At 45.9% G+C, this 54,119-nt stretch overlaps 1 protein-coding gene and 1 long non-coding RNA gene across 7 annotated transcripts; one reads left to right on the top strand and one right to left on the bottom strand.

The window, feature by feature from the left end:
- The first annotated feature begins 11,989 nt into the window (after nt 1-11,989).
- ZNF217 (zinc finger protein 217) lies at nt 11,990-50,695 on the top strand. 6 transcript variants are annotated; one of them, XM_086702515.1, is made up of 9 exons: nt 11,990-12,120; nt 12,890-13,102; nt 13,540-13,603; nt 22,603-22,679; nt 36,998-38,766; nt 42,190-42,306; nt 43,138-44,562; nt 46,442-46,573; nt 48,522-50,695. In XM_086702515.1, the coding sequence occupies exons 5-8, from the start codon at nt 37,374-37,376 to the stop codon at nt 46,549-46,551; spliced, it is 3,045 nt and encodes a 1,014-aa protein (XP_086558641.1). In that variant the 5' UTR covers nt 11,990-12,120; nt 12,890-13,102; nt 13,540-13,603; nt 22,603-22,679; nt 36,998-37,373; the 3' UTR covers nt 46,552-46,573; nt 48,522-50,695. The 6 variants fall into 6 exon arrangements, with proteins under 6 accessions (XP_086558641.1, XP_086558643.1, XP_086558644.1 ...); XM_086702517.1 differs by lacking the exons at nt 11,990-12,120; nt 12,890-13,102; nt 13,540-13,603 and adding an exon at nt 17,521-17,862; XM_086702518.1 differs by lacking the exons at nt 11,990-12,120; nt 12,890-13,102; nt 13,540-13,603; nt 22,603-22,679 and adding an exon at nt 25,960-26,176.
- Nucleotides 22,095-25,725, bottom strand: LOC147582816 (uncharacterized). The gene is made up of 2 exons (XR_015249544.1): nt 25,671-25,725; nt 22,095-23,236 (listed from the first exon to the last, which is right to left on the bottom strand). It is a non-coding gene; the product is annotated as an uncharacterized LOC147582816 (long non-coding RNA).
- Nucleotides 50,696-54,119: the final 3,424 nt, after the last annotated feature.

Below are 54,119 nucleotides of genomic sequence, written 5' to 3'. Positions count from 1 at the left end.
CCTTCCCCTAAAATACTGCCCAGCAGAGTAGGTCTGCAATCGAAGTATGCTGTTGAATGGCTGTCCGGGGGGGGGTACGATTTTCATATATTGCACACGGTCATGATTTCACTCAGATTACAGATGAATCGGTTCGTAAATATTTTTATTTATTTGGATCCAAGATCTGGAATGCCAAAGACGTAAGAAGCCCATGGATTTTACACAGATGACTCGTTTGCTGTATTTTCCTTTGGTTAAGGTTTGGGTGAAGAGTAAACATCCTGTGTTCCTGTGTGTGGTGGGGGGGAGGCGACTTCGCTGTGAAGGCACCGGGGCAGCATTTGGCGCTCACGGGGTCTGGCTCATCGGCGTAAATCCATTTTGTTCGATAAGAAGGAAAAAGCTTGCTGAGTTCCTTCGTTCGGTGAAATCATTTCCACTTTTTCTTGTGGGATGTGCACTGGGTTTACTTTACGATGAGAGCCTTCAGGTCTTTTCAAACAACACCGAATGGAAAGCTTAATTAAATTATGCTTGTCACAGCATTGCATGTGTCCCTTAGTGGTTAGCAACATGATAATAAAGGCAAGTCTTAATGACCCGTGTGAGTGCTGCATACTTCCCTTATGGTGCAGAGACAGTTTTTCTTTCTCTTTTTAAAACTGCACTGTAATATGCATAGTGTGTGTGCTGCATTTAAAAATGTGTGTGTGTGTGTGTGTGTGTGTGTGTGTGTGTGTGTGTGTGTGTGTGTTTAAAAACCGAGTCCTTTATTTTCGCACTTTCTGTTTAGGAGGAGGAAGAAGAGATAACCATGAGAACAGAACCGATATTAGGAATTTGGCCCCAGGAAAGAAGTTTCCAGGGAAAGTCGTAGAGTCCACGTAGGTACAATTTGACTTAATGTTCTTTCTATTTCATCATGGATGGTTATTCAGTACAGAATGAGGGCACTGAAAAAGTCTGAATTATCCAAGAAAAATGATACTTTTTCGACTCGTGGTTTAGTTTATTGGCATCCAAACCTGCTTCCTAAAAGATGACACATTTACCACTTTCCGTGTTTAAAGATTAGGAGGTATTTCTGGGGCACCCGGCCGGCTCCGTTGGTGAAGTGTTTGTCTCTTGATCTTCGGGTCATGAGTTCAAGCCCCATGTTGGGCAAATTGGGTGTAGAGATTACTTAAAAATAAAATCTAAAACTAAATAAATACATAAAAATATTCCTTGTATATTTAAAAATGTGCAAGAAAGGGCCCCCGAGGTGGCTCAGTCAGTGAAGCTTCTGACTTTGGCTCAGGTCATGATCTCTTGGTTCGTGAGTTCGAGCCCCGTGTCGGGCTCTGCGCTGGCAGCGGGGAGCCTGCTTGGGATTCTCTGTCTCCCTCTCTCTCTGTCCCTCCTCTGCTCACACCGTCTGTTGTCTCTCAAAATAAATAAATAAACTTAATTTTTTTTTATTAAAAAAAGATAAAAGCACACAACAGTGCCTGAGACATGGTGACCAGCATGTAAAAGGGCTTTCCATCACAGCCACGTGAGCTGGTGACAGATTGCTCTCACCCAGTGGCTCTTGCTTCGCAAAGAAGGGGCGGGGGGTGGGGGGGCGGTCTCTGCCCACTAGGGGGAAAGTCATTCGCTAAAAGCACAAAATTTTCTTTCCCAGATTTTGAAAATGGAGTCTCTTCTGCATGGTAAAAGCACCAGTTAGGGAGAGAGAAAATGCTGACTTCTCCCAGCCTGCAGCCGCCGGGAGGAGGGACTTTTAGAGCCAAAGGGACTTTTAGCTGAGTAATAAAGCAATATCCCTCGCGAACACTACTTTCCGTCCTCCTCTCCGTGATTGTAAAAGTGTAACAGAATGTTCAAGGTCTCCTAGGTATTTTACAAAAATCACTGGAGAAAGACTGCCCCGAATCATCAATTTTTAACCAGTGCTTACTGGGCATATTCTAAATAAGCCAGACCTATGTCAGTGTAATGGTTTGTCATGAAGGTCTGCAATATTTTTCCTTCTGGTGTTAGTGATAACCGCCCATGAACTACCCCATGTGAGCGACACAAAAACAATAAGATAGTTTTTAAAAATATGCTGCTTCCTAAATGACCAGGAAAAAAAAAAATCTTTGTAAAAAAAAAAAAAAGTGTGAAAGAGTCTCACACACACACACACACACACACACACACACACACACAGGAAATTTAAAATCCCTGGTGATTGTTAGTAACATCTTAGTGGAGGAGAGTTTTTTGTTTTGAAAAGTCCCTCGTACGCAGTGCGGAGTCTGGGATTTTTTTGTTTTTAGGTGTTGGGATAAAATTAATACCATAATAAATTCAGGGAGAAAAAGAGGAAGTCATTCTACACGAACTCCAGAGCCTAGACCACTTCCTGGTCAAATAGGTACATCCCCCGTTGTGAAAAAGGACCAGAATCTTCAAAGCAGGGGGCAGAAGTAAGATTTTGAATATTCCTGGGAATCCTAGGAATTGGAAACACAGGCTGCGGGGCAAAAGCAACAGACCCGGGAGCCTACAGAGCCCGGACATACAGCCGGGAACGTCACACGGAAGGGAACATTCGGAGCCTGGTTACAAGGGACGGGGCGAGGAGGGGGAGGATCGGGCCTCCTCGTCAGGAGTCCTGGACCGAAGTTTGGGCTCTGCAGTTGACTGAGTTTGTGACCTTAGAAAGGCCACGGCCTCTCTGGGCCTTGGTTTCCAAATCTGTAAAATGGGCAAGTGCGCTTCCCCCTTCTACCTCGCAGAGTCGTCTGAAGATAATGTATCTGTAAAATCCTTTGAATAGTACAAGGCAAACATAGGGCGTTGTGTTAAGGAGGCGCCATTCCAGGCGTTTCCTGTATTTTTTGGACCAAAGCACTGTTTCCTTGTCTACATGATTTATCTACGTGGACTTCTGGGTGTTTGTAAAGATGACAACAGGAGCTTTCCCCTGTGCCTATTCAGAAAGTTTGGTGGTGTCATTCATAAAGTACTCTTATCTAGAGTCGTGTTTTTATTTACTTATTTTTTTCAATATTTATTTTTGAGAGAGGGACAGAGAGACAGAGACAGAGAGAAAATCCCAAGTCGAATCCATGCTGTCAGTGCAGAACCCACCATGGGGCTTGAACTCATGAACCGTGACATCACGACCTGAGCCAAGAGTCAGACGCTCAACCGACGGAGCCACCCCGGCGCCCCTAAAGTCATGCTTTTAAAAATAAGTACCTGCGGGGCACTGGGGTGGCTCCGTCGGTTGAGCGTCTGACTCTAGATTTCTGCCCAGGTCATAATCCCAGGGTCGTGGGATCGAGCCCTGCAAAGGGCTCTGTGCTGAGTGTGGTGTCTGTTTGGGATTGTTTCTCTGCCCCTCTTCCCCCTTGTGCTCTCTCTCTCCTAAAATAAATGAAATGAAATGAAACAAATGAAATTGATAAAATAAAATAAAATAAAATAAAATAAAATAAAATAAAATAAAATAAAATAAATCAAGTACCTGGAAACCCTCTTCCGCAGCAAGAGAGAGAGGAGGGGGTCGGAACGACCTGACTCACACTTTATTCCTGACCCACACGCGTGTTGACTGTCTTTGGACACTATTTAATGGCCTAAGTGGAGACACCCTCGATAAACGGACCGAGAGGCTGGCATTCCCTCCTCGAACGCATTCTCGGCTTTACCCCAGCTCTGGCCACATCGTGCAGGGCTCTTGGCCGTGAGTGTTCACTGCCTCCTTGGAACACGGGCCTGCCTATCTGGGGGCCCACGCCCATTTGTTGTTCCACACGAAACTTGGAGGCAGGCCAGGGGTATGGCCAAATAACCGCTGTGCCAGAACTGGTTAATCACGGGCTCCCTCGGAGGGAGGCGGGGACAGAGGCCCCTCGGCTCTGGACCCAGGGAGGCTGGCAGGCCCTTTCTGGCCCGCCAATGGGGTGAGACAGGAACCCTCTGGGGCATCGGGAGTCTTTGTTAAATTACTCCATTCTTCAGCTAATTTGGCCGGCTCCCTGGATTTAGGCCACAGTTACTGGTTGGCTTTTCTGAGCCTGCTTTTGGCACAGGTAGGAAAGGAGGAGAAAAAAAAAAATGGTGTAAGCAAGTTTCGAAATCTTAGATCATTTCATGAATGACTCAGTGTTTCCTTTTGGAAAAGTGCAATCTTGGATTTCATTAATAACTTAGCTTTGAAAAAAAGGTTCTAAATATTGAGAAGCCTTTTGTGCTACCTGAACACAACCACCTTCCAGCCTCCATTTTTTACAGCTTCCAGAGGGATTTCATTCACTTGACACTGTGTGCTTGTTGAAAAATAAACTGTCACATACTTCCTCCTTCAGGCTTCCTGTTCTCTCTGAGAAAAGCATTGGGGTTGTCTTTCTCTTTCCTTTTCTTTTTTTTTTTTTTTTTCCATTAAAAGACATCTGTCAACATCGAATGTATCCGATCAACAGGTTGTGCACCTTCAACTTACACAGTGTCGTGTGTCCATTATATCGCAGTAGAGCTGGGGGAAAAAAATGCTCAAGGTACTCAGCCCTCACTCTTGTTTGAGAGGCTGGTTATAGCCAGCTCAGGAAGGGTATATAGTCTGCCATTTCCCTCCCCGCAGAATGAGACAGTCTCATTCATACCGAATATTGCTTTAGGGTGTGAAGCATGTCCCTAAATATATCTCAAGCATTATCTTTAATGTATTTGAGCACATTTCGCTCTTCAAATTAAACAAACAAAAACAAAACAGAAACTCTCTTTCTTTCTCTCTCGACGCACAAACAATCCCGAGGTTTTTAATACAGAAGACATCCATTCTTCTGGCATTAATGCTCCTGAATCCAGCTTCTGAGCTGTAAACCCAGAAGATGCCTCCAATGACTCATTCCTGGAATAAATGTTTCTAATGTTAAAGGTATGCAAATAGCGCATAATGGGTGAAGGCAGGCTCTGCAGCAGGAGAAATAAAGCTGAGAACCAGGACGGTGGTGGTCCCTGTGGACTCTATTTGCATACGGGGCTTATCTTGTTTTTAAAGGGGGGGGGGTAAAAAAAAAACAAAAGAGGAGGAAGAGAAAAATCCCGACTTTCACCACAGTTCAAAACACAACTTCATGACAAGGCACGACAGTTCAAGCCCAAAGTGCTTAGTGTGAAAGGAGCTCAAACCCATTAAAAACGTTTTCTAGAACGTGGAAAGCCAACCTGCTGAGAATATTGCGCAATCAGACTTTTTGTCACTTGAGTCTGGTGTGGCAGGTTGTTGGGCTCACCACTACCTGGGTCCCTGGCTGGTTCTCCAAGCCAGACACACAGTCTGATGAGAAGAGAGAAAGAAAGACAAAAAAGAGAGACGCCCCGCAGTGGATTCTCACGCTATGTATCAAATTACCAATCTTGCAACGTTTACTACAAGCCAGAGAAGCACCTGTCCTCCCTTTGGGAGGGAAGCTCAAATATTACATGTTTTGTTCTTTGTATGTCTGTCTGTTTGTTTGTTTGACGTCTCTGTAAATACATACTATCCACGTGTGCTCTGGAAGAAAGCGTGCTCCTGTGTTCACCCATGAAGGTGGACATATTTCAAGGAAATGGGATGAACAAAGTCCATACTGACTCAGAAGGAGAGTGCATCTAAGTAAATACTTCAGAAAATGTCTGAATTAATCCCACACGACGGAGTGGGAAGGCGTGGAGGACGCCCTCACGTGGAGCTCACCGTAGCATCTCGCTCTGGACTGCGACAAACCGACAAATCGGACATCGGTTTCACTCCCAGGAGCCCACTCACCATCCTCCAGGTCGGGTGGGTCCCGAGAAAGCTGAAACAGGCTGGAAATAGACAAAGTGCAAATGCCACGAAGATTCCTTTCATAAATTACCTGTCTCTCTTTTATGTGGTCAGGTAATCCACTTGGGAAGGCACCTTCAAGGCCTCTCTGACAATGTACTCATGGTCAAGATGGAGCAAGTGTCCTGTTTTTAGTGCCGTTTGATTCTAAAGTGGAAGGTGGGAGGAGGAGGTGAGGAACCTGGGGAGACAGAGGTGGTTACGTTTTTTCTTTAATGAGCTTGATCCCTTAAGTCAGACATACGTACTTAAAAAATCTACGTCTGGGGGCGCCTGGGTGGCGCAGTCGGTTAAGCGTCCGACTTCAGCCAGGTCACGATCTCGCGGTCCGTGAGTTCGAGCCCCGCGTCGGGCTCTGGGCTGATGGCTCGGAGCCTGGAGCCTGTTTCCGATTCTGTGTCTCCCTCTCTCTCTGCCCCTCCCCCGTTCATGCTCTGTCTCTCTCTGTCCCAAAAAATAAATAAACGTTGAAAAAAAAAAAATCTACATCTGTATTTTTAAAAGAAGTGAATGCCCTCTTCTGATATCAAATTTAGGAAGCACAAAGGGTACACTAACTCGGTACCCCTCCCACTGTGCTTCTCCAGTCACCCAGGGCCCTCCCTCCAAGTCACCAAGACCAGAGCTAAGATTTTTTTTTTTTTTTTTAAGGCGACAGTTACCCTCTCAATTTGGTTTACCTTTACAACGCGAATACCCCTTTTGTGGTCTTTATTCCCAGATAATTTGCTCTGAAATATCTTAAGATAAAGGAGGGGGGGGGAGAGTTTCCTGGTATGAAAGTCTTTACCTGTTAGGGTTTGAATTCAACTGTGAGTGAAACTTTTTTTTTTTTTCTGTTTCACTTTTCAGAGATATTCTGCACCACCCTCCCTGACCAGAAGGTGTTGTATGTGGAAGGCGGATGGGTGAGCCGGTTGGGGGTCTGTACAGCATTCATATTTTGTAGATTTTAAAACAGAAAGAAAACAAGACGTGACTGGAGAATCTGACATTATTTAACACCTGAGAAAAACCGTCACTGTGAACCATCAGATGAGGACAAAGCAGCCAAATTTGGACAAAGACACCAAATACTGTGTCTTTTTTAAAAAGGTGCAGGGGAAATAAATAAACAAACAAGTGAGTAAAGGTGCAGGGAAACACAGCAACGTAGGAACCGTGGCTGTTTCTGAGTGTTTGGTGTTAGCTTTCGGGGTATTTTCTGCGGTTTTCAAATTTTCTACCATGAACAGTAAGGCTTCCAATCATAAAAATAAAGTGGCATTTTTACGGACTTGTCGACTGCATACTGGAGTATACACCCTGTAATTTTTCCTAAGAGGTATTGTCAAGTTTGAGAGCGCTTGTATTTAAAATAAGGCAGGTCCGTAGGCCTAATGATATTCTTTGAGCTCATTGTGGAGTTATCTTGAATAATTCTGATTCATCTCCCATGGCTTCTACTATCTTCTGTTTACATGTGCTCAACACACACTTTATATATAGTTGAATCATAGGCCTCTTTTTAGTGTCTGTCCCCACAGTTTGGAAGACGGTATTTTTGACACAAGGCAGGATATTCTGTGTCAGGTCAATAAGTAGGAATTTGAATATTGGGAAGCTGATCAGTTTTTCTTAAAGGGCTGGTCTTGACCCCTCCAATAAGCCGAAGCGTGGATGATAGACATTCCATCCAATATATTCCATAAAGACCCCTGACAGTAGCTTCTTGGCTTGATCTGCCTGATGACTCATTCATGCTTGTCATATTATTTTTCAGCTGTACGCCTCTGTGTGCTTAAAGTAAAAAAGGACAAAAATAAGTTTGGGGTGGAGGGGGGGAAGCATTTTAATTGCTTTCGAATGTTCCAATAAGCTCAAACCCATGTAGTTTTGCTCAGGAATTTCTTTGCCAGGTTATGATACACTTGCTTGCCAACTCTCTAGCTTTCTCTTATTTTCCCTAATCTTAAGAACTATAGAAGACAGAGAGTGTTGCTAGCTGCTTGGAAAATGTAAATATTTTCAGAAGACTTAAACATTCAAATGTCATCGGAAAGCTTTAAAAAAAAAATCAGATCTCTGTTCTTAAGAAGAACTAAAAGTTCAAGAATCAGAAAATAACGAAACAATCTTGAGCCCCTGAGAAGAAAGAGGTGTCCCCCCCCCCCCCATTCACGTCTAAATAACCATTCTGTTATCTTCAACCGTAGTTCCTACTGAGAACATCCCAACGAACGGCCAGGCTCTATGACTAAGGAAATGCTCCAACTAATGATCCACTGATAGGCAAAGAAATATCAAGAAGGCCAGCAGGGTTTGAAGGTCCTATCTAACAGACAGTGGCAGCAGCAGTGGCCCCAGCTAGATGATGACGTAGCAGTGGCTTTACCCAAACCATTACACGTTTGCTAAGATTATTTTCAGTCCATTGAACAGCTCCAGGTGGGTACCATTCATCTGGATTCTATGTAAACAGAATACAATAGACTATGCTGTCAATGGCCGGTGCCCTGGATTCCAAGCAGAAACTTTGAATGATTCCAGTGTTAAAATTCCAGTGTTTCTCTGATATTTACAGTGTTTTGTAGCATACTTGGAAAATGAAGAAAGCCATAAAAATCTTTCATAATTTGGAAAAGTGAAGAAGAGGGCAGAAATCATTGGCTAATGTACAGAAATGGAAGGAGACAACACTTTCTAGAGTGAATTCGGATATCATTTTTTATGAGCAAAATTCTCACTTACATGTGAAGACTATCCCCCAAATATTAATAAAAACAATTGTGTTTCAATCTCAACTTCTTTGAAAAAAGACTCAGCTTCTTGGGTTCAGGGTCAGGTCTTACAATGTATTGCTTGTATAAACTTTATTTTCTCTCTCTTTTTTTTTAAGATTTTGTTTTTAAGTAATTTCTACACCCAATATGAGTGTATCTCAGACTCACAACCCTGAGATCAAGAGTCATGTGTTTTTCCAACTGAGCCAGCCAAACGCCCCTATAAACTTTATTTTCAAGAAAAAATATATATGACATCTTTAGGTCTCCAAGAAGACAATATCATAGTCATGGGGCACTTTTTATGCCCCTTACAGTGTCTTGTGATATAAAGAGGGAGTAGGGAAACTGAGTCAGGGATAAAGTCAAACCCAGCTCTTACATGACCCAAGAACACCAAAAGGCCAAAGTCGATTTAATTTGGTTCTGGATTCAACTTGACGTAATTGTTATTTAAAGTACATTGATTTTAAAATACACTTTTCATCATAATTACCATGTAGTGTTACAACGAATTCATTACTCTCTGGGGTCAGAAGGAAAGGCTTTTGTTCTTAAAAGATCTAATCAGGGGTTGGTCTGCCCCACTAAATAGCATCAGACGTTCTCAAATACCAGAAGATGTTTTCAGAAGAAATAAAATCCCCAAGTGGAACTTCTTTGCTCTTAGACCCCTGAGAACGTGGGTTTGCCACTGAGGCAAACATTTGCTCTCTCCCGGGGTGTTAGACTATGAGCTTTTCTTATCTACTCTCTTACAGTTAAGGTACTTAATTAAAAAGCAAATATAAATCTATCAACCTGGTGGTCAAAGAGGAGAAGAATTCTTTGAAAAGACATAGATTGAGGAAGGGAAGACTGCAAGGGGAATATGGAATAATGCATCATAGAATGGATTTTTAGGGTCCCTCAAAGGGCAAAAATAATGTTTTCCAAAGAGTTTTTTTTTTTTTTTTCCAAACAGTATTTTTTTTTTCCCAAAGAGTATTTTTTTTAAGCATCTGTCAAATCTGTCAGTCACCTGCTTAGGGTTATTGTACATTTCTCCAAAACCTCTGAAGTTCACAGTAAATAATTGTTACAGTGGTTAAATCCAATGAGAATTTGACATTTCAATTAAGGTTGCAATTGTGTTGCCCCTGCCTTTTCAAAGATGATCAAATATATCACATTGGAAAACCGTGTAATCTTGTTTGGAAATCTTCCTCATGCACTTGCGTCCTGCCTGAGTTGTGCCAGAGAACTTTAATACAAATCAGAAACTTAATTTAAGTAATTGGTACTAAAAAAGAAGCTTCTGGTCCAGTACTTTGAATCTTTTTGGCTATTAATAACCAAGAGGACTGTATTTTCAAGTCGGTGAAGTGTTCATGTATTCTGTTCCCAACTGTGATCTCAGTATCTCCAGCGTGTCCGTGAAGTCTGGAGACAAAGGACATACATGATGCTATCACGGCCACTTTCAATCTGCAAAAATCAGCATACAAGAGGATGAAGAGTGTGACGAGTAAAACAAAGCAGAATAAAGAGGAACAAAGGGAATTATTAAGATAAATTAAAGAACACTGTCTCTGTTTCCAGACTTCATGGCACTCCTCTGTGAGAACCTGTGGGGTGGGTTGAGCCCATGAGTAGCTGGATGAAATGGGAAACTCCAGTGCAGGAAGTGCTACTTTTCTGATGCTGCTAATTAAGGAATGTGGAACCTTCCTTCTGAGTCAGCTTGGTGGCATGTTGAACTCCGTGCTGTTTGATGCTTACATGATTATTGCATGCAACTTTGGAAGTAAAACCAGTCTGTTCCCACTTAGCACTGAAGAGGCAAGAAGTGGTGTGTGTGTGTGTGTGTGTGTGTGTGTGTGTGTGTGTGTGTGTGTGTTTAGACGGTTCCTAACCTTTAAAATGGTCCGTGGCAGCTGGGCTTTTTATCAGCCGATCACATTTACAGCATGGTCTTAGATGGCAGGGTGCTACCCCAGAGAGAGGATTTGGGCCATTTATGAGTTCAGTGAAGGTACACAGGCATACCACAGCATTCTGGGGATTCACCACTATTACACAGCAATAAAAACGTCTCTGTGGGACTGCCAACTCTTCCTGTTTTTATAGAAAAATCATTTCAGAAAAATTGGAGGTAAGATAAAAAGGTCCTACATATTCTGTTATCAAAAAACAACCCCTTAAATTTTTTTTTAAAAGACATTTTTTTTTTTAATGCTGACATATTTATTTTGAGAGAGAGAGAGAGAGAGAGAGAGAGACAGCGTGTGAGGGGAGGAGAGACAGAGAGAGACACACAGAATCCGAAGCAGACTCCAGGCTCTGAGCTGTCAGCACAGAGCCTGAGGAAGGGCTTGAACCCACGAACCGTGAGATCATGACCTGAGCTGAAGTCAGATGCTCAACAGACTGAGCTCCCCTCCTTAAAAATTGTTAATAAAAATTTTGCAATGCATGTAAAGGTAGAGAGGATAGTAAAATGAATCCCCCCCCATAGCCCTCACCCCGTTTTGCAATTTTAAGCACATTGCTTCAATTCTCCTGTTTTAAAAATTTGCTTAAGTATTATAAATTCTAACACGTCATTCTCCTCCTGTATGTTTCGGTGTATATCTCTAAAAAATATGTGCATTTTTTTCAAATAACCTACTATGTCTTTATCACAGTTAGTGAATTAACTGTAAGTTTCTGGTATCACATAATACCCAGTCCATACTAAAACGTCCCTGATAAGAAAACCAATTGAAACAATTTTACATATACCTGTATCTCCCTTTTTTGCTTACTAATAAGAAGACTTCTATTTTATTAAAAATGTGATTCTTGCGTCCTGATTTTTCCACTTGCTATTATAACTATTTCCCAGTGGCATATTTTCGCAGCTTTTAAATTTTGAAATGGCCGTGGGCAAGAACGGGGATAACTTGGAAGACGAACCCTTTCTTTATTCGCGTGTTTCCCCGTATACGGGGAGGGAGTATGTGTGTATTTTCTTTCCCCTTCTAGTAAATCTCGTTGCCATGAACATCTTTGTTCGCAGCCCCCTTGTCCTCTATTAGGACTATTTCCTTAGGACTGATTCCAGGAATGTTCTTGCTGCACCCAAATGTATGAACATTTGTCAGGCCCTTGACTTGCCTCGCGGAGTTGTTTACAAAAGGACTGTACCAATTTACACTTCCACTTACAAAGGATGAGAGCGCCTCTATTAAAATGCTTAAAGGCACTGCTTCCCCGAGCTCTTATAAATCACTGGCTAAGGCTGGCTTCTGTTTGTCATATGGTCGCAGCCATCACAAAATAAATAAATACACATTTTTCTATAGCTCTAAAAACATGGCATGCACAGACTGCCAAACAACCACAGACTAACTCTGATTACACGAGGAAACCGGGTCTACTTGTTGAAAATGTGGTAATGAGATAGTTTCCACCCAGACGGGAAGCCCGGTTCTGGCGGGGGAGGGGCGCCCGCATTTCTTCTGGTCTCTGTCTACCCACCCCGAGGAAGGTAGAAATGATCAGGTCAGCGTGCTCTTCTTTTCCTTTACCAATTTTTTTTTTCTTTTTTCTTTTTTTTTTTTTTTAAAGCTGGGTGTCTTACTTGGGTCCGTACGGCTGAGCGGGCTGATGGAGAAATACTGGTGGAAACTAGCAGAGACTTCTGATGGCATATGTGTTTCCTGCCAGTGCAGCCTTGCAGCACGGGGGAACCGGGGATTAGGGGCAGAGCCATTTTATCGTCCAAATTCTACTTTGTTTCCTTGGGGACACGTTGTGCTTATTTGTTGACTTCAAATGAGAACTGCTTCAGGAGCGGTTCGTTTCTGTTCAGAGCATTCTCAGTTTCTTACAAATCCTTGTAGAAAATTCGGTTGCGTGGGTTTGGGAGAAATTTATGGGACAGATTTTTTTTTTTTTTTTTTTTGGAGGCAGGGAGAAAGAAGAAACTATCTCATTACTGTCGTGTTTATGGGGGGGGGAGGGGAGAAAACAAGAAGGAACTTGATAAAATACTTAGCAAGATGGTCCTTAAAAGCCCAGAATCTGAATCTTGAAATTCTTTTTTTTTTGTTTTTTGTTTTTCTGGAAAAAGTTCAGGAAAGAGGTTTTATTATCCTCCTTTGCTTTCTTGCTGTTTTTGGCCCACTCAGTGGCTCCGAAGCAGTTCCTCAAAGCGAGTGGGGACAAAATATAATCTCTTAAAATATTTTTAAGAGGACGGGCAGGCTTGGTATTTGTAAAAATACGTCAACAAAATGTGCTAACCACAATTTTTTTTTTTTTTTTTAAGTTGTCAAAGAAGCCAAAGGGATTCGTTAAGCGGACGGGCTGTTTTAGAACGGAGACGTTCGGAGACAATAATGACTAAGGTCATTTTGGCTGATGTTTACTGAGCTGATGGCCGTGTGCCAGGCACCGTTTTAAGGTTTGGTTGTGATTAGCTCCTGTGACCTTCCAGAGCGGGCCCCGTGCAGCGGGCGGCGATGTTCTTCCCATTGTACAGGTGAGGCAGGCAAGTCGAGTCAGGAGGCTGAGGTTTCCCAGCAGCTGAGCTGGGAGCCAGGGTTTGGGTCTCCGCTGGCTCTGAGGACCGTGTTTGATTCAGTTCCGGTTTCTGAGGAAATCTGCATGCTCGTTTTTGGGAGCTGCTGAGCCGAAGAAGCCCATTGGCTGCGAGTGAAATAGTGGGGTAGCTGGCTGTGGGTCCACCGCACTACGGAGGACCAAGGCAGACGGCTAATCTTCAGGGTAGACTCCTGATTTCTTGGTCACTCTATACCTACCAGGGGCGTGGCTCTAACCTTAATCTCCTCTCCAGTATTTTCCCCAAACCCCAGCATCCTGTTTGAGGGTGTGGCTGGAGAGCTGTGGTCGGGAGACAGGGGCTCAGCCACCTGGCACGCTTCCCTGGAGCCACTCACCTCTGACCCTCTTCTTTAGGTGCCTCTCCGGTCTCGCTTGACCTCCAGTTTGGAGAAGGTGTCCAAAGAACCCTGAAAGGCAGGTAGGTATCTCCCACCTTCCGCGAGGATCACTCGGATTGAGGTATCTTTCTTCAAAGACTTCCACTTGCTTTGTCTACACTGAGGAGTCGTTCTGGTGGTCAAGAGCTGCTCAGGTTCTGGAGTGGACAGACTCGGGGCCAGCTCTGACTGTCTGTCTCACGTCATAGAAACACTCTTGGTTCTCTTCTCCCGCCCAGAATAAGTACCCTGGCAGGGCCATGCAGTGGTTGAGAACAGACCTGGTTCTGAGTGCGGGCGAGTTCCTGTGTGGCCGTGGGCAATGGTCTTTGTGACACTAGCCTGTCCTAATTGAACGCTCGCTATGTGCCAAATTCCCCCCAAAGCATTTTAGTAGTGAGGCCTTATTTATTCCTCCAAATACACCTGTCAGTGATTACTCTTACCTCCGTCTGTAAAAGGCCAGGGGTGGAGGCGGGGAGGGAGCTCCAGTGAGACGGCAAAGGCAATAGTTGGGTAGCCCAGGGTCTTGGTTTGAACCTGGAAACCCGTTTCAAGAGCTCAGCCCTAGAACTCACTACCTGTCTCACCACTCGGAGGTGTGGCTTCTAATCTGGGTGATGAGGGTACCGATTCTGCCTGGGTATCCAGAAACGGTGCAAATAATGTACTTGGCCCATAAGAAGTACTTAATCAATGGTCACTATTATTATTCTCTAGTCTCCTGAGGCCAAAGTCAACCGCTTAGTACAGAACAGAATGGCATGAGTCAGCATGGGCTTTGGAATTTGTTCGGGCTAGAATTCTACTTCATTCTTGTAGAATCTCAAGCAAGTTAAAGAAGTTAGTAAGGCAGAAAGTGAGTTAACCTCGAATGGCTACGGTCTCCTCATCTGCCAGATGAATTTAAGTCTACAGGTTATCAGGAGAACGAGAAAACACTATGATCGGGTAGATCAGGTGTGGAGTTAAGACTCTGGCACATAGCAGGGGCTCAATAAATTGTTTTATTTTTCCCTTTTTGTTACACTTTGTCTTACCTCTTCTTACTGTTACCATTATTGTTGTTGTTGTGCTGTTGTACTGAAAATATGGACACGCGTAAATATCTGAGTGATTGCAGCAAAGGAGGACTCTTGGTTTATCAGTTTGTTTAATAACACTCTTAATACCTCCGCCAGATCATTATTCCTCTGTTCATACTATTCACTGGCGCTCAGGTTCATCCAGAGTAACATCCTGTCCTCACAATGCCCCAAATGGTGTGGATCTCTTCCACACTCATTTTATGACTTGTGTCCTCTTAGTGCTCCATGCCAGCCACAACATCACGCCAGCTTCCTTGCTGTTCCTTGAACCACGGGGCATAACGCTTCAAGGTCTTTGCATGCTGATCCCTCGGCTGGGAGTGCTCTCTCCCCAGAGAGAGCCTCTACGTGGCTCCCACTGTCACCCCTTCTGATCTTTACTCAAATGTCTCCACCTGAGAAGTCTTCCAGGACTAGCCTGTTGAACATTACCCTCACCGGCTCCCTCGACTCTCTGGCCCCTTTCCCCGCCCCCTGTCTCCATAACACGAATCCTTTAATTCTTTAATTCTTTTCTAAAGATTTTACTAAAAAATTTTTAAAGTTTATTTATTTATTTTGAGGGAGGCGGGTGCAGAGAGAAGGAGAGAGAGAGAGAGAGAGAGAGAGAGAGAACCCCAAGCAGGCTCTGTACTACTGTTGGTGCAAAGCCCGATGTGGGGCTCGATCCCACAGATCATGAGATCATGACCTGAGCTGAAATCAAGAGTCAGGTGCTTAACCGACTGAGCCACCCAGGAGCCCTGAGATTTTATTTTTTAAGTAATCTCTATACCCAGTGTGGGACTTGAAAGCACAACCCCAAAATCAAGAGTCCCGTGCTCCACTGACTGAGCCAGCCAGGTGCCCCGTAGCACTGATCATTTAATTCACTACGACATTAAGTGTTAACTCCGTGAGGATCGGCATTTTGGTGGGTTTGCTTTCCTGCTCTATTCCCAGCACCTAAAACAGTGCCTGGTACCCAGCTGGTCTTACTATTTGTTGAGTGAGACAGTAAATGAATGAGTGAATGGAAGAACCAGGGAGCATATTTACTTCAATTGAACAGCTGAATATTGGGATACTTTCCTGGGTGCTGTGATTTGGAGGAAACCGGCCTTCCGGTTGAGGAGCCTGTAGTCCATTCAGACAACATCCGGGGCTGGGCATAACCCAGCAAATGTCATAAAGGAGGCACTGAACAAAGAGAGTGACCGAACAAAGAGCATAGTGGCATGTGGAGAGGACCATGGGGGATGGGTAGGATGACTACAGACTGATTTTTGGACATATGTGGCATGTGGGTTTGGGGAGATTCAAAATGAAGGTGGGACAGGTAGTGGGCACAGAGCAAGGAGAAGGGTAAGTAGAGAATAGTTCATTAAAAAGCAGTATGTGGGGAAAAAAAGCAGTGTATGAAAATACTAAGTATTTTATTCTCCATTTTTAATTTCTCAGAGTCTTTAATGTAGTTTGGAATTGTATGCTAATAGGCAGCTAATTTTTACTTATCTGGGTCAAATATGAGTGTGTTTTACGTGTTAAAAGATTAAAATATTTAGCTGCCAGTAAAGGGTCCTGGATCGTTGCCCGTATTTGAGAATTAACCAGCTTTTATTCATGCATTTGCATGTACATTTCTTTCTTATATTGAGACATGATTGGCATATAACCTCTTAGCTTCAGTTGTACAATATAATGATTCGATATTTGTACACAATGTGAAATGATCAGCCTATATATTTCTGATCCCTGTGTAGTATAAACACGTGTATATATTATATATAATATACAAACGTACACATACATATGTTATATATATATATGCATTTCCTTTAGAGAATATACTATTGTGTGTGTTTAAACCAAAGAATGGCATACCTTTTGTGGCTTCATTTATTTATTTACTCCATCATGTCTTGGTGATTTAGCACATGGGCATATGTAGCACTATTTCATTCTTTCTAACTGCTGTCTATATTCTTAAATTTGGATATATCATAGTTTATTTGGTCATTTTTCTCTTGATGAACTTGTAGGTTGTTTCTTATTTGTCACGATTATAAACAAGGCTGCAATGAATATCCTTATGTATGCTTCTTTGAGCCCCTGAGTGATTATCTCTTCAGGGTAGTTACTATAATTATATGCTAATATACTTTTTTTTGTTTGTTTTAATTTGTTTAATATCTGTTTCTCCTATGAAAATATAAACTCCATGAGGACAGCAATCCAATTTGTTTTGTACCTCACTCTTTAATTACTACCTAGCCAGTGCCCGGGACAAAGGAGTGGTCAATAAATGTTTATGGAATGAATCTGGCTGAAAGGTTGGCTGGGGCCATGGTGTAGTTTTGCATCCTAAGAGGGGGAACTAGGACTTATTTGGGTAAATTGGAGAATTTTGTACAGGGCAGCAGAAGGATGGTTATTTGTGGTATTGAGGAAAAATTTACTAGGCTGAGAAGAAGACAGGTGCTCGAGACCCGGTTATGAAATTATTATGCAGATCAGAAGGAAAAGACAGGATGGTAGGAATATGAAAGGAGAGGGTGCACTTGAGAGCTACTTGGATGATAGGATCTGTAAAACTGAGTAACTGATTAGCTGTGAGGGGCCATGTAAAGGAAGGCATGGAAAGTTGAGATCCATTCTAGGACATTTTCTCTTTTTTTTTCTTTTCCTTTTCTTTCTTTTCCTTTTCTTTCCTTTTCTTTTCTTTTCTTTTCTTTTCTTTTCTTTTCTTTTCTTTTCTTTTCTTTTCTTTCTTTTCTTTCTAGGACATTTTCTCTTTCTTTCTTTCTTTCTTTCTGGGACATTTTTTCTTTTCCTTCCTTCCTTCCTTCCTTCCTTCCTTCCTTCCTTCCTTCCATTACTTTAGAGAGAGAGACACAGTTCAAGTGGGGAAGAGGGGCAGAGGGAGAGAGACAGAATCTTAACCAGGCTCCATGCTGAGCTTAGAGCCTGATGTGGGGCTCGCTCCCACAACCCAGGGATCACGACCTGAGCCAAAATCAAGAGTCAGACACTCAACCTCAACCTACTGAGCCATCCAGGCATCCCTACGACATTTTTCATTTCACAGACGTTTATTGCCTCCCAGCTGTGTGCAAAAGAGCACTCTGCTAATTGCCTTTGGGACGTGAATTTGCATGACCTTTCTTCCCTACCTTCAAAGGAGATCTGGAGTCTACTGGGGACTTTGGAGGACTTGGAGGAAGAGTAAGCAGGTACATCAAGAATGCCAGGGAGGGACTGAGGTGGGAGGGGCTAGCCCCAGGGCAACCAAGTGAAATATTGTTGTTCCAGGATTGGGGGTGGGGAGGAATGCTGGGTGAGGATGTTTCAACCCTGCCCCAGAGACACTCACTCATGGCTGACTGGTGAACATTCAGGAAATAGGATGTCGAGAAATGTGCATCAGTGTAGATTTTTAGAAGAGAGGAGATTTCGGCTGGTGACAGAGCTGGGGTTTGACATAGGGTTCAGATGGCCCGCTGGCCTCAGTGTCATCTGGAAGGTTGGGGAACCAACTGTCAGCTGGGTGGCCTCAGGCGGGCTACTTACTCATCTTGAGTCTCAGTTTCCTCTTGTTAAAGCAAAGGCAGTGATAACTTCAAGGGGTGAAGATTCGGCTAGTCCAGTGGCCAGGTAGGCTTATCGGTGACAGCTCTGATTCTCTGAGCGCGCCCTCCACACGGGAGAGAAAGTAAACGGTGTCCTCCAGTTTGCCACGTCTTCTTTGTTGCACCAGGTGCCGCCTTTCAGGAGCGAATCTCTCAAGGAAGAAACACTTAACTTGAAGTTCAGTGGGTCAGTTTTTCTTGCGTTTCTTTCCAGTCACATCCCAGTGTTGGTGGGATAAAGTCCCCCCAGCAGTCCCGCCTGCCGCATTATCAGGGATTTTGTTTTTATTCTAGGAGACATGGGGAGTTTTAGGCAGGACCCTGATGTAATCAGATGTGACTTCTGAAAAGATCGATGTGACTTCTGAAAAGATCGATGTGACAGAGAGGTGATTGTCTGTGCTTCTGCTGGAACGGTAGCTCGGTCCACGTAGAGCTCCCTTCCCTCGTAGTTGCGTCCCAGGCCCGTGGCAAACAATGCTGGCCACATTCTGTGGGTTGAATGCATATTTGACCTCTCTGCATTTAAAGCAAGGCTAGAAGTAGCCGTTGTGTTACTAGGAGGATGTGATGATAATAGATGTAAAGTGCCTGGCACGCAGTTATTTATTTACTTATTTTTCCGTCCAGTATTTAATGAGCATCTGCTATGTGCTGGGCTTGGTTCAAGGTCCTGGGGAAGCACCAGCAGGGTGTGGGGGTAAGACTTGGCCAGTGTCGACACAGGAAAGGAGGCTGCCGTTTTATTGCCTCTGGGCCTTGGGAGAGCTGCTTAATCCCTCTCTGCCTGGGTTCTTTGTCTAATAAATGGAAAAATATAAACCCTACCTCACAGGGTCATTAGAGGGGTTAAATGAGTTACAAAGTGAAAAAGCACACATTAAGAATTCAATAAATGTTAGCGCTTATCAGCTAGCCTCCCGGCCTGCTGGCTCTGCTGTTGGCAGAGGATCTCTTTGAAACTTTGGTGCTCTGGTCTGCACCATCCATCCATCCCAAGGCAGAGAAATAAATGCAGGAGGCATTGCTGGGTGGGAGTCTGGACAAGTCCCTGCCCTTAGTGGCGTTAACAGTCTGATTCAGACCAAAAAAACAAAACAAAACAAAACAAAACTCACAAAAACAAAACAAAAGAAAATGAAATCTCTAACCAGCTACACAGATAGCCCACTAGACCCTTAACTCACCCAGGAGGGAGAGATGGAAGGAAGAGGAGAAAACAGGACAAGGAGCCCGTATGCTCTTCTCAGCAAAGGGCGGAAGCTTGGGTGTCAGGACTCCTGTAAGTGCTGCCAGGGACGCTGAGGCCAGAGTCCCAGGTATACTCAAAGACAGTCCCACGTGGGGCGCCTGGGTGGCTCAGTCGGTTGAGCAACCGACTTCGGCTCAGGCCATGATATCACGGTTTGTGGGTTCGAGCCCCTTGTTGGGCTCTGTGCTGACAGCTCGGAGCCTGGAGCCTGTTTCAGATTCTGGGTCTCCCTCCCTCTCTCTCTGCCCCTCTCCTGCTCATGCTCTGTCTCAGAAATAAACATTAAAAAAAAATAGTCCCACGAAAAAGTAGAGCCCTTTGTGGAGGGATACTCAGTGTTGACGAGCTGCCCTGTGGTTTGACCCCGACAAGCCAGCCATCCAATGAGGCAGGCAGGGAAGGGGTTAGAATCCCCATTTGCAGATGAAGAAAGAGAGCCAAGATCCCAGGGACTGGCCTCAAGACCCAAATCTCAATTCCCTCCCCACGGGACCTCTCTGCAGCTAAGCTGCATGTTTTACTATTCCTTTCGGTATGTGTTTGTTGTGAGCGCATCTACTGATCATTGCTGTGGGCAGACGTCTACGCAGAGATGGAGTGGTAGTTGGAAATACGTTTTCAGAGTTGAGGGGAAGGGCACCTGGGGGGCTGAGTTGGTTAAGCGTCTGACTCTTGGTTTGGGCTCCAGTCAAGAGAGAGCTGACCGTGCAGAGCCTGCTTGGGGTTCTCCCTTCCTCTCTCTCTGCCCCTCCCCATCTCTTTCTCTCAAAATAAATAACAAATATATGTTTGGGAGCCCTCAACATCTAGATGGCCTTTTGGGCCATTGGGCTGTGGATGGAATCGTCTAGGGAATGAACAGGAAAAGAGACCACAGGGCACCAGCAATGGGCCTTGGGTGCTTCCAAGGCTGGAGGTCAGGGAGAGGCGAAGGAACCAGCAAAGGGTTCTGAGAAGGAGCCTCCAGTGAGGACCAGAGGGGGCGGTGGTGGAAATTGATAGAACGTGGGGTTCCGAAGCAAGGGAAAAAGTGTTTCAAGGGTGAGGAAGGGGTCAGCTCTATCAATATATGAGGCAGACATACTATCTGTTGTCTATGTGTTTGTCTGTCTCCCTCTAAAAAGGGGCAAACGCTGGGGCGCCTGGGTGGCCCAGTCGGTTAAGCCTCTGACTTTGGCTCACTCCGGTCACGACCTCCTGGTTCGTGAGTTCCAGCCCCGAGTCAGGCTCTGCGCTGACAGCTCGGAGCCTGGAGCCTGCTTCGGATTCTGTGCCTCCCTCTCTCTCTGCCCCTCCCCCCGCTTGTGCTCGGTCTCTTTCTCTCTCTAAAAAATACATAAACATTAAAAAAAAAAAATAAAAAGGGACAAACGCTTTGTTTTGCTTCCCTCAAGCTCTGTCTCCTGTGCCTAGAACAATGCCGGGCCTCCCCACTCGCCCCTGCAAAACTCTGGGTTCACAGCTCTGTAGTGTGTCTCATTTGATTCTCCAGAGTCTTATAGAAAAATAGGTATTTCCATAATTAATAAGTATATATACTTCCTTTCCAGTTTTATTGAGATATGATTGACATATAACCTTGTATAAGCCTAAGGCGTACAACATAATGATTTGATGTAGGCACACGTTGCAAGATGATTAGTTAACATCCATCACTCCATATAGTTACAGTTCTTTTCCTTGTGATGAGGACTTTTAAGGCCTTCCTCCTGCTCTTCCACCTCTTCATCATCACCACATTTGGTGGAGAAGAAAACTGCAGCCCAGAGAGACTAAATCATATTCTAAGGCTAATGCAGCTCTCAGGAGGCGTAATGGAATAGTTGAGACAGGACCCGTGGCGGGAAGAGGTCCCGAAACCTTGTCAGAGGGAAGCCACCCCCTCCCCACTCCCAGGCACAGAAGCCACCATCTTGAAAGAAAGGGTAGGGGGTACCAGGCAAAGGGAGCCACAGGTCTGAAGGCTCTGGGTCAGAGGGAAGGCCTCAGGGCTGAAGCTTAGACTCCCACGGAAGGGCTTCCAAAACTTGAAGCTGCAGGTTAGGCAGGGGCCAGATGTACAGAGTCGGGGAGGCCAGCTCTTGGAGTTTGTTCTTTAACCCCCCTTTCCCCTCCCCAGGCCATAGGAAGCCATTAAGCAGGGCGGTGACAGGATCTGATTTACCCTGTAAAAGGTCTCCTGGACTTAGGGTGGAGCTTGTATTGAGGCAAACTTAGAAAGGAAGAAGCTGGCAGACGCCTTACGCGCTCCATGTATTTGGAGGAGAGGGTGAGAGGTGATGGTGCTGTGTTAGAGACGGAGGTAAGTGGACAACGTTGAGCTATATTAACATAGAAATTAGTGGACTAAAGGTGCATGTAGGGTGATGGAGATGGAATAGAGTTGGACTTCTGGGTTTTGGCTTGAGTAAGTGGGCGGATCCATGTATGGAGATGAAATGGGAATCAAATTTCAATAAACTTTGTTAGTCACCTTCCTCCTCCAACCCCTCCCCTTGTGCCAGAGCTCCCATCTAGAATATCAGGTGAGTGCAGAAAGGTTTCAAGGGGTGCTCTGGAAGTCATGTGACACATAATTAATTAATTAATCCATATGTGTATATTTTATGTTTATTTATTTTTAGGTTTACTTTTGAGAGAGAGAGAGAGAGAGAAAAAGCACAAGTGGGGGAGGGGCAGAAAGAGAGGGGGTCAGAGGATCCACAGCGGGCTGCTGAGAGCCCGATGTGGGGCTCGAACTCGCGAACCCATGAGATCATGACCTGAGCTCAAGTTGGGCACTTAACCTACTGAGCCACCCAGGTGCCCCGACCCATGTCATTTTTTAAAGAAAGTTTATACATTTACATTGTGAGTGAAGTCAGCCTTGAAAAGCACCCAGGATATTGGCGGAAAACAAAAGTCGAGCCCGAAGAGCGGAGGGGGAATGGGACAGATACAGTTAAAAATCAACTGTGCTCTTTGCACATCATCAAGGTCGATTAATTTAATCAAGTCATGATCGCATCAAAACCTCAATTTGAATTGAGCCTTATACTTGGCCCCTCCCTTTTCGGTTTGCTTGGAAAAACCAGTAATCTCATCTCTTGCAGTATTGTTCCGAGCCAGGTGGGCTGGCAAACTCCGAGAGAAGTCTCCAGGCTCCAGACGCTGCCTCCACTTCTGAAAGGTGATTTCTGCGATTTATTTTTATCATCTATTATTGCGATGTTTTATAGAGGGCTTAAAATTTCGAGAGGACTTGAGTGGGATCAAGAAACTTACTGGAAGGAGAGTTGTGTGGCTTTCCCTGGAGTTGTTGGGTGATCCGTCCTTAATTTAGTGCATTCAGTCGTGTTAAAAGGGCTGCCCTGGTTTCCTTCTCAAATGTCCTTTGTAGTTAGCAGGAGCTGGCAAGGTTCGCCTTAACTTTTTCATTTTCTTTTCCTGCTGACTCCTCACTGCAGTTTTTCAGGTTTTCCTGCTCTGAACACTGCATTCTTTTAAGTCGAGTGTCTATGTTGGCTCCATTTCAGCTCCAAGGATTTACGTACAGTTTCCAAAACTGTTTTTCTGTAATAGTTCCACAGGAAAATAAATACTTGTGAAATGGGAAGATCGTATTGCATTGTTCTTCTAATGAAGGCGAAGTCTCCCAGGATGATTCCAATAAATGTTAAATGTAGCAAATTAGAAGGGTTTTTGTTTTTGTTATTAGATCTGAGAAGGCTGTGTCGCAGGCAGCATCTGGAGAGAAAACCAGAAGTTAGGGAAATGAAGAGGTCTCCTATCACGAGGATTAAATCAGAGATAATGGTGCAATTTTCTAAGCATACACTGGGAAATATATCTTGAGGAGGGCCGGTCTGTTTGGATAATTGTGAAAAACGAGGTGTAGCTGATGTTTGTCGCGTTAAGGAGAGGTGAAGTGGGGCTTTTTCGACCTTTCTCCAAGTAACATGTGCAGAGCATCAGCTTCTATGGGAAGGGACATTTCTGGTCCTATTCTTTGTTTGTGTTGCTTGCCTCTCCGCAGCACCTGACTCTTTGAGAGATAGTCTAGCTAGGAGTGATGGCAAAACAGGATTACTCGTGGGTGGAGCTAAGTTTATGCAGACCAACGCTTGGTTTTCCATTTTCATTTCATAGAATAATAATGAGTTCTTCCGCTTTTACTACAAAACCAAATGCTCCCAGTGTTCTCCTTTACTTTTGGAGTTTCCACTTTTAATTGTTTTGACTATGCATGCTTTCCAAGTAAATCTTAAGCGTGAGTCTTCCTGTTTTAAAGGGGGAGACTGTGTCTCACAGATGCCCTTACAGCAAATGCAGATCGTTCCATGTCCATTTAAAAACACAGTACGTGTTTGCAACCCAGCACTCAGTCACTGGCAGAATTTTTGCAACGATTTCCCAGTTTTATTGGCACATCTCCAGGCACAGGGTTCTTTGTAATTCTTTGCTCAAACATAAGGATGGCATACAAAACTCTGAGCCGATAGATCAGTGAAGACAATTCTTTTTTAATTTTAAAAGCTACAACATATACAAGGTTTTTGGGGGTGGGGTGGGGGGAGGAGGAGAGAAACAGTAACTAACAAACCATAGGATGCTATTATGCTAACAAAGTGGTAGCTTTGTAAGGGCACAGAGAAAAAGCACAACCTTTTTTTTTTTTTTTTTTGCTCAGAAAATGATTCAGGAGCAACAAGGTCTGAGAGCCAGAAGCCTCATTGTTCTTAGTGGAACCATTATTTGTCAAAACATTTGATTGTTTCCCTATCCCTTCTGAAAAGTTTGGACTTTTCTTTTTGCTCAGTTTTGACACTAGAATTTTAACTATCAGTGCTATTGTGTTTACAGCATTCAAGGTTTCAGAGTTCAAAGGTTATCCATTAACATGTAGAGTAAGGCTACACTTAATGTGGAGACTCAACCTGGTTCCACTTGCTCATAGTTTGTTTTTGTAGCAATGCTCCAAGCCCGCTGTTTGGAGAAGTTAAATGAAGTTTCTTGTTTATGAAGAGTGCCCTTGGATTGCGTTTTAGGATGTGACTACTTATAAGGGTTTAAAAACTATTTGAAAAGAAGGTATTTGTCTTCTCTGAGAAAAGGAACCCGAGTACTACAAATGATCAACATCAGTGTACTTGGGTGGAAAAAAAAAAAAAAAAAGGAGTTCTGGCCGAAGAATTTACTTCTGGCACTGCTAATTGTGAGTAAGTAATTGGTTCACTTCCTTTTTAAAAAAGACTAACCAGACCATATGTGGGGTTAGTAGTTATATATAAAATGACAGCAAAACATCACACTTGGCAAATTCTTCCCCTCTGCTAAGAAGCTGTCTCTCAAAATTCCATTTTCTATTAAGAACTCCACTGCTCACCAGCAGAGCATTTATATAGCCCCCCATTTATTAAATATATCCTTTAAGTGCCTTTCTTGATAGGTTTTAAGTTTTTCCATTTTGGATACACCCATATCCCATTAAAAAAAAAATACTTTGCTGTTTTGTTTTCGGTGAGTTGCCTAGCTCTGTTTACATTTGAATTCGTTTGCATTTTGGGGCAGAAAACTTAGTGGTTGTGATTGTTGCTTCTGTGGTTCCTCCTGGGGCGAACCTAAAATGAGGGAACACAGACAGGCCTTCGGAATCGTAACCTTTTTTCTCCTTTTGTGAGCAGGGAAGGGTAGGAAACGCTCTAAATACGTTGTTTCTGGGAAGGAGGGGGCAAGGCTAGTTTTGTCTCTCCCCCCCCCCCCGCAGTTTAAACTCGGTTTCCTCCACGTGGGTTTCTATCAAAGCCAAGTGGATTCTTGGAACCCAGGCCAAGTTTAGAAATCTCAAGTTATAATAGCGGCGCAAGTCGAGCCCTTTTGGAAAAACAACAATTACAGGATAGCTTTATGAAGATACCCATTAAACCATTTTAATCATGTCACCTCCGCGACCTTGCTCACACTTGACGAAAATCTGAAGATATGCTTGTGCACTTCACTTTCTGACCTGCTCAGATGGGCGCAGAGGCTTCTGCTGGTAATTCGGGATGACCCGGAGTGCTGCTACCCGCCCCTCCCTCGCCTGGGCACACCTTGCGAGGGAGGGGGAGGCGGCGAGGCTGAGGCCTGGATCTGCGCCTGCGCGCTGCCCCCGGGGGGGGGGGGCGCCCTCCCCGTGTACCTGTCACTGGAACCGCCGGAGCGCGCGCGGGCCACGTTTAGCCGGATGGCGGGAGGCGGTGTGTGTGGAGGGGCGGGGGGTGGGGGGGGAACTGTGTGTGGGGGTGGTGAAAGGCGCGCGCGTGCGCGGGAATCTCAGGCGAGAACGGGAGTGCGCGCGCTCGTCGGCTCGCTCGCGTCCCGGAGGCGGAGTCCGCGGCGGTGGGCGGGGCAGGGGCGCGCCTGCGCGGACCACGTGGCTCGGGGGCGGGGCTCAGGGGCGGGGCCGCCGCGGCCGGTGAAGGCAGGAGGCGGGGCATCTCCGAGCGGCCGGGCCGAGGGAGGGCGCAACAGCTGCTCCCAGAGCACTTTCTGACCCAACAGTCCCCCAGCGCCGGACGCGCCGCGCCCCGGCGGCTCTAGGGACCCCCCGCGCCTGCACTGTCCCCGCGCGGACGAGTAGGGGGCGCCCGCGCCTTTGCCCCCCGTGCGCACCCCCGCCCCGCTCACCTTAGCCCCGCGCGCGAGGTGAGCCCGGCCCCCAAATCCCCCGGGCGGGGGAGGGGTGGGGGCGGGGGGGCTCTCCCTTGTTGGGGGGGGTGGGTCTTCCAGGCGCGGTTTCTCGAGGCGCCCGGGGAGATGGTTTCGCCCCGCGTCCAGTGGCCCCCCGTCTCTTTTGGGGGGCCGGTGCGGGCGCGGAAGCCGGGAGGTGTCCGCACAAAAGGCCGAGAGAAACTCCCCGTCGCCTCCCCTCCCTCCTGCCTTCCCCGCCCCCTCCCCTCCTCGCCTGCTCCCTCCTCATTCAAACCTCGGCTCGCTCGTGTGGTGTCAGTTCAGTCCCGGCCGCCGCCGAGCGAGGAAATGGCCGAGGAGCCGGAGCCGCAGGTAAAGGGGGTGCGCCCCCCGCCCGCGCCGGGCCCAGGGGCGCCGCGCGCCCCCTCCGGAGTCCCCCCGAGCCGCTCTCGAGTCTCCCGTGCTCGTTAGCTCGCCCCCCTCCCCGGATGACCCCCGCCCCGCCCGGCCCGGCCCCCGCTCCTGCTCTCTGTTCCGCTCCTCTAGGGCGCCCCCTCCCCACCCGGCTACGGAGCGATCCCGGCAGTGAGGAGGTGCCGGGCGAGCCCCCGGTGTGTACAGTGTTTTACCATCACACTCACTCTCGGGGACTGACGGGAGGGCTTGGGGGCGGGGGAGTCCCCCCTTCTCCGACCCGGGCCGGGGGGCCGGCCGGAGAGAGCCGGGGGCTGCGTGCGTGCGTGGGTGGGTGGGGGGCTGTTCCGGAAAAGTTGGGTGGCTCCGCCGGGCGGCTCTCCGGGTTTGCCGGCTTGGCGGTGGGGGGCGGGCGGAGGTGAGGGGGCCGGCGCAGAGCCCCCCGCGATGGCCCCGAGGGGGGGCCGGGGCAACTTGGGAACAGCCAAAACAATGCGTCCTAACAGGCGTCCCCCGCAAACAATGGCCGGGACCGTCCACACGGGCCGGGCGGAGGGCGCGTCTACAGGGGCCGAGGGAGGGGCTTGGCGTCGCCGCAGACCCCGACGCACACCCCAACCAGCCCCCGGGCGCCCCCAAATCCGTCCCCGGGATTCCCGGTCTCCTGCCCATCCCTGAGTAGGCGGTGCACGGGCTGCGATTCCTGGATGTGTGTGATAAGGTGTTGTTTTTTTTTTTTTTTTCTCTTTAATTTTAAAGATTTTTTGAAACTTTTTAAATAGCCCTTAAACGCTTAAAGAATATCTTTATAACTTAATTCTACTTGGAGTCCCAAAGCCAGCTGGAAGCAGAACTAGTAACTCTAAAGGGCAGGAAGGATTGAAATGTTCGCCTATAAGTGTTTCTTTCTTTCTTTCTTTTTTTTTTAAAAGGGAAGTTTCTGCCAGGAGGCGCTGAGTGGCGAAACCGCGCAGTTTCAGATGTAGAGCCCTCTTCTCTCTAGCTTTGGCCCCAAAATGCGAGCTGCACGGGATGGGGAGGGGAGACGAGGGCGCTGCTGGGGGCCCCTGGAGGCCGGATTTGGGGCGGCCTGAGCGGTCCTGCCCGGATGGGGGCCAGACCTGCAGGCCGGTACCTGCGCCCCGGGGATCGGGACAGACGTCCAGGTCCCGGGTTGGAACCCGCATTTTGGGATTCAGGGAAGGGCCACCGAGGACGGGAAGTAGCATTCTTGGGCGGGTGGGATGGGGGTGGGGTGGGGTGGGCAGGCGGGGACTTTTCCTAAAGGTTTAGTTACAGGAACAGGAAAGAGCCACCAGTGGCCACTTCTGGGACCCCAGTGGCCTGCTTACACAGGGAGTAGCAGAAACTTTATTTTCTTTTTTTGTTTCCCCAAGAAAAGAATAGTCGCTTTGGAGTTTAAGGCTTTGCCGTGTTCCTCTTTGAAATTCCTTGAGCCTCAGTTTATCTTTCTGAATCAGCCTATAGGGCTTGAAGCGCTGGCTTGAACATTCCTAAACGTGTATTAAATGCAGGGCTGTTGCAGTGGTCCTTGGGCCAGTTTGGGGTCCTGTGGTATTGACTACTACATGCTACATACTAGCTGGTTTCCTCGCTTTCTAGATCATTTGGAACCATTAAGCTGTATGTTTTAAGAAGCCTAGGTCTGATTTAGTTCAGGTTGATTCAATTATGTCTTCATCGCTTTTGAGTTGGTTGAATGAGTTGACATGAGATTAAGCCCAACAAAAGAAAAGGCAGGGAGGGTAGCAACAGCTGCCGGCCAGGCCTGGCGACTAGGTAGGGGTCTTGGGAGGCCTTGCACCTTCTCTTTTGTATATGTTAAGAAGTACATTTAGAAATGTTCTGTTACTGTACGCCCCCCTTCCCCTCCCCCGCCCCCCCCATGGATGGATGCCCTGGTTGATATCAGCTAAAACTTAAAATACTAAATTTTATAACACTTTGAGTGAATAATCTAGCGTTTCTAAAAAGGCCTGTCGTGTCTGGAGGGGCAAGTGCGGAGTAATAACCTAATTGCTTTTTGTCTGAAAAATATAGCAGTCAAACCACTGGTTTGTGCTTGCTTAGTTAATGTGTCTAGGAACTTTTAAGGTGTGTCCTTTAATGGTAGATGACTTTTTCTGAGAAGTCCTGTTTATTTTAGATACTGTTTTGTTCAGTATCCCAAAGACTCGTATTAGTGTGTGTGCGTTTGATCCTGGTGTTCTAGTGAAAAACCCCTCCCACCGCCCCAAATTGCTTCCATTTTTAATCAGTTCTAGAAGGTCTTAAATTCAAGAGGCAGTGTGACTTACTTAAAAATCCTCTTGTCAGTAGCCACTAGGCACACCATTTATTTGGCTTGTTTGTTCGAATAGGGTTAATAATCTGATTGCTTGGAATGTTAATTATTTAGCGTGAAGAAGAGGAAGCCTCCTTGTCGGCTCCACATTGGTTTGCGTGCTGGGGGAGGAAGTGGGGGAGGATTATGACTTCTCCAGGCGAAGGACACACTTTTCCTTAGTGTCCAACTTGGTTCCAACCTTTTATCTTCACAGCACCTTCCAACGCTTGGCAGTGTGACCTTTGCTGTTTTTTAATAACTTGTTCAGATCGAAGTTTAGCAGTGGTCTGGGGTTCATATCCTTCCCTTTCACTTCCTAATCAAAAAAAGGAACTAATACACCACGTTGATAAAATTTGTAGAAAATATTTTCCCCCTTCACCCTGAAGAATCTATTTAGATAACAGCTTGATATCCCCCCCCCCCCCCCAGGTAGTAGAGGGGAAGAGGACGGAGGAGTGCTAGGGTTTGCCTTTACTCTTTAAGGTGGAGGCTGATTTGCATTCTCTTTGTAAGCCTCCATTTTTTGGCAGTGGAACTTCTGGGAGGAGTAGCCGCCCGTCTCCCTTCCAGTGGACCTTTAAAGAGGAAATCAGAAAATAAGACTTCATCATCCAGTCGCTTACAAACTGATGAAATCATTAAGGAATATAATGGCCTGGCAACGACAGAGTCCCTCTCTCCTCATTTCAGATAATCACTTTACTCTCTTTTAACAACATTTATGATGAAATGGCATGTTTTTGCCACAGCAGGGTTGCCTTTTCCCAACCCTGGAGCACTCTTAATTCCGAGACGCTTGATTAGAGCCTCAGGGGTCCCCAAAGATGTGTTTTCCCACTTTATAAAATTACATTCTTTTCTCCCTGTTGTCACAAAAATGATATTGGTTGATAAGAACTTTTGAGTAGTTTTAATGACTCTTGACTGCCTACTATCTACTACTTGATTTAAAAAAAAAAGATACTTTGATCTGACTCTTTTAGGACTGTGCATGATCTGGACCCTTTTTTATGTTTCACGTGAAGCTGTGTTTCCATTTGCTCAAAGATCATTTCGTTGTCTTTCAGTGTTCACATTGTCCCATCCCACACATGCCAGGATGGCCTGTGTGTTAGTTTTTTTGAGGTTGCTGGGGATGACTTATTTTAAATGGCTCATTGCTAATTTCCTATTGCAGTGTAACCCCCTGGCAGTTTGTTTAGTAAATGAATTGGGAAGTTGAAGCCAAGGTCCCGAACAATGGCTATATATTTTCAAGGTTTAGAATTGTACAGTAGGAACGAGAAACCTGAGACTGTTGTATAAGCTGATGAGTATTCCACTAGAATAAAGTAAGTGCAAGGAGATTTTAATTTAAACGACTGCATCTGGAATACACCTAATAGTTTTCAAAGAGTTACTGAGGTGTTACAAGTAAAAACCTGGAAGGTGTTTACAGAATAGCTACTGAGCTGAAATGAAAGAAATCCTAATCATATTAAATGCTCCAAGTAGGGAAAGGTTTAGTTACAGCCTGTAAACTAAAGGAGGCTGGAAGAGTCTCGATTTGTACACCTCACCTCCAGATTTTGGGGGGGGGGGGGGGAGGGGTGTTAACCAGATTAAAATGCACGTGGAAGAAAGAATGAATTACACAAAGACAGCAGGAAATTTCTGAAATTCGGGAGAGGGAAAGCTTGATCGTCCTAACCGAATGGCCTCCTTTTGGGGGCAGCAGAAAGTTCTTGAAGTGTTGGCTGTTAGGAAGGGAGGCGATCTGGGCGATTCCTCTCCGACCGATAACACAGTTAGGCAAATTGGTAGTGGTGTGTGGGGCAGAGGATTTTGAATGGAGACCACGAGGGCAGCTGGAAGTCTGACTTTGAGGAAGTGCGACCACCGTCCTTCTCTAAAATCTGCCGTTCAGGACGAGGAAGCTCAACTCTTGTTTAGAGCTAGCTTCCAAATAAATGCTGGGGCTCCCCCCCCCCCACCCCCAGCAGCCAGCTGCCGCCACAGACCGCCCCTTTATGCTTAACATTGGAATGTTCATTAAACGACTTCACATTTGAACATTTGTTGACTGACTGTTCTTAACATCCCATTACTTCCTGCCCAGGCTAACTACATAACTGAGTTACTGGAAATCAGGGGCCAGTTTGGTAATTTTATGATCACGTTGAGAAATAAAATTACTAAACCTGAAAAGACAGCCGGGGAAGTTAAATGAGAGAATTAGTTTGAATTCCTGGGCTTTTGTTCTGAAGCTTTACCTAAGTTGTTTTTGACCTCCGCATTCCTTCAATTCGGGCTGAAGAGCTTCTGTTACCCGGAGTCAGATGCCAGTTTTTTAATGGATTCGTTTGTGTTTTGTGTATCGTTGTTCATTAGTTGCCAGCGTGTCAGGAAACGTTTTGAATTTAAACTATGGTTCTGTGGACCGGAGCTAGAGTCCACATCTGTTTTGTTCTCGAATCCCATTAGGAGAACTGCTTGTTTGTTTGTTTGTTTTTTCTCCTACCTGTGTCCATCGGGGTGACTTCAACACAGTTCATTTACACCAGAAGACGTGTGTTTTGGGTTTTTTAAAATCGGTGGCTAATTTTTTTTTTTCAGTCCAGCATACAAATCTAAGGAACAGTGATTATATACGTATTAATTGAAAGGAGAGCTTTTCCCTGAATTTTGAAAGCAAACAGGTGACTTAAAAGAGCCAGACCTACAACCTTAGTATTTACTCAACAGAGATAGGGAGGGGAATCTTTAAATGTTGGCTAAAGAAAGAGCGCCTGCCTTAAAAGGCCGTGCCTGTGTTTATATTTAATCTGGTTCGTTAAATTGGGTATAATCAAGAGCACTCACCATTTGGCCTTGTGGAAAAAGTGGTGTAGGTGTGTGGGGTAGCGTTGTAGGGTTAGGGTTCTAGTTCCTTCTATACCTATATATGCAGTTATCTGTGTGTGCAGATACACAAGCGTTTCCTTTGTGGGGAGCGAGAGAATATAGGTAAAGATAGGTTGGCTTTTTTTTAATTGAAATCTCTCTTTTTGGTGCAGTTCTGTCTAACATCTTTCCAAAAGTAGTTAAGGTGTACTACTGGTGAAGTGGCAGGAATGGAATCTCACAGATCGCAAGGCTTCATCTGATGGCTGCATTAAAATTCTTGTTTTATTCATTTCCCTTATAGTTCTCTTTTTCCGATCAGGATGGGATTTGTCAAAGCCAGTTTACGGACCACAGGATCTGTTAATATTGATAATACCGAAACTAAAACCAGTTATGTGGCTTCAAGTTCACGTTGAGATCCTTTAACTGACCTTAATTGATTTGGAATGAATCAGGCAGAGTTTTTAATCCTGACACTCAAATGTACGAATATGATTGTATATTTTTATAGTATTCTGGTCTCTAATTGTATTTAGAACTGAGCCCTTATTACAGTTTCAGGAAAATGAGATGGCCGTAGGATCTTCCCAGGCTTTGCCTTTGAACCGGCCAATGGCTTTTTTATTTTTAAGCCATTTGCTTTTGACTAGTTTTAGATTGTGATGCTGAATATAACCTTTTGCATATTTTAATCTTTTCACTGAACTTTTAAACATCTTTTCACAGCTATATTAGGAAAGTTGGGTTGACCATTCAGCTCATGGGTGTGACCTTGGTGATTTCCTTGAAATAGTGTTGAAGGATTTAAAGTTACAGGTTTGGATTGTCGCTGTGGCGTAACTATGTACAGTTCTCCTCACTTGTCGGATTAAGGAAAAAACTCCTATGTGTAACGTACAGAAGGAACATTTATAGAAAAACTGTTAAGTTTCCTGACCAGATCTTGGAGATAATTTCGCCCTTTACAGGATACAAATGAAACAGGCCAGAGACTAGCAGTTTGTTTGGGTGAAATACTTTAATGATCATATATTTGGACACTTCAGTGACTCGGAGGGAAAAAGTAGAATTGCAGGAATACTGCATATTACTTAGTTATAAACAGAATTGTGTGTCTTTGACAGTTTTTGAGGACTTTGAATTCCTCTTGCTCCATCATAGGGTAATAAATATTCCATATCAAAAAATGTAAGATAACCTGTTTAGCTAAAGTGGAGGCATGCTGTCTGTAAAGGTTAACAGTGTGAGTACGTTTGTACATGAAGGACTCTTCCCAAGTCACAGCCAATTGTCAGCAAGGTGGCATTTCCTTCTAATTTGCTGTGCTTAAGCACAAATCATTGTATTTTTTTCATTAAGCATTGTATAATGTGTAATATTTGCTAATTTCAAAATCTATAGATAGTGGCAGAATCTCCCGAGCTTTACTCCCCATGGAGCATTTGCTTTAAAACAAAACAAACAAACAAAAAACAGAAATGGCCTAAAGAGCATTAGACTTCTATTTTAGGCACTTCTAAGCAATATGGTTCCTACTGTTTTTCAAAGATTATGTTGTTGTAAATTTTTTTTTAAAGTATCTAATCACAGTATAAAGTAATCACCAGGACTCTTGCGGAATACGAGGTTATGCCGGATAACCTCTTGCCTCGGGTGCCTTGGGGGTGTATAGCTGAAGGTTAAGTGTATCGTCTCCCTGAGTAAAGGTTTAAGAACGTTTTTTTAAACACTGACAAACAGTTTTGCAAACTGCCTTTCAGGAAGCCTAGTATGTTCTGAACGCTCAACTTCTCTGCAAACTAAAAGCATTTAGATTCTAGGGGTCGGATTAAGATCCTCCCCCTCCTTCCTCCTCCAGTTCTTTGTGAAGACAGACAACTTCCTGGGCCGGCAGTGCCCTTGGTGTGCCTGCCGTGGCTTCTGTGTTGCTCCACCTGGAGAACGAGGCTCTAGGAAGGCTGTGTGTGGGTGTGCACTTCACTCGACTGGAATGGTTGTTATTAACAGTAATTAGATTAGAATGTGTATTTTTTGGTAAGTTTTGTTATTATTCAAGTATTATTGCAGTCACTGTTAAAGATTGGGGGTTTTGTTTAGCAGATTGGTTTTAAGTGATACAGGTAATTGGTTTATAGTTTAAGGAAGTGTTTAGTCTGCAAACGGTTTCTTAAGTCAAGAGTCCGAGTCATTTGTTGTCAGATTTTCCTAGCTTGTCCTGCACGTCTGTTTTGGTGGGTCAGTAAGGAGCGTAGTTTTAAATCTAAATGATAAGGTTTTGCCTATGCTGGTCAACTTCATGGTAGGATTAATTAGGATTCTTGTTTTTTTATTATTACACCCTTGAAACTGCAGAGAATGGTAAATTAGATGGCAGCCATGGAGAGCCGTGTTGAAAGAAGTTCTCATGAACCTTCGGGTTAATTTTAATATCAGATCAGTTCAGACTGGTGACTGTGGCCAGAGATGTGCATTACTGATTGTATACCTGTACTGATGATGTTAGTGTTTGTTAATTTATTCACCAGGGGTTTATTGAGGGCCCGGCCCCATGCCAGGGACCCCTTCTAGGCATGGGGACATCATGGTGAACAAGGTCGACAGGGTCTCTGCTCCTGGGATCTTCAAACAGGTGGCCCAGGGTTTGCAGATGTTGGCTGAGTAGTAAGGATTGCCATGACTCACCGGGATTCTAGTGCTTAGGACAGTTGGGCACAGTCGATGGCCATCACAGTCTGTGCCAGAAGCTTCCCTTGAGGAGGAAGTGCTTCAGGTTTTGCCTGGGAGGTTCTCCTTCCCCATCTGACTGACCCTCGTAGGAGACTCCTGGAGCTGGGGGGCCTAGGACGTCCTTCCCCTCATCTCCAGGCCTCTGTTCCGCTCCTACTTTTTTTTTTTTCTTTTTGCACTGTGCCTCCTTTACTAATCCTCTAGGTCTTGTGTTAGAAGCTGATGGTGACTTCTTTAACCCAGATATTTGAACATTTCAGAGATAAAAATTGAAACTAAACAGGCATTTCCTTCTGGTCACGCCATTACCCTGGATTGGAAATAATAGGGATGTTATGTACCCACACCATGTTTCTAATTCAGAGGTTGAGTTTAGGAGTGGTGTCTTTTGGGGAAAGATTATTTGTAGGAAACTGGAGTTCCCCCAAACTTAAAATATCAGAGAGTAGTAAAATTTCTGACATACGTACACACACACACACACACACACACACACAGGTCCAACATAGAGGACTAACTTTGATTTTGGCAAATTAGGACATTAAAAAAAGTACTGACTGCTATTGCCACTCTTTCATTTTAAAAAGGCCAGTTTGCAACCCCCAAATAGAAAGGACCTCAAATAGAGGACAGCCTCTATTCAAATTGAAATTAATCTGTGTCGTTTTGTGTAGGACTCACTGAGTTGTTTCTCTGTTTTTCATCTAGATGTTGCCAGTGAAGACAGTGTTGTCAGTTTGATAACTGCTTGTCTAGAGTATGTACTGTTATTTCTTCAGTTAAAATATTACCTGGTACACCGGCATTCAGTAAATACAGACTACATAGAACCCTAAATTATCAGTTACGTTTTTCAAATATCACTTAATATCTTGATTGGGAAAGCATCAAATATTCTTTGGTGTCTGTCTATCCATACATGTAGCTCTGCCCCTGGAACCCTAGACATTGGGAACTCTTAAGGGTGAGCCTGTAATTTAACCGCCTGCAGTAGGTAGATGAAGGTGAGGTAGGTAGGTGGTGGTGACAACTTTAAGGTTGTGACTTAGCCAGAACTAGAACTCGGGCCTTTGGAGTGTTCTGTTAAAGCCCACCAAGCTGGTAGCCAGCCCAAGAGTTTTATCCTCCATTGTGATCACAACAAAGGACTCAGAAATTAAGATAAAACACTTCAGTACCTTCTTTCTTTTCCCTAATCTTTGATCTGCAGCCTTATTTAGAAAAGCTTAATGTTAAAGATCTAGTGTATTCAAAACTAAAGATAGCAAAGAGCATGAGAATTTTCTTCTATTATGAGTATAAAGTAGGGGAAGAAATGTTTCCTTGTCTTCTCTGAGCCTAGAGGCCCTTGCTCTTTGAGGAAGTGGAGAGAAGGAAAGTCAAGGCAAGGTGGTGGGAGTAGTTTGCAAGTCTTTTTGTTCTGTTGGGTGGAATTAACAGACTTCAGGTTAAGTAGCTGAGTCTATTTAGAAACAATTCTGTGCTTGCCAGAAAGGTGGAGGGGAGGGTGTTGGGTTTGGAGGTTAATTCTTCTCCAAGAATGAAAATTGGCTTCTAAATCTGAGCCTGCAGAGCCACATAAAGTAATCATCCATTTTTCACCTGGCCAGTGCGTAATGGGAAGGGTGGGTTAAAAGTGGGAGGACCCGTTTTCTGATGAAAGACTGAGCCATGTTGACCCTGCCGTGTGGAGGATTTTCAAGTGTACCCTCACCGAGTAGCCTGGTGCGTGTGTTTCCTTATTTGTTGTGTGCACAAGGGAGCCCTACCCTGACTTTTGTTGAAGGCAGTTTCTGCCTTCTGAAAAAGCAGCTGGGATTTGGGCAGTGGGTTGAGGGCTAGGATATCCTGTGAACCAGAATGATTCAGGTTCCCCTTGGCCACGATGAGCCTCATTCTGAGGTGTTCTGTAGTTTTTGAATGTGGATTTTAGGAAAGGTTTCTGTTCTCGTGTGTGTTGTTGGCCTGTGCGTGTGTGATCTTCGAGGGTGCTGTTCGGCATTTGTGTCTTGACTGTATAGAAGACAGTTTGAAGTTCGGGCTTTAAACGTTTTATTTAGAGAGGGCCTTACTTGGCATTCTTCACAGTTGGTATCATCTCTAGATTTGCAGGGGCTCTTTGTAAGGACAAACATTGCATTGCAGTGGCATTTAAACTGCATTCAGCTGAATTTAACCGTTTCTGTCCTGAATCTTCAAGTTTAGACTTCAATCATTAGAGCACCACGTTTTCAGTTTCTTCCCTGGATGAAAATCCAGCGATTTGGTAAGTGTCCTGAGTGGGTAAAATGCTAACGATTTAATTAACGGGCATGTTTAACAGGATGCGCGATGTTAGTCGAAAGTGGAGTGGACGAGCGAGGTACCTCTTCTGCCACAAGCGGACCAGCTGTGCGTCGTCCACACCGGGCTTCTCTTCCCTCTGGCCACAGCCAACTAACCATTTCTGTGGTTTTTGGTTTTTGCTTTTCCCCCTCTAGGTTTTGGAAATCCCTGGTCTCCAGGTTGCTGGGATTGACTTCTTGCTCAACTGAATCCCTCACTCAATGGAGACAAAGAGAATGAACGCTCCGTGCTGACTCATATTTGAATCAAAGCGCTGGGGAGTCTGTCTGCCTTGTTTGTGCAAAAAACCAGTGGTTGGCTCTGCCACCGAGCTTCCTAAGACTTCTGAAGATAAGAAGCTACAGGAATATATACTTTGCTTTTGAACTTTTGTAACAAATACTCGTTCTCGTTTTAAGTCCAGGGCTGCTGGGGGCGTGAGTGACAAGTCTTACAAGTGGCCTTATTCCAGTTCCAGAAATCCCTCCACCGGATTCTTACTTTGTATACAATCCTAAAGTGCCAGGAAACATGCCAACTCAGTCCCTGCTGGTGTATATGGATGGACCAGAAGTTATTGGCAATTCTCTTGGTACCCAGATGGAGATAGATGATGCCGTGTCCATAAAAGGGACCACCACCGTTCCTTTCCGAGCTACGCAAGAGAAAAATATAATCCAGATCGAAGGATATATGCCCTTGGACTGCATGTTCTGCAATCAGACCTTCACGCATTCAGAAGACCTTAATAAACATGTCCTGATGCAACATCGGCCTATCCTTTGCGAGCCGGCCGTTTTGCGTGTGGAAGCGGAGTACCTGAGTCCTCTGGACAAGACTCAGGTGAGAACGGAGCCTCCAAAGGACAAGAACTGCAAAGAAAACGAAGAGTTCAGCTGTGAAGTGTGCGGGCAGACGTTCAGAGTCGCTTTCGACGTCGAGATCCACATGAAGAAGCATAAGGACTCCTTCACTTACGGCTGTCATGTGTGCGGACGGAGGTTCAAGGAGCCCTGGTTCCTTAAGAACCACATGCGGACACACACCGGCAAAGCGGGGGCCAAGAGCAAACTGCAGCCGGGCGCCGAGAGCCCCGCCACCATCAACGAGGTGGTTCAGGAGCACGTGGCCGAGAGCATCTCCTCTCCTTACAAAATCTGCATGGTTTGTGGCTTCCTGTTTCCAAATAAGGAAAGTCTGATCGATCACAGGAAGATGCACACCAAAGACACTGCTTCCGGCAGCGGAGGCACACAGACAGACTCTCCGCAGGGGGGGATGCCAGCTCCGGGGGAAGAGTTCCTGCAGTTCTTGAACTTGCGGCCCAAATCGCACCCCGAGACCGGGAAGAAGCCCACCAAATGGATACCTCAGCTCGATCCGTTCACCACCTATCAGGCCTGGCAGCTGGCCACCAAAGGAAAAGTCGCCGTCTGCCGAGAAGTGAAGGAGCAGCCAGGGCAGGAGGGCAGCACCGACAACGATGATTCGTGTTCCGAAAAAGAAGAGCTCGGAGAAATTTGGAACGCCGGAAAAAGCCATTCCGAAGGTTCTGGAAAGCCCAAGCCCAGCAAAAGCGGCTGCGCGGGCCTCTCCCAGGACAAGGAGAAGCCCAGACCCTCCGGCGGTGAAGTGCCTTCCGTGGAAGCCGACCCAAAGCTGTCCGGGAACAAAGAGAAGCCGACGCACTGCTCTGAGTGTGGCAAAGCCTTCCGGACCTACCACCAGCTGGTCTTGCACTCGAGGGTCCACAAGAAGGATCGGAGGGCCGACGCCGAATCACCAACCATGTCCGTGGACGGAAGGCAGCCTAGGACGTGTTCTCCGGACCTAACCACCGCCCTGGACGAGAATGGAGCCGTCGATCGAGAAGGCGGTTCTGAAGATGGGTCTGAGGACGGACTTCCGGAAGGGCTCCATTTGGGTAAGTGAGGCGCTCCGTTGCGTGCTGTCCTTCCTCTGCCTCCAGCCCCGGACAGCGCTGGCAGGTTGGTGTCGGAGAGCCGGGTTTGGGTCCAGGCTCTTCTGGTACCCTCCTCGTTGTAAGTTCACCTAACCTCTCAGGGCTTTGATTTTTCTCAAGGTTTCTTCCTGTTCTGAAAACTGTGTGATTTTTTTTTTTCTTTCTTTCTTTCTTTTTTTTTTTTTTTTTAATATCTGGCTAACAAGCGACACACATTATCTTAACTGGGGCAGTTTTGCCCCCAGCGGAACCTGGTAGTGTCTAGAGGTCTTTTTGGGTGTCAAAACTGTGTTCGTGCTGTGCTGCTGGCGTCCGGTGGGTAGAGGCCAGGGATGCCGCCGAGTGTCCTCCCGTGCCCAGCACGGCCCCCCCCCCCCCCCCCCCCCAGCAAGTCATTGTGTGGTCCCAGTGTCCCGTGAGGTCAGGGTTGAGAGACCCTGGGCTTCGCTCCGTTCTTCCGGCCACCCTGATCTCATCTACAAAAACAAGGTATCCCTCGATGCAACAGACTTCCCCTTCCTTCAGTACCCAGCCTTCATGCATTTATTCCAGATGGTTTTCTGGGGTCACGAAAGGCACTGGGAATGATGATCAGCCAGAGCAAGGGTACTGAGAGAGTTTGGTGAGTACTGAGAGTTTGGGGCTACCTGGTACCCTCTCCTCTCATGTCTGGGGGGACTAGTGTTCGTTAACGGTTAGCTCAGGAACTAAGTCCATTTGTGCTCAAAATAGAGGGAACGCGAAAGCACCAAAGATGTTTTAAAGGAATCTCGCTGCTCAGGTTTTCAGTGTCCTAATGGCTTTTATAGGAGACAGAAGCTGTCACTGACACATTGTGTCTTGAGGCCCAGTGGACATTATATCTAAGGCAGAGAGATCCCACCCGTGTGCTTCAAGCCTTGCCCATCTGCGCTTAAACCAGAGACTTGGCATATCCATTTAGTAAGATTTGGTTTGAATAAAGGACTCTCCTGCTGGAAGACAGTTAAAAGAACCCCTGCGTCTTCAGCAGCCGAGTGATGGGAACGTGAATTAGTCTTAGAGAAACATCATCATTCACAAAAGTGGTCTTTGGTTTCAGCCGCTGCCTTCTGTCACTGTAACTTGATGGCTGGCTAGTCAGAACTCGAGTGTGAGACCCAAGATGAGTTTGACCAGATGATCCTCCCCAAACCAGTGCCCTGGTTCTTCTTCTGATCACATGATGGATGTGAGAACAAGCTGTTAGTTCCTCTGGAGTATTTAGAATGGTTGGACTTCGATGGGACACAAGGAAACCTAGCACTTAGCATACTACAGCCTTCGGGAATCTTGAAAGCACATTATGGTGTCTTAATGACATCATAAAGAAGGCCTTGAACACAGACCTCTATCTTTATAGTGGTCCCTGTTAGCGTGGGTCCCATTCTCAGGGGCATGTAGTAGTAAATGGGGAGATAATTAGGTCCGCCAGCTGCCCTGAAAGAAATGAAATGGCCAGTCACATTCTGCCAGCGGGTGGTGTGGGTGGTGTGGGCCGGAGAACCGGGTGGAAATCTTGGGTGGAAATCTTGGTGGTTGGGCAGATAGAATGCCCCATGATAATCGCTGGGAGCGCCGCTGACTTGCCTGGAGGCGGGTTCTCCCACTGCATTGTTTTGTGGCGGATTACAGGTTGCTTAACATTTCTTTGCCCTGATTTCTGTTTGCAAAATTTGGTTGGTCAACCCTTGTCTTCCACCTCCCAAGGATCATTTCAACAGCCTATTGGTAAAAAAAGTTTGCAGTTCTTTAAAACTCAGAGGTGATGCCCAAGGAGCAGGAACCAGGTATATGTGGGCGTTTCGTGTCCTTTCTGTTAAAAGAAAGGCATTTCATAACTTTTTGGGTATGATGCAACATAACAAATTCTGATGCATACTTGGGAGTAGGAAATTGCAGTAAAGTTCCGACTTGGCTAGGTGGGTGTGATTGGAAGACAAAGCTAGGCATTCTGTGTCGAGAGAATGGATTCTCCTCAATTTGTATCATGACGGGGGTGGTTTCCATTTGGCTTACTGTTTTTTTACCATCAACCTGGCTTGCTTTTAGATTTACTTTAAAGAAGATCAAAAGACAAAGTAAACATTTTGTTTTTATATTTGTTCTACTTGAAAATAGGTTTAACAGTGGTTATTCGTGTAATTCTTTTTTTTTAAGTCTTCATGACATCTTTTTCCATCAGTGCTTGTTCCTGCTGTTTGAGAATGTTTAGAGCTGGATACATTTTCCTCTGGGAGTTGAGGGGGAATCATGCAATCTGGTCTCTGTTGTACTGGAGGCTGCCCAGGGTTTGCTTATAAACTGCTTTTTAAATCTGTAAACCAAATATATACAGTCCAAAATGCAGAGTGAGGAAGGAGCAGGGAAAGGAGGCCTTTCAAAGGTTGGAGTTCGGTTTTCAAGGCAAAATGGCCAGTTTAGTGCTGCTCAATTTTAAGAGATGACTTCACTTCTCTTGTCCTCATTGTGTAGTGTGTGTAGTAAGAGGAGGTTGATCGAGAACTCTGACACTCAGTTTTGTGGGAGTGGGTATCTTAACTGGAGCAAGTGGACCGGTCTTTTGGAGGGCTGGAGTTTAAATACAATAACCCTTTGAATGAGCGTCCCCGCCAGACCTTTACTCTCTTGTAGCAGAGATATATTCTCCTGCTCAGTGCAGAGTTTGAAGTTTCAAGTTTAACCCATTGTCACTTGGGGACAGATTCTGATTGGTCTCAGGTATATCTTGTCCACAGGAGTGCTGGCGAATGATACGGTTTGCTTTCCAAAACATGCTCAATTTTGACAAACAAGGTGTTTGACCCAATGCCAAACCTTTTATTTTCTGTGAAGATTAGGTTGTGCTTGCTACCCTCTAGTGGTAGCTGGCCTGATCTTAGGATCGCCTTCTGTCTGGTTGGGAAAACTGGCAATTTATATTGGCTCAGTTTTCTAAATCAGTTACTCTGAAGAAGCTGGTTATTGCAGCCAGCGAGTGTAGGTCCAGAAGGCATGTCGCAGACGTGTTGGGAGAACAGAAAGTTGCCCATGCATGTCAGTCTGTTAAGTGATCTTTCCTGTGATTGAGGCAAATGAGGAACGGACTCTTAACGATCCACTAAGTTGGCTGTACTCAGGAAACAAAAACAAAACAAAACAAAGCAAAAAACAAGGCACGCATGTTAAAAAGCTTGCAAGACTTCAGATGACCTCCAAACAGTGTTTGGTATGTTCCTACCCTTTCTGGTTTACCCCAGCACTAATATATAAAAGCTATTTTATGCTTTTCCAAAAATGCTTCCATCAAAAATACTTAAAGCCCACTTGTCTTACTCATGTACTCGAGCTGTCTTCTTACATAAGTATTTTTGTTTCTGCTTCAAGATAAAAATGATGATGGAGGAAAAATAAAGCATCTTACGTCCTCAAGAGAATGTAGTTACTGTGGGAAGTTTTTCCGTTCAAATTATTACCTCAATATTCATCTCAGAACGCACACAGGTAAGGAGCTTCCTAGATCTTTAATTCTTACTGGCTTAAACAATTATGATGCGGTTCTTTGTGTTTCTTTTTTTAATATTGTTGTTCAACTATTCTGTTAGATCCTTGGAGAATAGTTTGAGTCAATGTGTAGTGTGCTAATGGCAGTCTGTTAGTGTCATTTTGTAACTCGAGCTGTTCCTGATTTTGAACGTAGTTTATTTACTTTCTGACTATTGTAGCCTCTCATCTTATTACAACTTGCTCTTTATCTTTAGTATGTTTTAATGCCACAGCTTTTTTTGGTATTGGTTTTTATGATTTGGGATGAAACGAGAATATGTTTAGAATTTCCTTGAGATTGTAGAAGCAGCTGTACCATAATGGTTTACGAGGCTTAAGTTTTTTTTTCCCCCCAACGTTTATTTATTTTTGGGACAGAGAGAGACAGAGCATGAACGGGGGAGGGGCAGAGAGAGAGGGAGACACAGAATCGGAAACAGGGTCCAGGCTCCGAGCCATCAGCCCAGAGCCTGACACGGGGCTCAAACTCCCGGACTGCGAGATTGTGACCTGAGCCAAAGTCGGCCGCTTAACCGACTGCGCCACCCAGGCGCCCCAAGATTAAGTAAGTTTAAGGCGCACTATTTAAGACGCTATTCGCATTTTCAAATATTCAGTGGAGTGAGGGTGATGAAGCAAGCAGCTGGGGAAAAACCCCGGATATGAAGGTCAGCAGGGAGAAAGGAAAAGGAAAGACCCTACATTCTCTCTTAGATGATTCTAGTTTCCAAAGATCTGGTGTGACACTTTTCATAAACTCGTGTAATACAGTGACACTTGTTGTTTTAGGTGAAAAACCATACAAATGTGAATTCTGTGACTATGCTGCAGCCCAGAAGACCTCTCTGCGGTATCACCTGGAGAGACATCACAAGGACAAACAGATCGATATTGCCGCGGAAGTCAAGAACGACGGGAAAAACCAGGAGCCCGAAGATGCACTACTTACCCCCGACAGTGCGCAAACCAAAAATTTGAAAAGATTTTTTGATGGTGCCAAAGATGTTAAAGGCAGCCCCCCTGCAAAGCAACTTAAGGGGATGGCCTCTGCCTTTCCGAATGTTCTGGGCAGCACTGTCCTCTCGCCAGTTCACAAAGATACTCAGGATTTCAATAAAAATGCAACCGATGACAGTACTGATAGAGTCTGCAAAACTCCTGCCCCCGCCTATTTGGATGTGTTACCCAAGAGAGCAGCGGGTGACCCTCAGGCGCGGGAACCCACGTGTAGGACAGAGGTGGGGGTCCCCGGAGGTGCGGCCCATGCGGCCGAGGTCGGTCACCGGGAGAAGCACGCAGGGACGGCGACGGCGGCCGAGGGCAAGCACAAGGCTGGCGCGGACTGCCAGGAGAAGCCTCTGAACCTGTCCCTCGGGGCGCTTCACGGCTGCCCGGCCATTTCTCTGAGCAAAAGTTTAATCCCAGGGATCACCTGCCCATTTTGTACCTTCAAGACCTTTTATCCCGAGGTTTTGATGATGCACCAGCGACTGGAGCATAAGTACAACCCCGACATCCACAAAAACTGCAGGAGCAAGTCTCTGCTGCGAAGCCGGCGCACCGGCTGCCCGCCCGCGCTGCTGGGGAAGGACGTGGCCCCGCTGGCGCACTTCCCCAAGCCCAAGGCCAGGCCCGCGCCCGCGCCGCCCGCCAAGGCCGCGCCGGCCGACCGGGACCGCGACCGCGACCGGGGGAAGCCGGGCCCCGCCGCGCCCGCCAGGCCCCTGCCGCCCCCGGGGCTCGACCCCAGCACTTTAGCGCCCAGCAACCTGAAGGCGCCGCGGCCGCCGCACCAGCCGCAGCCGCAGCCCGGCGGGGCGCAGGGGGTCGCCCGGCCGCCGGCCGACGCCGCCAACCCAGAGAGGGGCCGGAGGCCCGAGGCCAAGGCCAGGGCGCCCGCGGGCCCCGCCCCGCCCGGCCCTGCCGCCGCCGCCGCCAACGGCTGTGCGGAGCGTCCCTGGGCGCCGCGGGGCCGCGACCCCCCGAGCGGCCGCCCCGCCGAGCCCGGAGAGCCGCTGCCCAAGCGGCCGCGGCCCGACGCCGAGCCGCCCGCGCCCACCTTCCGCCGGGCCTTTGAGCTGCCCAAGTACCACGTGGTGCGCGGCCTGCAGTCGCTGCTGCCCGCCGAGTGCGTGTGCCCGCCGCCCGCCGCGCTGCCGCCCAAGCCGCGCGCCGCAACCGCGCCGCTCTTCGCCTGCGGGCCCGCCGCCGAAGGTGAGGCTGGGGGAGGGGTAGGTGGATGCTCTGGGTCACCCCCGGGAAGGGAAGGTGAGGCTGCGGCTGCGGTTGAGGGGCTGTGGACAGGCCCTGGGCCCGCCGCCGAAGGGGAGGCTGGGGGGGCGGGGGAAGAGGCCCTGCCCTCCCCCTCACCCCCCAAGGGGAGGCCAGGGGAGGGGTGGATAATAGGCCCTGGGCTCGCTGGGGAAGGTGGAGGGGGGTACGGACCCTAGGCCGCGGGAGTGGAGGAAGGGGTGGGCCCTGGGCCTGGGGGCTGCTGAGGGTCAGGGGTGGGGGGTATGGACAGACCAGGGGCCCACGCCCTCCAGGCTGAAGGCCACACTCCCCGCTCGCAGCCAGCTCCCAATGCTAGTGAGGCCCCGGGCGCCCTGGGCAGTGCTGGCTCCCTACCCTTCATGCTGAAGCCCTTTGGAGCCCAGCCCAGTCTGTCCCTTCGCCGGTATGAGTGGTCTGTGGGTGGGCAGTGTCCCCACTAGCCGGTGACAGATGCGCTGTGAGCCCCCAGGAGCACGCGCCTTCCACCAGGAGCAGAAAGTATGAGAACCTCAGTGGACATTCTTTTGATGCTAGGACTCTAGAATCAGACCGTTTTTTGTTAAATATTCAGCGCATTTTAAAAGCCTCACCCTTTTCCCATATGGACAATTTTTTTCTTAAATGATGAAGTGTTTTATTTAGATTTGGTCTTTCTTCATCTTTTGGAAACTCTGAATGCCGCAAGGTTAGCAAGTCATTATATACATCTTGTAATCCCTTCACATACTAGGCACACAATGTACAGGGTCATGCGTCAATGTAATATTATCAACACAGCATAAACATTTAAGCAGTAGATAAAACGTTTCACATAAAAGAGGCTCTGTGCATCATATGGCCTGACCCCACAGAAAGCAAACGTTAGAATGCCATTTCAGCAGTTACAGTGTTGGTAGAATCAATAGAGTTAATTTGTTTCATACCCATCATGTATTTCCATAAGACATCCATAAGGAAGAAGGAAGGGACAAAACCCGTTTTTCCCACGTGGGTAAATTGTTAAAAGTCGAAGATGACTTTGGAGTTCTCCCCATGGAAGTGTTTTCAAAACCCCTGCTTCCTTCCGGCCTCTTTCCCTTAGAGGCCTGTGGCGCTTTACCTGTGCAGGTGAAGAGGTCGATCAGAGTGTACCGGGGAGCTGTCCCACGAGGCCGACTTAATTAAACCACTTCCTTTGTCCGATATAAGCCCCGCTGGTCTGTGCAGCCCCAAAGAGAAATCCATTTTCAAACCTCTCAGTTTGTATTAATTTCAAATTAAGGGTTCTGTGTGGCGACAATACTCTTATCAAGGATAGCTTGATGCCAATTGATATGGTAGGGATAGCAAATTGTAAAACAATTGCTTTTACACACTCCAGTGAATTTTCTAAATCCTGTGATGAAATACTAATTTTTACAGCCTTTTGATTAGAAGTGTCTATTTCTCTCCCTATCGGTTGTTAAAACGGACGTGAGTCAAAACTTTGCCTTTACTTGAAGAGTAGGGCTCTGTGTTGCAAATGAAAGCCTCTTTTCAAACATCAGTATTTTTTCTCCTCTTCCCCACAGGTATGGTTCATGATGCATGTAGGTTTAAGATAACGTCTACCACCATTGTTTTGGGCTTTATTCCCCCCCCCCCCACACTCTGGTGCCGAAACCCGAGATTGTAGCTTACTTACAGTTACTAATGTCATTCTTACTAATGACCACGTGGCACTCAGATAATTTTAGCTTCAGTGATTTAAAATTGTGTGCTAGCAAATGTCCTCGAGGCACTTAAAACCATTTCAGTTGTAACGTGTTTTTATGCGTTTTTTTTTTTTTTCTACAATCAGGAAAAAGGCCTGTGTCATATCAACACTTATCTAGCAGCATGCTACAGAAGAGAAACTATGAGAATTTTATTGGGAATGCACATTATCGACCAAATGATAAAAAAACTTGATTTCCTGTTTCAGGTAAGAAAGGTAAGCATATATGATCTATTGATTTTAGTTCATTGAAAATAAACCATCTAGTTCATTCAGTAGAATATAAAGTAAAATTATTTTTGATTTTTAAAGTGTTCTTAAGACCTCCAGTGCTCAGGGTCTCCGGATATCCATGATGATGGTAACTAATAACAATAGTACCGACTGGAATTTACTAAGCATTTATTTCGTGCTCAGCCTGGAAGTGTTTTTATAATCATGACCTCATTTATTCCTTCCCACATGCCGGGGGGGGGGGGGGGGGCATTAGGCCAGGGATTAGCAAACCTCCACCTGCTTTTATCTGCAAAGTTTTACTGGCACACAGTTGTGTCCATGCCTTTCCATATAGCTGATGGCTTCTGAGCCACATCAGCAGAGTGGTAGTTGTGACAGAGAGCGCATGGCCTGCAAAGCTGAGAATATTTACATTTACATTCTGGCTCTTTACAGAAAATGGTTGCTGGGTTGGGAGGTCCCGTGCACCCTTTACGGATGAGGGTACCGAGACTTGGGTCGCGTCCCACTCTTCTTAGTTCTGTCCTACCATGACCCAGAGCCTGGGCCCCAACCCTCATGCTTAAGAGCTTGTTCAAAACCTCGGTGCATCCTTACCTGTTGAGGGAGGGGAGCGGGACAGGAGCGCGGAGGTGCATTTTGACAACGTGGTTCACATGGCGAAGGTGCATTTTGACAACGTGGTTCACATGGCGAATGTATCTAACTGTAGATACACAGAAGACTCCAGCAGGACCCTCAGAGTTGTGTTAATTCCATTGAGTTAATTCCGAGTTTGGCCGCAGGGCCTGATGTCCGCCCAAGTTACTCTAGACCTCATTTACCAATAAATTGAATGGCAACAGCTGGGTTTATGGACGGATTTGAGTTCTCTCCCAGAAACGCTTTTCGTGTCTAACGCCCACCATGTCCTCCCGGTCCCGTGGCAAGATGTCTCCCTCTTGTTTGCATGTGGGGCCCATCGGGCTGATGCGGGTCTATGCTCCCTTCTCCCCTCACTTAGTGAAAGCAGGAGAAAGGAAGTGTTGTCGCAGGAGCGGGATTCAGCCTCCTCTCCACGAAAACAAAACAAATCGTTGATGGATTATAAGGCACAGCTAATTTGTAACAGCTTACTTGCACTGCAAGGGCACAGTCTGTCAGTCACAGAGGATGCCGCTGTCCTGTTGGTCCCGCCCCGGCCTCTTTCTGTAACCTCTGAGCATCTCTGCTTGCATTTCCTCTGCCTGGAACATCCTTCTGCATTCTGGGTGCCAGATGACCTCTCTCTGAAACGCGGGACCAGTTAACATCATTTCCTCAGGACGTCTGCCGGGAACCAGGGACTTCCCTGGCCGCTGCCCCTTGCTTGTGCAGTTCACCCCCACGTCTGCCCCTCTTACCTGTGTGCCCCAGTTCACTGCTAGCTCCGCTTGAGAGGAGATTGCTTTGTTCACTGCCTCGCCCGCTGCCGGGACCATCACTGATCAAACCCGTCAGATGTTGGCTGAACAGATAATGTTACCACCTTTCGGTTTCTTGTGGTGGCCTTTGCCAGGCTTCGTGTAACTGATGCAAATGCCGATTCTTGGTGAAATCCTCTTCGTTAAATCACTGTTCAGAATGTAGTAGTATCCTCTGGGGTGGCGCAGCGTTGTGTAGAGTCCTGGTACTCTCATTGCAACGATTTTTTTTTAAGGTTTAATTTGTTAACCTCCACCCCCATCGTGAGGCTTGAACTCACAACCGGGAGATCGAGTCACATGCTCCACCCACTGAGCCAGCCAGGCGCCCCTTCGTTGCAACATTTGAGCTTAAGGGGAACTCCTTGCATTTCTAGATCCCTTTGGTTCTGTTTATTACACTTCTTTATTAAAAGAAAAAAGATTTTCCCAAGCTGTTTTCAGTTTTATCTTGATCCGCTCTCTTGAACCTTTTCCCCCCGTAGGACCCGATGGATGTGTGTTCTGTCCATGAAATTGAGTGAGTCCATCCTTTGAGAAGGCAGATGGCGGAAGCTCGTGAAATAAGCTGTGACCGTGCCGTGCATGTAACATACCAGGAACACTACGGTTTTGTAAAGTTGTTCTGTTAACTTTTGTACCAAATAGCAATAAAAACCATAGTTGGAACAGTTGGGTTGTACACAAATGGAGACTGCAAATCTCTATTTTGCCCCTGAATAATATTTTTTTTAGAGTTGACCAAATAAGGAGTCTTTTGCATACTTGAGCGCTGCTGAACACAAACCATCCGGGTGGGGGGGCGGGGGGGGGGGGAGAGTCTATAACGAACGCTTGCACCTCAGGTAACTCTGTACATACGTAAGTTCGAAACCTGCTTGTTCAGATACTGTGCGTCCCCTTTCTCTCTCCTGTAGCTCATCCCCATGAGCAGCTCCTGCTGTTTGTGTTCTTTCATGGAAAATGTATGTTTAAAAAAAAAAAAAAAATTCCCGATGATTTGTATTATGTTAAATCCTCCTCAGTGCGTCGTCTTAACAAAATTGTGAACGGAAGTATCGACCCTCTGTGACTATGTGCTGCATATACTGAGGTCAGCCATTCTGAATTCGGTGCCCTTTCATTGCAAGTGTCAGTCTGTCAACTGAGGAAGAGTCCCGATCTGCGACCCTTTTCTGAGAGCAGCCTGTGCCCCGTAGGGTTTTTAAGCGGACGTGTCTACAGAGAAGTGCGTCTGTCCTCTTCAGGACAGCCCCATATCCAGTAAACATACCAAATTCTATGTGGAGTTACTTTACTTTCTATCAAGTTCGTCACTTTTGTTGGAAAATTCAGGGTTTTTTTGGCTTTCGCTTAAATTGGTATGTAAAAAACCTGAAATGCTGAATTACACACGTGAATTTCATATATTGGGAGCGGTTTTAAAGGACGTGAAAGCGTTTGGGTAAATTTTAGGTTTGTATCTGGAAGTCCTGGTGTGCCTGGCCTTTGGGTTAACCGTGGACGTACACGAGTTAATTGTAGACACGTTGATTCTGAATAAGGAACTGCCTGCCGAGCCTTCTGGTAATGGGGAGGGTGCGATCTGGTTCTTGACCTCAGTTGTCTTCCCAGTTTTGGTTGTGTTGAGTAACCAGATGTAGTTTGGGTTTTAAAGCGAGGATGGCCACCAGCTGGCTTACTACCAGATGTTTTAGACTTTTGTTCCCTTCCACATGCTGTCCGTGGCTGAGTTTATTCAGCAGTACGTGGGTTTAGCAACCACAAGATATTTTATTAAGAAAACTGTTTCAAAAATAAATTTGCACTGTTAAGTTTTCTTGCCCTGCCTTTCTGCGTTAGAGCGAGAGTAAAGTCCTACAAGAATCCTGATTTTTTTTGTTTTGTTTTCATTATGCAACACGAAGCGTACTTGACCGAGAAGTCTTAACTCCCGTGGGAAAGGGAGACCTGATTGGTCTGTTGGCCTTGTGGTGAAGTGCTTTGTATCAGGAGAGACTAGTACACTATCCACCATTTTTCCTGTTCACAAGCTGAGCCATATGTACATAATCTAGATTTTTGTTTTCATAGTTTTGCACTTTTATAGCCTATTTTTGAAGATTTAACACATTTGCAAGATGATTGACTTGATCTTTGCCTAATCCAATGAGTGTTACAGAAAGCTCGCTGTGACTATAAGTGTAAATCTTTAAAAGGGGATACGAGATAATAGAGGGCTGAAATTTAAACCTGTATTTAAAAAAAAAAAAATCACCAAATCTATTTGAAAACAAGTCAATTCATGTCATGCTGAAATTTGGGTGGCTTTCAGATTTCTCTTTTCTAACCACATTTCTCAATTTCTGAATACATAAAAATGTCCTTTTTTCCACAGCCCTTGTCCTCCAATTTTTTTTTTTTTTTTTTTTGTCCATCAGTATTAACTATTGGGATACTACTGGTTTTGTATGTTTTTTTTTTCCTTTGAGACAACAGTACATATAATAGAGGTACAATCCGTTGGATTTTTGTTTATGTATTTATTTCATTCCAGTTTGATTTATTTTAATTGTTGATACTTGTCAAACAGTAGACATTACTTGTTTTATTTATGATATATTTCAGCTTAAAGTTATGTTATTATATGTGGATGTAAATATAGATTTGGTGTTTTGCAGTCTTGGTTTGGGTCTTTATTGCGTCCCTCGTTTCTGCTTTTAACTTTTTAGAAATACAACTTTAAGCCTGCAGTTTAGTAGAGGGGTTCGTGTAATGAATCCTCACCCTCGCCAGCAGCATTTTTTTCTCCCCCGAGTTTTTTAAAGTGAGTCTCAGACACGATTTAGTTTCATCCCTACGACCCTTCACTGTGAGTCCCTAACGGATAAGGGCTTTCATGGTCACACGTAACCAACCACGATGTCCACACAGCCTTGCAAAAGTGTTGTCTTAGATTTGGTCAGTTGAGTTGTGATCGAGGCCCAAACAAGATCCACTTAGTTTAGAAGATCGTTTTTTATTTATTTATTTATTTATTTATTTATTTATTTATTTATTTATTTATATTTATTTTATTTTATTTAAAAAATTTTTTCGGGGCGCCTGGGTGGCGCAGTCGGTTAAGCGTCCGACTTCAGCCAGGTCACGATCTCGCGGTCCGTGAGTTCGAGCCCCGCGTCGGGCTCTGGGCTGATGGCTCAGAGCCTGGAGCCTGTTTCCGATTCGGTGTCTCCCTCTCTCTCTGCCCCTCCCCCGTTCATGCTCTGTCTCTCTCTGTCCCAAAAATAAATAAACGTTGAAAAAAAAAATAAAAAAAAAAATTTTTTTTTCTTTTAACGTTTATTTAATTTTGAGACAGAGAGAGGGCGTGAACAGGGGAGGGTCAGAGAGGGAGACACAGAATCGGAAACAAGCTCCAGGCTCTGAGCTGTCAGCACAGAGCCCGATGCGGGGCTCGAACCCAGGGACCGTGAGATCATGACCTGAGCTAAAGTTGGACCCTTAACCGACAGCCACCCAGGCACCCCTAGAAGATCGTTTTTTTTTTTTTTTTTTTAAAGCCTGTTTTAATTCACATCTCCCTCCACACACACCTTAGAGGACATTTTAGTGAAGAGGCTGGGTCATTCGTCCTGTAGAAGTTGGCATCTTCTTAGGGTTTATTGCATATTTGTGGTTTCATCTGACCTGTTTTTCCAGTCTATCTCCTATAAACTGGTGAATTAAATCTAGGGGTTTAAAGTAGATTTGAGCTCAGTTTTGGGGAGCAGGGGTCTGTGTGCTCCCAATTGCATCACCTCTGGACATGTACAATATTTGGTTTTCCAACCTGTAGTTGAAGTTTGATCAGTGGGTTCAGGTGTCAGACTAACCAGCCATAATAAAGTTCCCCATCAACCTTTCTCCTTTGGGTTTTAGCAGCCACGGACGAACATTAGGGATGTTGCAAAAGGTGATTTTTTTTTTTTTTTTTTTTAAGTTCTGTCATTTCCTCTGCATTTATTATTGGACAGAAGACCTCATGTGATTATTTGATGACCTTGAAATACAGCTTAAACAAGAAAGGATAAATAAAACTTGATTCTCCCCCCTTGATTAACCAGCCTTGAGAATAATGTCTGGTCCCAGACAAGACTGGTGAATGAACTTTTGAATTTTTTGTTAAGAACTCCTTGTACGTTTGACAGGTTGTAAGCAAATTGCAGGCATCATTTTGACGCTCAGAATCTTCGGGGTCTCTGGCCGACAGGGTCTCTCCTTCAAGTTGGCTGTGTTTTGGACAACACTCTGGAGGCTTCTTAGTTTTAAGGCAGGCGTTCTGAGCTCTCCTTGACCATTTCCTGACCCGGACCTGGAGAGTTACTTACCTGAGGACCCTGGGTTCCTTTTCTGGGAAATGGTAATTAGAAATGGTGATTTGGGGGTAGGCTGCTTCAACCCCAGGGCCTTCATAACAGAGAAAGGATATATATGCTCTTAAAGAGTAAAACCAAACAACACTTGAATGAATTATATTGCTGTTTTCTGCCCTGCCCTCCCCTCCCCTCTTGCCTTTTTCTTTCCTTCCCTCTTTCCCTCTTTCCCTTTCTTCCTCTTTTCTTTCTTATTTTTAAGCAATTTCTAAGCCAAAGAGGGGACTCAAACTACAACCTTGAGATGAAGAGTCACATGCTCTACCAACGTAGCCAACTAGGTGCCTCTATATGGCTGTTTCTGTCTCAGAATGAAAATAGTGCTTTTGTTTCTTTGATTTTTATATTGGATTCTCTGAAAAGTTGGGTTCCCGATACCCACAATGGCTTGCTTTACCCTACTACATATAGCAAGGAAGTCATGATGCCAATATTATTACCAACGTTCTAAGGGAAGATTTCAAACTTGTTCAATTTCACTTGTTTGTAAGTGGGTTCTCAACTGGTGGTCCCAGATTAGCAAAATCATCATCGCTGGGAAGTTGCCAGAAATGCCAACCATCAGGCTCACACACCCGCTGAATCAGCAACTTTGGGGGGGGGGGTGCAGCCGTCAAGTCTTCCGTGGTCCCTGCTGTCTACTGCGTAAATTCCACTCCAGAAACACAAGCATGGTTGAGGGAGCCCAAGCTTCTTTATGTGGGCTTGCCAACATACGCTCTTGGGTTCAGTGTTTTCCATCTTGAGATCCTACTTTGTCTTTTTTTCCTTTTAAATACAGTTTCGTTATGTAAAACAGTTTCTTAAAACCATGAGACCAGGTATATAGCCAGAGAAGCTCACTAGCTTTTCATCCGTTCCAGCCTGCTCCCAACCTTCTATAAAGCAACCATTTCATAAAATTAGTTTTTGATTTATCCTTCCATTGTTTCTTTCTGCAAAGATCGAGGTGCATTTCTGTTCAGATGCCCTCAGATGAAAAGGAGCATGTAATACACAGTAGTGCAGGCTGACTTCAGTGGTTTTATTTAATTTTTTCTTAAGAAAGCACGCTTTTCTCCTGAAAACCTAATGGCTCCAAGGGGGGAAAAATTACATCTGGAGAGGTGAAGGAAGTTGGTGGCCTCTCTGCCTGTTTTTAATTTTTTTAAATGTTTGTTTGTTTTTGAGAGAGTGCAAGTGGGGGAGGGGCAGAGAGAGGGGGAGACCCAGAATCCAAAGCCGCTCCAGGCCGAGCCGTCAGCACAGAGCCCCACGCGGGCCTTGAACCCACGAACTACAAGATCATGACCTGAGCCGAAGTCGGACGCTTAACCGACTGAGCCACCCAGGCACCCCTCTGCCTGTTTTTATTCATTCCGCGTGTGTTTGTTTGCCAAGTGCTTCACGCTGGTGCTGGGCGCGGGGGGAATCTGTGTCCCATGAACCAAAGTTGGTCTTCTACCTTCCTAGAGCTAACTAACGTCCTCCGGGCGGGTGCCGAAGACGGGCTGAAAACCAGTAAACCCAACTGTGACCAGTTGCAATAATGGAAGGAAACCAGCAGGAGACAGAAGAATGTGGAGCACAGAGCTGAGGGGGTGAGGCCAGCTTCTGAACAGATAACTAAAGGATAAAGGCTGCTGGCCTTTTTTTCTTTGTTGCGGCTCTTCTGTGCCACCCACGGAGGGTGCTTGGCCATCGCTCTGG

Source organism: Puma concolor, chromosome A3 (genome assembly GCF_028749965.1).
Source record: "Puma concolor isolate L17-30 chromosome A3, mPumCon1.1.hap2, whole genome shotgun sequence".
In the NCBI taxonomy this organism is placed as follows: Eukaryota; Metazoa; Chordata; class Mammalia; order Carnivora; family Felidae; genus Puma; species Puma concolor.
Note: the sequence above shows the minus strand (reverse complement) of the source record. Positions and strands in the feature narration are given on the sequence as shown.

Coding starts and splice junctions, on each gene's coding strand:
- ZNF217 (XM_086702515.1), top strand. CDS start 37,374: ATGCCAACTCAGTCCCTGCTGGTGTATATGGATGGACCAGAAGTTATT. Junction 38,767..42,189: donor TCCGGAAGGGCTCCATTTGG/GTAAGTGAGGCG, acceptor TTCTGCTTCAAG/ATAAAAATGATGATGGAGGA. Junction 44,563..46,441: donor CTGCGGGCCCGCCGCCGAAG/GTGAGGCTGGGG, acceptor TTCTACAATCAG/GAAAAAGGCCTGTGTCATAT.